General features: G+C 35.7%; 5 protein-coding genes and 1 long non-coding RNA gene across 9 annotated transcripts; 3 read left to right on the forward strand and 3 right to left on the reverse strand.

Annotated features, from left to right (window-relative positions):
• Window positions 1-8,859: 8,859 nt before the first annotated feature.
• On the forward strand, window positions 8,860-25,331 carry mrps5 (mitochondrial ribosomal protein S5). 2 transcript variants are annotated; one of them, XM_026285598.1, is made up of 11 exons: window positions 8,860-8,952; window positions 9,907-10,035; window positions 11,479-11,604; window positions 12,927-13,160; window positions 13,849-13,883; window positions 21,167-21,257; window positions 21,442-21,488; window positions 21,758-21,815; window positions 22,643-22,705; window positions 23,824-23,960; window positions 24,827-25,331. In XM_026285598.1, exons 1-11 carry the CDS (start codon window positions 8,904-8,906, stop codon window positions 25,049-25,051), a joined length of 1,194 nt encoding a protein of 397 aa, XP_026141383.1. In that variant the 5' UTR covers window positions 8,860-8,903; the 3' UTR covers window positions 25,052-25,331. The 2 variants fall into 2 exon arrangements, with proteins under 2 accessions (XP_026141383.1, XP_026141382.1); XM_026285597.1 differs by having other exon boundaries at window positions 8,862-8,952; window positions 9,895-10,035.
• Window positions 25,332-26,081: 750 nt separating this feature from the next.
• Window positions 26,082-29,832, reverse strand: LOC113117148 (myelin and lymphocyte protein-like). Its single transcript, XM_026285600.1, has 4 exons — window positions 29,604-29,832; window positions 27,254-27,421; window positions 26,777-26,914; window positions 26,082-26,551 (listed from the first exon to the last, which is right to left on the reverse strand). The coding sequence occupies exons 1-4, from the start codon at window positions 29,691-29,693 to the stop codon at window positions 26,477-26,479; spliced, it is 471 nt and encodes a 156-aa protein (XP_026141385.1). The 5' UTR covers window positions 29,694-29,832; the 3' UTR covers window positions 26,082-26,476.
• Window positions 29,833-29,950: 118 nt separating this feature from the next.
• LOC113117149 (uncharacterized) lies at window positions 29,951-31,431 on the forward strand. Its single transcript, XR_003294131.1, has 3 exons — window positions 29,951-30,715; window positions 30,798-30,821; window positions 31,092-31,431. It is a non-coding gene; the product is annotated as an uncharacterized LOC113117149 (long non-coding RNA).
• LOC113117147 (myelin and lymphocyte protein) lies at window positions 30,714-34,533 on the reverse strand. The gene is made up of 5 exons (XM_026285599.1): window positions 34,167-34,533; window positions 32,579-32,743; window positions 31,997-32,116; window positions 31,629-31,667; window positions 30,714-31,175 (listed from the first exon to the last, which is right to left on the reverse strand). Exons 1-5 carry the CDS (start codon window positions 34,272-34,274, stop codon window positions 31,110-31,112), a joined length of 498 nt encoding a protein of 165 aa, XP_026141384.1. The 5' UTR covers window positions 34,275-34,533; the 3' UTR covers window positions 30,714-31,109.
• A 4,261-nt stretch (window positions 34,534-38,794) lies between these two features.
• Window positions 38,795-48,529, reverse strand: nphp1 (nephronophthisis 1). 2 transcript variants are annotated; one of them, XM_026285603.1, is made up of 20 exons: window positions 47,056-48,529; window positions 46,898-46,962; window positions 46,746-46,806; window positions 46,423-46,541; window positions 45,992-46,247; window positions 45,804-45,905; window positions 45,153-45,232; window positions 44,951-44,993; window positions 43,935-44,019; window positions 43,643-43,737; window positions 42,762-42,890; window positions 42,057-42,131; window positions 41,611-41,721; window positions 41,058-41,140; window positions 40,889-40,965; window positions 40,711-40,813; window positions 39,994-40,106; window positions 39,726-39,799; window positions 39,254-39,298; window positions 38,795-39,157 (listed from the first exon to the last, which is right to left on the reverse strand). In XM_026285603.1, the coding sequence occupies exons 1-20, from the start codon at window positions 47,119-47,121 to the stop codon at window positions 38,909-38,911; spliced, it is 2,031 nt and encodes a 676-aa protein (XP_026141388.1). In that variant the 5' UTR covers window positions 47,122-48,529; the 3' UTR covers window positions 38,795-38,908. The 2 variants fall into 2 exon arrangements, with proteins under 2 accessions (XP_026141388.1, XP_026141389.1); XM_026285604.1 differs by having other exon boundaries at window positions 46,746-46,825.
• Window positions 48,530-50,240: 1,711 nt separating this feature from the next.
• Window positions 50,241-70,757, forward strand: ttbk1b (tau tubulin kinase 1b). 2 transcript variants are annotated; one of them, XM_026285601.1, is made up of 15 exons: window positions 50,241-50,411; window positions 53,335-53,478; window positions 54,176-54,323; window positions 55,371-55,444; window positions 55,518-55,658; window positions 55,757-55,861; window positions 56,794-56,859; window positions 57,259-57,351; window positions 57,487-57,612; window positions 57,855-58,009; window positions 58,130-58,337; window positions 58,449-58,624; window positions 59,449-59,965; window positions 66,353-67,659; window positions 68,549-70,757. In XM_026285601.1, the coding sequence occupies exons 2-15, from the start codon at window positions 53,371-53,373 to the stop codon at window positions 68,985-68,987; spliced, it is 3,663 nt and encodes a 1,220-aa protein (XP_026141386.1). In that variant the 5' UTR covers window positions 50,241-50,411; window positions 53,335-53,370; the 3' UTR covers window positions 68,988-70,757. The 2 variants fall into 2 exon arrangements, with proteins under 2 accessions (XP_026141386.1, XP_026141387.1); XM_026285602.1 differs by lacking the exons at window positions 50,241-50,411; window positions 53,335-53,478; window positions 54,176-54,323; ... (1 more) ...; window positions 55,518-55,658; window positions 55,757-55,861 and adding an exon at window positions 56,330-56,405.
• The last annotated feature ends 462 nt before the right edge of the window (window positions 70,758-71,219 follow it).

The following is a 71,219-nucleotide window of genomic DNA, read 5'->3' on the forward strand; positions in this document are numbered from 1 at the left end:
AAACACATCACCCCTCTTTCACTTCTCCTTTCAATACACTTCCATCTTTGTTGATCTCTCCCACACAAACATAATCTTTTCCCTCTGTCTGGTGAAAGGTGAATGCTAATGAAAAGTGTGTGCTGGTGTGTTGGAAATAATGGACTAGGTTTGTCTGCTAATTCATTGCCATGGTAACTAAGTGATTGAGATTAACACAGACATCATGTAGTTACTTCAGTTACCAGATGTTTCTTAGACTTTAACACTATTTCATATTATCAGTTTTTTTTCTTATTTTCAAAGCAATCAAATAATTTACCAGAGAAGCAAAACTGCAGTAATATCATTTCCCTCTGTGCTCATACCCCTACACATCTTTTATAATTATTTATTGTTTTAGTTTTAAGCATTTAAGCTAATTATTTGTTTTAAGCCTAAATATATCACAATTTAGTGAACTATATGCCAAGACAGTAAGAAAAATAAAAGTTCATTCAAAATCCATTCCCTACTGCATTAGCACTAATTAGTTGAAAACTAATTTTTGCTTTGATGGTCGGCCAAGAAAGCAACCTATAATTGCTTCTTATAAGAATATGTTTAAGATGCTTGCAAATTAGTATCACATTTATTAACATAAATGGTCCATTAAGCAATTATGTTTTGTTGATTAGTATTTTATTATACAAATGACAAAGTTCATAATATTCACATTAGACCATCAGCTTCATATTAAATGGGTCTATAGACTTCACCAATTCATATTTCTGGACTCACAGGCCTGACATTCCTGGTCATCATGCAATAACCTTGTCTTTATCTGCCCAGAAACCTGCAGTAATATTATTTTCCTCTGTGTATCCATTCATACCCTGACACATTAGATTATTTTTTATGCATTTAATGGGCTCTAATTAGCATTGTTTGTCCATCAACAAGAGAGACAGAAAAGAATTAAGATGTATATTTACTGTAGTTATTTACATCAGGATAATGTTATCTGTCTTAATGTATTTAAATTCTCTTTAAGACTGTAATCACAGTGATGAATAATACATGAACTTTATTCAGCTGGTTGACAGATGTGCTGAATAACCAAGTAAATATTTCACACAGGGATTAAGGAGAAAATCTATAGAATCTGGAAAGAGAAATAAGGAAATCACTTTCCCCCAATGCATTTAAACACTCACAAAGATGCATATCCACACAAATTTGCACAATATTTCTCTCATACCCTCCCTCCCTCTCTCATGCACACATTTTCACAAGCACACACCAACTTCTGTCGCATTGCTATGTAGATTCATTCATTAAGGTGCTCATAAGCATACATCCACACACATGTAATCTCAGAGGAGTTGTTGTGGTATCATTGCTCTGCCTGAGCAAAGCACTCGTTTAGCTAATTGTGCTCAATGTTAATGCTGAACCATTTTTATGTGATGCTAAATTATTAAGGTTCATTCATAATTCATAAAACGTAATAACCTCTGAATGCAAGCTTGAATAATGGAGTGGGGATCATTTCAAGCACATTTTTCCGGCTACAACTTTGGCTGGGCCCCAGTTTAAAAATAGACAAGTACAGATGGATTAAAAGGAGGAAGAGGTGCATGATATATTACATCGGTCAATACTGGATTTTTATTAGTTGTTAAGTTTATTAACAATATCGTTCTTTGGGTTGTTTTACAATGGAGGAAAGTGATTGGATGGGAGGAGTTGATGGAGGAGAGGAGAAAGTGGGATGCCATAAGCAGTGTGTGGAGAGAGAGAGAGAGAGATGAGGGACAAACTGCACATCTCCCCCAGGCTTTATGCCACATGCTGAATTCCAGTGATTTATATGCCGATATATCACACAAATCCATCTCTCTCTGACATTTACTCCTCCATCCCACCATTCCTCTAGACTTGATGTTTTCTTCTCCCTAGTCCTCTTTTATGTGTTTCTCCTCATGCTGTAATATCTTTACATATGTTTTGAAGAGGAACTAGGGAGGAGCAAAAATAATGTTTTAGTGTCTGAAGTGATATAGCAAGGGTTGTAAAACCTGAAATCACCTACAAAATACAGTATGGTTTATAAGAATAATATATGTACAAGATATAATTTTCCCCATCCTCAAGTCATTGAATATGTTTGAATGATTTTGAAGCCCTTATTTTACACCTAATCCTGATTTCAAGGTGGATTTTAAATATAAATAGACTTTTTCAAGATGTCAAGCTGTATTATTTATTTGTTTAGCAACTTTTATGCATAAAATTCAGCTCATCATAATAATATAATATAATATAATATAATATAATATAATATAATATAATATAATATAATATAATATAATATAATATAATATAATATAATATAATATAATATAATATAATATACGTTTAGAAAAAAAACACAAGAATAACAATAAAGACTAATGAAGTAATATATTTTAAAAAATAAGAAAAAGATACATTCAATAAAATTAATTTTTTAAATCATTTAAAAAAAACAATAATTTCTAAAAAAAAAAAAAAAAAATGGTGGTGTGGGGGGGGGGGGAGTGAGGGGGTTAAGAGTTAAAGGGTTAGTTCACCTAAACTCTGTCATTAAATACTCACCCTCATGTCGTTCTAAACCCGAGAGACCTCCGTTCATCTTCGGTACACAAATGAAGATTTATTAATCTTATTTAATGTTAATTTCAACATTTACTAATGCATTATTCAAATCAAAAGTTGTGCTTGTTAACGTTAGTTAATGCACTGTGAATTAGCATGAACTAATATTAATTGTATTTTCATTAACTAACATTAATAACGATGAAAAAATACAGTAACAGATTTGTTTGTTGACTGTGGTCATTGTTTGTTCCTGTTAATTAATACATTAACTAACATTAACTCATGGAACCTTATTCTAAAGTGTTACCAAAAAATCTTAATTTGTGTTCCGAAGATGAACAGAGGTCTTAGGGGTTTAGAACAACATGAGGGTGAGTAATTAAAGACAGAATTTAAATTTTTGGGTGAACTATCCCTTTAAGCCTAAAGATAATATTACAATAGCAGAAAACAAAGGAGGTTGATGGAAAGTACCCACTTTGACAGGAAAACAAACCTGCGAATGTGTGCGCACTACAGGGTCACCTCCTCTCCTGTTTCATTTATCTGTGCTCTGCTCGCTGTCATTTCAAATCTGCTGTTAGTGTAATGGTCTGTTCTTCTCCACTCTTTTCTTTGCTCCCTCATTTGCTCTCCTGTCTGCCCCGTGACTGTAAGTCGGCTTCCATTTCTCTCTCTTTTCATTGTTTCCCTCCCCTTTTCTCTATTTCCACATATTTCTCTCACTTTCTCTGTATAATAGAGGTTGTCTGCCTAATGTTAATTGGACTATTTCATATCTATTGAACTGTAAATTGTTTTAAAATAGAAGAGAAGAGAGAGAGAGAGAGAGAGAGAGAGAGAGAGAGAGAGAGCTCTGTATGCTAAATCTAGTTTTCTTCAAGCATGTTAAATTAAAGCAGTTGTCAATCAATTCTATGCTCAAACTGTCTCATTTAAAGTATTTTTTTCCCCACTATTCTCTCAGATGACCTATTTTGGAGGTCAATATTTCCACTTAAAACTCCCATCAATTAAAGCTTCATCATCTGACCTCATGAATATTTAATCTGACACTGAATCTTGTTCATTAGTCATGTGCTTCGGCAATTTTCTGAAATTCTTTTTTAATTATTTAGAACTATGCACTATTTTAGTGCATTGTTACAATTGTTTATTTCACTTTTGTTTGATGGAGGCATTAAAGGCAGCATGAAGTAAAACGGATACTATTAATCTTTCTACTATTTAATCTTTCATCAAAATTTAATAACTTGCTCTGCCTCTGCGACCATATTTTTGGCCTTGGCTTTTTGGCTCATTCACCAAACTCCTTTAGGCCAGATGACATACTTGATATTCTCTTGAAGTCTTGCAGAATTTATCTTAAAAATCCTCAAAAGAGTACTGCAAGGGTGTTAAGACATCCAAACATTTAGCATCACATCACTTGCGTACTAAAGGATCCTTTGGAGTGAATGGGTGCCGTCAGAATGAGAGTCCAAACATCAGATGAAACCGTTAGAATAATCCACAGCACAACTCGATCAATTAACATCTTGTGAAGTGAAAAGCTGAGTGTAAAAAACTAATTCATCAGTAAGATGTTTTAACTGTAAACCATCTGGCCAAAAACAAGTTCATAATCCATAATGACTCTGCAGTGAAAAAATCCATTACCTCTCACATCAAAATCCATCAAAATATTTGTTTAAAACTGTTTTTGGACTGTTTTGATTTGTACATTTTATGTCGTTTGATTTGTGTATATTTCTCTCCTTATTCAGATGATATTATTGTTTTTTTATGTTGGCCTACAGAATAAAACCATAAACAGTAGCTTACATATAAAAGTGTTTTTGTGGAGGAAAACAAGGGCTTTACAACACCTCTGTTGCATTAAAGTTAAAGCAATTGAGTTGGTTATGGTTGTTTTACTCTGCGGTTATAGAAATAAGTCAGTCTGTTATCTACTGAGTCCAAGACAAACATCTCTGTCTTTATCCATCTTGTTCCATATATTGATATTTTTCAAAACAAATATCTGTCTGAAATACACTTTGCGGAAAAACACATTTGTATTACACAGAATAAAATAATGAATTCAAGGGTGTACTCACACTCAAGCATCTGTATGTGCATGTGTGTGTGTTTGTGTGTGTGTGTGTGTGTGTGTGTGTGTGTGTGTGTGTGGGAGATTGAAAAGCTCCAAAGGCCAAAAAACTCACTGGGAATGAAAACGTCAGTTTTTATTTACGCCAAGATGCCCTGGCTCTTTCAAGGATGTTCTTTTACACGGCAGCCTTGTAGAATTTATGCTGATGAGAGCAGCTCTGCAAAAGGCCCATCAATATCGCGCTAGAACACATTCCCAAACACTACAGTACTTTAGCCTAGAAATATCTCCTGTGCTCTGAAGGCTAACCCTGAAATTCTCAGTTATATATTTTTTAAAACTGACAGGAAAAGCATTAAATGATCATAAATGCAGTCGGATGAAATGCATTAAGTAATAACAAATACCCATTCCTGTAATTTTCAAATCAGTTTAACAAAACAAATTTAATCAAACACCACCTTGGAAATTAGGAAGTTATAATGTGTCTCATCAGTGTGATAAAATTGATAGAAAGGGTAATTTATGGATGTTATAGAGTTTGTGAGATTTAGAAATGTGTGTGTTGCCATGTGCCTCAAACTCAATTAAATCTCTGTAGATCTTGAAATCACACTCTTGATCCTCGCTATCTGTGGTCTGAAGTTTGTCTCCCGAACTCTGATTGCTGCTCACAGGTAAAGTATAATTTCAGAGATTGCATGGACCCACAGGTGAGAGAACACGCTTTTGGCCTCCATCTCAGATGATTATGTAGCCAAGAGGCCGCCAATTACGTTTGGTGGAACTGGTGAGTGTGTGATTGCAGACCCAGATCCCTGCAGAGAAGCTTCACCACAAGAGTCACTACCTGAGGACATACTGGTTTATGATGTAAATGAAAACACCAACAAAAACAATCAGTTTTACCTAAAAGAAGTCCCAAATTTCATCACGTGCAAGGTTGGGAACCATTAGAAGAGAAAACAAATGAAATGTGTTCTACTACAGCACCAGTGCAGCCAGAACACTGAATTAATATGAATTAATAACACTGAATCTTTAGTGAAAAACATACAGTATAAAAAAGTCAGAAATCCAGAATAAATACATTTATGGGCATAGTTTTTGTCAGACAAAAACAGTTTAGCCATTGTAATCTGATTCCTAAACAAATGATTCAGAAGGAGAAGTCTAGTCCCAAGAATTACCTCAATTTCTTTTTTCAAAAACATTCTGCACAAACAGTGTAGACTGATTCCCAAACTCTTATGACTCTTATTAGTCAGTTCCTTTAACTGAATTAACCCATTGCAGTCCTGAATTTTGACTAGTTCTGCCTGTTTTAAGTGAATTAAATTAAGTGTTTACTTGTAATTAAGGCATGTGACTCTTGAGAGTGATTGGCAATGTTAAGAGTTTTGTATAAAACAACAACAACAACATTTTTGATTGGATTAGCATTGTATCATAAGGCCAAACATTGGACAGAACGCTGACTCTTAAAAGCTTGTCATTAAAAACTCTATGTAAATATGTTTTGAGGGACTTATTAAAATAAAATTTTGCTCGCATTTTAACAAAACTTTACACTTGAACTAGACTTGTATCATTTTTCTACATTACTTGTTTTTGTTTAGAAACCATGTATTCCTGAATTAAAATACTGTGCTTGTGTTCACTTGACCTCCATCCACAGATGTGCTGAAGCTTCTAAAAGCTTGTATTACAGTTAGAAGATTGTGAGAGCGAGGACCAAAACTCATCCAAGGACTTAAATGGGTGTACTTGGCCCTAAAAAAGATATTCTGTTTCTCCGATTCGACATAAAATTGAAACATTTTAGCAGCAAGACTCTGAATGGGTTTTAACACTTTTTTTTTTAACACAAAAGTTTTGGTTGCTGATTTGTAGACTGTTGGATCGGAGAGATGAAAGCAATCAAAGCCACAGGTGGCCTTATTATTGGCAACTCGCCTCCAACCAAACCAATCACCTCTCCTTTCTCCTGTATAATCTATCAAGATTATTCCGCTTCTGCAGATATAATGATTAATAAACATCCACAGCATGCTGACAGAGCCCTTCCAGAGGCCCCTTAATCTGTTTCCTGTCGCACTGACGACAGCTTGGGCTGTCACACAGGAAATTGGAAAAGCTTGTGTTTGGATGCATGCAGGAACAGCACACTAAGATTTTAGACAGCATTTATCAGCCCGACAGTTCTGCAAGCTCTCGTCCTCTACCTTTTCTTTCTACTGCTTCTTCCCATCAGCTGCCTTTTTCTGACAGCCTGGTTCACACTGTCACTTCCACTAAAGCAGTTCTTCATGCTATGTATGTGTTCTCTCCTCCTTCCCCTCTATCTTGTCATTCATGCCTTTCCTGGCTGTTATCTTGTGCTGCCCTTCTCTCCTGATAAAATGACTGAGTGGTTCTTTACCCTCTGTACTTTTTCTTGCCCCCTTGCTCTTCTCTCTCTCTCTCTCTCTTTCTCTCTCTCTCACCCTCTCTCGCTTAGTCAGCTTGCACTAGTGCACTAACTAGGGAGTCAACCTTTTCTATAGCTGTCACAAAAATAATGTTAATATAGTGAAGTGTCCCTTAAGTTCCCTGAGGTAAAGCACAATTTTAATTATATTCCGTTCAATTTTATATGCATGCACACACATAGACCTCATATTCTCCTGATGATGATTTTTTTAATTACATTTTTTTTTTACTTTTTTACATTTTATTTAGTTCTGTATTTAAGTTACCAATCCTAAAAGTACCAAGAATTGTTTAGTATATAATTTATATATTATTACAGTTCGTTATTTGGAATTAGATTTGTATAGTTTGTTTTCTCTTTAATTTTAGTTGACATTTTTGTAATTGTGTTCATCATTTTCATTCGTTTTTGTTTAATTAAATATTAATTTGTCATTTTAATTCTTCAAGTTAAGCTAAATGAAAATAAGAAATGTTGCCTTGCCAATTACTTAAAATAAAATAAGGTCAATGTTTTTTTTTTTTACCTAATTTCATTCCAGTAAATATTTGTTTCATTTCAAGTACAAAAATGGTTTTCATGGTTTTATTGAACAATAATACCATAAATGAGACATGATAGAAAAAAGAATAAAAGACCCCGTTTTTATTGCTATTTATTTGTTAAATAATTCTGTATTTGTTTAATGTCTGAATGCTATTTTAATGTGCGACCTCATAATCATGCTACAGGTAACTGTGACATTGAGTCACAAACATCACAATTTTTAAAAGACCTCTGGTAGTGATGAAATAAATGTTTATAATAAAGGCTACTGCTTTATGCCATAGGGAACTAGCGAGTGGAATGTGACAGCTTCTTACCCCTCTCGTTTCTCTTAATATACTCTCTCTCTTTCACTTTATGATCAATTTTTCACTGATTCAGATACTCTAGTCACCTCTTACCGGCAGGTTCCCCTGTAATTCCGATGTAGCCTGAACAGGACACAGTCTGACTACAGCTGATAATGGAGCTGCTGATTAAAGAATATGAGGCAAGGCTGTACTGAGCTTGCAGGTGTCATTCCTCCAATCTAGTGCTGTATCACCTGCAGAGCACAGATGGGTGTAATGTCCCAGAAGACAGCACAGACATTAATGTGTGCCCTGGAGAGAGCTCCAGATCATAACCCTCAGCTCTTTGATGCAAATGTTACATTTGATAGGGTAATTGCAAGCGTGGGCTTAATCCAATTTTACGCCCAAAATTACACCCAAGCAGGTCTACTTTTAAAAAAAAGGGGTCAGGAATGATAAAATAGCATTAAACTAGATTTAAATAAGTACTTTACCCAAAACAATCACTTTTAATATTCCAAAACCATTTTTTTCTTTGTAGGCTTACATGTCAAAAAGCAATAAGCCTACTAACAGTATGCAGGCCTATGGTTCTATAAAATATAATCTGTAAGTAGCCGGCTACTACTAAACTGTGGTTATGCTACTGACTCAGTGTTAATAAAGCTTAATATAATATAATATAATATAATATAATATAATATAATATAATATAATATAATATAATATAATATAATATAATATAATATAATATAATATAATATAATATAGTGAAGCCATTCGCTTTTAAAATTAATAATTTTACTCATCGTAGTTTATAAAAGATAAACTGTAATTTTACGCAGGCACAGGTTTGGACAGCACGCCCGGCGCGAGGACCCCTCAGCATCCGAACATGGCGGCGGTCACAAGGCTGTGCTGTGTCCTCCGGTTGTCATTTGAAGGTGCATTTTTAATAACTCTTGTTTTAATTAACGTTTATTTGTACCTCTATTGGTGGTTGTCTTTGAGTTTGGTGAGAGTTCCATGTAAATAATGTGTAGTTTATAAGAGGTTTGAAGATAAAGCTAGTGTCAACATGCTAACAGTCCCCGTCAGAGCAGAAAAAAATTTGATGGTTTGTTAAAATATAAATAAATACATAACTCAAAAATGATTTTATCCCTCATTCAGATACTACAAAATGTCTGCCCTAACCATCATAGACATCTCTGCAATAGCTGTCAGTAAATTGTCACAGTGACCTCTGAAATTTGAAGCATGTGACGCTTATTTTAATATGTAACGTATTATTATTTTTCTTGTTGTTGTTATCATTATCATTCATACGTAATGTCTCCTTTTAATTGTTTTAAATATCTTCATCATTCCATATCTGAAGTATGAGAATTCTGATCTTACAGTTGAAAAACTGCAAGTAGCTGCTAAGTATGTCAGTTTTTGCTTGTGTTTAGTGTACTATAAATGACTAATGTATTCAGTATTGCAGTTTCAGGGGCTTTGACCTTAACAGAGAAGCAGATAAAGCCTTTATCAAATGTTTTGTGCACAATAGATGTACTCTTTGTTTTTATTGGTTTGTTTTTGTGGTGGTTTATGCACTGTATAATGCATGTATATGCATCTTCCAGTGATCTGGAAGGTATTGTGCATGAGGTGTGAACTAAGATTTCAGTAGAGAGGTGGCATAAGCTTCTAACCGCTTAGATGCCATGTTTATTAGATATTAAAAATAATAAAAACTGTACTTTTAGGTGTTGAATATACATGGATGTGTATAGTCAGTAGAATAGATAGTAAATTCTGTGTATCTGGTTTTGTGCTGTATACTGGTATAGATCAAAATGTTTAAATTTTCTTTCCTGATATGCCCTGTCCTCTGTCACGCTTGTCAACAGGTGTCGGAGCTCTGAGAGCTCTAGGGGGCGCTGCTCACCTCTCCCATTTGGCAAGCAACCGTCCCCCCCAGTATGCTCCAGTCGTTGCCGCCCTGCAGCAGAACAGACATTCAAGCTTCTTCAACAAATGTAAGGAGCTATGATATTCTTTGTTTGATTTTAGTGAGTGTCAATCAAGATCCCTGAGTGATGGTGCCTGATTGCTTCGGGATCAGGGTTGGCAGCCCATAGGTCACAGGTAGTGGTCGACCGATATAGTTTTTTTGACAGCTGATGCTGATATCTTGGAAAGCAGGGGGCCAATATAAAGCCAATATTCTGCCAAGAAGAAAAACTTATCGGCCTTGGTGATATATCGGTCGACCACTAGTCTCTCGATCTGTAAAATGATTAAATTACTGTGGAAGATGAGTAAAGCATTCAATAAGCAATATCAATAAGCAAAAGAAATCAATATAGTTTTATTTTATTTCCATGTGATTGAACGAGACCACAGCATTGCCATGCAGTTCAGGGTTATAATTAAACTCCTTTTTTGTTCATTGAAAAAAAAAAACTGTAACAAAATAAAAACTAAAAGAAAATGTTGAAATAACTTTAAACACTGAATTTATTAAAAGCTAAAACTACTACATAGCAAAATAATTAAAATTACAGTAAAATAAAAACAAAATATCTAAAAATAAGAGCTAATTCAAAATGATGATAAAAATTATAATGGTATATAAATGATAAATTAATGCTTATCTCAGGTGTTTTTTTATATTTATTTTATATATCGTTGGTCTGTATAAATACTGTAGGGACTCTGGAGTGGGTTTATGCATGCTTTGCTTCAACGAGAATTATGCTAATATGGAAAATATTGTAGAAGTGAAGCACAGAAACTGTTTTGCAGAGTCACCAACTGTCTTTGCTGGACCATGAAATCAGACTATATGACTTTTAATTTAAATTAATTTCTTTTCAACCTCTTTTCCTTTAATATATGCTATCTTTGTTGTTCCCCTAACCTCTTCATTGAATAGTGCAAGCTTAGAAAATAATACAGTTATAAAGAAAATCATCCAAAACCTTTTGTTTCTTTTGTTTTTACTTAAAAAACTGCATAGGGATGTGCCTTCATCGTCTTTCTTGCAGATGGTGTGATTGCATGTACGGACATGAGTGTGTGCGTCAGTGTGTTTTGGGGATGTTTGGTTGTCAGATAGAATTATGATATTTCTTGAATTGCTTTTGTTGGAATCGGATGCTTCATTAAGCTTGGCAGGCCTCTCGGTCTCATCTAATTAAGTCCTAATTAAATCAGGACAACATCAAACAACTCCCAACATCCCAGATTACCCAACTACTCTAAACACACACACACAGAATATACTGTAGATGAAAGTTCATAATTTCAGGGAAAAACCAACAGCTGGAATTATTTTACTGTGCAGTCGTTATCTAAATACACAGGTTAACACTTTATTATTCATTCTTCATCATATTAGAGTGTGTATGAGTCTAATAGACTGTATTAGTGATGTGATTGTAGGTGTGTGATTCATTGACATCCATTTCTTCCCTTAGTGACAGCTGATGAGCTTTGGCGGGGTGTCTTAGCTGAGTCCGGCGCTGGAGCCAGAAAGGGAAGAGGAAAGAGAACCAAACGTAAAGTAAAAAAAGATCTCAACCGAGGCCAGAACCTTGGAGAAGGTACATCCTACCTATAATATCCTCTCATCTGTGCCTGCTTCACAGCATTAACAGAACACAGATTTAAAAACATTTTAAGGGGCTTTGTTTTACACTTTTATTGCTTGTACTTGTAACATTATAATTTAAATAAAGATAATTTTTAAAGAATAAAATCATAATTTACATTTGATTTATTATGAGATTTTGGGGCAGGGGGATTTGGGGCTATTAGATTTTTATAAATGTTTTTGAAAGAAGTGTCTTATTCTCGCCAAGGCTGTTTTATTTAATAGAAAATACAGTAAAAACAGTAATATTGTGAAATATGTTTACAATTTAAAATATTTTACCAATTCAAAATAAAAGTTTTCTGTTTCAGTATATTATAAAATGTAATTGATTCTTGAAAATTCCAGTCTTTAGTGTCTTTAGTGGTCTCTTTAGAAATCATTCTAATATGCTAATTTGGTGCTCAAGAAACATTTCTTATAATTAATTTAAAGAGGCAAAACAACTGCTTTTGTGGAAGCCATGATGCATTATTTTCAGGTTTCTTTAATTAATAGAAAGTACAAAAAAAAAAAAACTTTTGTAATATTATCAATGTATTTACTGCCACTTTTGATCAGTTTAGTATTTGCTAAATCAAAGTAGTCATGTGATTTAAAAAAATAAAAAATAAATTCTTACTGACCCCAAATCTCATCATTCTCTGACCCAAAGAATTAAACTTTGGCTATTTTGTCTACTGTTTGCTACTTTAAGACTTCAAATGTGAGCAGTAAATGGTGATATATCATTTCAGCCAACAAATAATACTGAATGAGGGGACTGAGTGAGCTTATGTAGCAAATGTTTGGATAGTAAATCAAACATTAAGGAAAATGTTTGTTTGTTTTTAATCATACAATGCCTTAAAAATAACTTCTTTTATTGCTCAGCAGTTCTAGTTTATTCTGGACAGATTTAAGGCCAGCACTACATTAAAACGGCTATTAACAGCAGTCACCATTAGCTGTCCATTTCAGTCGGTAGCGTTTCCTGAAGTGTTTGCACCCACTATGCCAGTTAATGAATATCAATCACAGCTCAGCTTCAAGTTTAGAGGTTTATATCTGCCGCTGGAAGGAACCCTACCTTCTCCTAAACTGACATCACTCACAGAGCGCCACAGTTATTGAGTGGCATTATTTACTTTCACTTAAAAAGACCTCAGGGGAATCTGTCGATTTATTTTTCTCCCATTCTCACACTTGCTCATGGAAGATTTTCTTGAAAGCAGGTAGAAACCGATAATAGTGTTTAACGTGTGTTTTTGTGATTCCATGTGTGCTCTTTAGGTCGTGCAGGCTACCTGTGGCCTGGTCTGAATTCTCCAGTGTATAGAGATGGGTCCATCCAGAAACCATCACAACGAGGAGAGGCAGAGCAGAAGGAGGTGACCGCAGCTCTGGAACGCCAGAGGGATGAATGGGACAAACGCAGGAAGACTAAGATAAAGAGAGAGAGGGGCTGGACCGGCTACTCCTGGGGTGGGATCAGTCTGGGTCCGCCAGATCCAGGGCCTAATGGAGGTGTGTTTGTGTGTGTGTTGAACAGCTCTTTGATTTGTCCCATTCTACTGAAAACACTTTATTCAATCATATGCATGGATGTATAGTTGATTTACTATGGATAGTAAAACAGTTTGCTGAAAACATAGTTGAATGTATGGTGCAACACCTGCATCTACACTCTTTGGTCGCTTAGACACTCACACACAAGCAAACGAGATGCAGAAAGTGCAATCTGCTTGTAATTTACACTGCTGTTCATCTCTGTTCTGCCGCTCACCATCTTACTGTGCGAATAGATTTCCTGTCGTACGATTGGCCAGAGGGATGGGGGTGCAATCTCTAGTAGTAGTGGTGATGGATTGCCCAGTGAGGGTGAGGCCTGGAGTCTAAATCATGTCTAGATCTGCTCCAACAACTTCTCACCCCTGAGTCACCACAGCAACACCCCCTCATTAAATCGAGGAAATATGCTTGTCTCTTGCGGGCAAAATGAAACACCTGTAATGAGTTACTGCGGCAGCCTCAGCGCCCTGGGGTTATAGGTCATAACAGATTGCTTACCTAATCTAATTTAACACATTTGCTGTCCCTGATCAAAAACAAATAGGCTGTGTGAGCCGTTTTTAGCTATCTCAACCTGTGCCGATGACCTTTGGTGTTTTTTGTTGTTTATAAAGACTTTGCTCTGTCCCTTTTTTCCCTTCAGAAACATATGAAGATTTTGATTCACGCGTGATAGAGGTGAGTACAACTGGACCATGCATCTTACTAACATGATACTAACACAAATTGCATCAAAACAAATTCCATAATGTTTTGAATTTAAGATTGAGAAGGAATATTCTGCATGAAAAGATTTTTGTATGAATTAGGATTCTATTGGATTTCTTAAAAAAAAAAAAAAAAAAAATAATGAATTATTGATTACCTAATATTATTTTTCTTAAACCTGTGAGAAGTGACTCATTTGATCTGTTTTATCTTGTTGCTCCAATGATAGCCATTCCAATGCCGTTGTGAATTCAGACAAAATATATATTTAATTAAAAAATTAAGGAAATTAATGCTTTTATTTATCAGGAATATCTTAAATTAATAAAAATTAACATTAAAGAAATTTATGAAGTTGCAGAAGATTGCTGTGTGATACAAACGCTCTTTCTATTCATCAAAAAAAAAAAATCTCTCCATCTATAATCAAGATTAACAGTTTTCAACATTGACAATAATAAGAAATGTATTTTGAGCAGTAAATCAGCATATTAGAATGATTTCTGTAGAATCATGTGACAATGAAGTCTGGAGTCATGGCTGCTGAAAACACAGCTTTGCCATCAGAGAAGTAGAATACAATTTAAACTGTAAAACGCTTAATTTTTCCCTTGGTTTGTTTTTACTGAGGTCGTCACAGTGTATTTTGGGATTGCTTAATGCACAAAGGCTGCATGCTGTGTTGCCTTAGAATTGCCAAAATGAGGTAATTTTGCTGCCTACTATTTGGAAAGAGTCTTTATGTTGGGAAAAGACCTTATAATGCTGTTAGGAACAGAGCTAGTATGTGTGTGATGATGTCAAAGAGATGTGCTTTGGAGATACAGCATCTCATCATTTTTTAATTCAAGAGAAAATTGTATTTGTGTGAATCTCCCTTGTGATTGTGATTGCATGCGTGTATCTCAGAGCTTCTGAACCACTCTCTTATACTCCGAAATGGGAGGCAGTTGGGGCACAAAATCTGCTCAGCACAAAATTACCATGTAGTGTGGAGTGTCTGGAGAATTATCTAATTATACACAACAATGAACGGTTGATAAACAAATCTCTGTATAGTGCCCCTGGCTGGCACCACAAGGATCATTTGGCAGAAATGTTGCTGAGTTTAGAATGGAAATCAGTACAGCAATTCACCTCGGGTCCTCGTCTCTTTTACTTTACTCCGTTTTCCATATTGTCTTTCTTTTGTCCTCTGATTCTTTCATTTCCATAAAGCTTTGTTGGCAAAGAAGTGGACAGGTTTACAGCCAAAGTTTTTTCTTCCCTATCTGAACATTGCAAGAAATCAAATGGAAGGCTGATGATTTAGATGAAGTGATCTACTTTCTTCTTGCTCGCATTAGCTCTGTTCCAAAACCTAGAGCGCTACCTCATTGCTTACTGCCTACACACGCAGTTGTCTGAGACACCTGCCTCTTAATTGAAATGAACCTCATAAATGACTTGGAACTTTCAGGACCTGTGTGCATCATACACTTTAAGTGAGATCCAGAGTGGGGTTTCAATGCAGACTTGTGTGTGTGTGTGTGTGTGTGTGTGTGTGTGTGTATGTGTATATATATATATATATATATATTAGACTCTGGGTGAAATAGGTCATTTTATTATTTTTTATTTATACATTTTATTTTATATGGGAGCCCATTTCTGCTTCCATAATTTCAGCTCCCAATTGCACATTTTGCTGTTTGAGTTCAGTAAATTTGTAAATGTTTTTGAAAGAAATTTGTTCACCAAGGCTGCATTTGTAAGAATACCTTAAAAACAGTAATACATTGAAACGTTATTACTATAATTTTTTATATTAATATTTCATATTATTAGTATTAATCAATATATTTAAAAATGTAATTTATTCCTGTGATGCACAGCTGAATTTACAGCAGCCATTACTCCAGTGTTCGGTGTCACATGATTAATTGAAAAATCATTTTGATATGCTAAAGAAACATCAATAAATATTTCTCATTATTATCAATGTTGAAAACATTAAAAACAGCATTTATTTGAATATATATATATATATATATTCAAAATATATAATTTGAAATCGTAAATAAAATATAAAATAAATAAGAACTAAAGTAATAAAAGTATTACTGAATCAAATGCACCTTTGATTTTTTTTTTTTTTTTTTTGCTTTAGCTTGTAATCGTATGTTACAGAATTGCTGTCTCTGCAAAAGTTGCATGCAGTGCTGCCGAAAGGATAGGATCTTAGCAGACCACATAATTAAGTTACCTAACCTTTGGAACAGAATTCACACCAAGAGCATCTCTGTGATGCCTATGAAGTATGAAGACAGCTCAGGTTTTGAACAGAACAGTTCTATCTCTCTGTCTTCCTTCATTTCTTTCGTACTGTCATTTTGATTGACATTTTAGGGCCGCTGGCACTAGTCACTAGAATGAGCCACCACAGACTGTGAGTCAGACCCCCTCAGTCTTTTGCAGTGTCCAGCACATTAGCTCGGAGTCTGGACAACTATATTTTGCATGTGATCGGGCACATGGCAGCGTGTCACCCTCACATTGCCCCAGAGCTTAAGAGATAACCCAGTATAGACACACTGAAGGCCTTGCACAGAAATGAAGAGTATTCACGGTTCTCCAGGACCTCTGTCTCTGTGGACGCAGATTAATTTGAAGTGTTTCTGAAAAGCTTGGAGACATTATCAGGCTTGCATTTAAAGTGGCACTCTTTTCCCTCCCTCCATCCCACTGTCAACTGGGGGTCCTAGAGAAGGCACGAGTAAAGTCTGAAAGAGCCCAAGTACTCATAAAGCCACATTAATTAAGCCAACTATTTCTTGTAAACTCAAGAACTTCTCCCAAGGACACGCAACGTCTGCCAAGAGAGAGGGAAGAGAGCCATAGTGCTCTAGAGTGGATGATACATGAGCAAGACTGAGAGAGTGAGACAGACAGAGCAGGGCAAGAAATATGGCTGATAGTTAGAAGAGAGTGATAAAAAAATGTAACGGTTATGGAGATAGATTAAAGCAAGAGGAAGACTTTTAGAGTTTTAGGCCCCCATCTGCAGTTCATCATGTTTGGTAATGGTTAAATGATCTCATTCTCTTTTTCTGTATCTTAAACACCATTTTACATTGTCTAGTCAAGTTTATTACTTTGATTTTGTTGTTGCACTAGGCATGTTTTACACTATAAAACTGACTACTGTGAACTTGACTACATTGTCAGCAGACTTTACTGTTCTGTTATAGTTATAAAACACTGGATCATGAGCTATAAAAGAAAAGAAACGGTGCAGTGCTTCACTGTGGACCATGCAGCAATTTTATTTTTGTAAAATTAAAGTTAAGCACAGCTCGATAGTTGCCATATGATGATTTCAGTTTTATTTTTTTTAGCTTTATACTATAGTTAAGTTTACATTTGTAAATATTTTACACTGTGATCTAGGTTAAATTGTCAGCATATTTTTCAATGTAGTTACATTGTGTAGGCGTATTTTACACTGCAGTCAAAGTTGCATTGTTTTTGTACCTTGCATTAGTCAAGGTTAAAGTGTATATTTTTTTTAGTGTATATTTTACACTGTAGTTACATTACATTGGCATATTTTACACTATAGTTAGTATGATCATTGTATGTATCATTGTAGCGTTGTTTTAAAATATTTTCCACTTTGGTCAAAGTTACTTTCTAGACATCATTTACACTTTATGCTTAGAACCAAAACAGGCATCAAATACATATTTTCCCCCTAAAAGCAGATATCTGTTTGTCGATTGCACATACAGTTTCTCACCAAAGTGATTTACATATTATGAGTTGTTCTCTTCAGTAGTTATTAAGAGATTTAAAAAAAAAAAGTGCTGCGACACCCATATTTCCAACAATATAGTAAAATTGCTGTGATTACAATGGGGATTTGACGAGAGAGATTTAATAATTCTGCCAACTAATATGTCTGACACAATATCTATGGTGTTGAGACTGTGGTACATTTATAAAAGCTAATTAATAATAGCTAATCAGCAAAGATGAACACACTTGTATGCATTTTTGGTTCCTGAGCAGCATGCAGAGGTGGAGTGGTTGCATTTCATTTAAATGATAATTGCGGGTTGAGAGAATGGTTGTAGTAATTGCATAATGACATGACCAAGACCAAGAAAGCTAATGAGCAGATGTGCATGTGTGTCTATACAAACCCCTGTCATTGTTTGGATCCGTTTGTGTTCAGTTTTCCATCAGAGGAGAACTGCTCTGCTGTTACTGATGTGTGTGTATGTGTGTGTGTGTGTGTGTGCTTGTGTAAGCGGTCTGAACAGATGGCATGTGTTTCACCATCACACTGACAGAATGCAGGTGGGAGTTCCCACCCATCTCTCTCTCTCTCTTTTTAAGTAAACATTGTTCTTCTTTTTGTCCCCATCATCATTTTCATTTAGTGCTTTCAATTAAACCATGCAGTGTCCCATAACTGAGACTTCAGGGATTTAGAAACCGAGAGAAAGATTGCGGTGGATCTTAAAGAGAGTGTCAGATGCTATAACCTCTAATGATTCCTGTGAGTGTATTGATCAGTCAGTCATGTGTGTTTCAGTGGATTCACATACAACAGAGTAGGCACTAGAGATACAGATGGGGTTGTGGATGACTCTTTTATTTTTTTTCTCTGAGCAATGTTTATAAACACTCTCTTGCCACTTTATTAGGTACACCTTGCTAGTACCGGGTTTGGACCCCTTTTGCCTTCAGAACTGCCTTAATTCTTTGTTGGCTTAGATTCAACAAGGTGTTGGAAACATTCCTCAGAGATTTTGGTCCATATTGACATGATGGCATCACACAGTTGCTGCAGATTTGTCGTGTGCACATCCATGATGCGAATCTCCCATTCCACCACGTCCAAAATCTGCTCCATTGGATTGAGATCTGGTGACTGGAAGCCAATTAAGTTCAGTGAACTCATTGTCATGTTCAAGAAACCAGTTTGAGATGATTTGCTTTGTGACATGGTGCATTATCCTGCTGGAAGTAGCCATCAGAAGATGGCTACACTGTAATCATAAAGGGATGTACATGGTCAGCAACAATACTCAGGCTGTGGCATTTAAACGATGCTCAATTGGTACTAATGGGCCCAAAGTGTGCCAAGAAAATATCCCCCATACCATAACACCACCAACACCAGCCTGAACCGTTGGGACGGTTGGGCAGGATGGATCCATGCTTTTATGTACTTTACGCCAAATTCTGACCCTACCATCTGAATGTCGCAGCAGAAATCCAGACTCATCAGACCAGGCAAAGTTTTTCCAATATTCTGTTGTCCAATTTTGGATTGGACCTTTGCAAATTGTAGCTTCTGTTTCCTGTTCTTAGCTGACAGGAGCAGCATCCTGTGTGGTCTTCTGCTGCTGTAGCCCATCTGCTTCAGGGTTCAGTGTGTTGTGCATTCAGAGATAGTATTCTGCATACCTTGGTTGTAACGAGTGGTTATTTGAGTTACTGTTGCCTTTCTATCATCTCTAACCAGTCTTCCCATTCTCCTCTGACATCAACAAGGCATTTTCATCTACACAACTGCCGCTAACAGGATATTATCTCTTTTTCAGACCATTCTCTGTAAACCCTAGAGATAGTTGTGTGTGAAAATCCCAGTAGATCAGCAGTTTTTGAAAAACTCAGAACAGCCCGTATGGCACCAACAGCCATTCCACGTTCAAAGTCACTTAAATCCCCTTTCTTCCCCATTCTGATGCTCAGGTGTACCTAATAAAGTGGCCGGTGCGTGTATGTAAAATATGGGTTTAAGTCTGCACCCCAAGACTATCTTGGATTCTAGAAATAACCAGTTTATACAGTAGATACCTCAGTATATAAACATTTGTGACTAAATAGAAAAATGTGTTATCCTTGACAATTTACACATCATTCAGACTAAGTGTGATTTATAATTTGTTTTCAGAAATAAAATAAAAATAAAAATACTTTCAGCAAGAATCTATTAAAGGGATAGTTCCCCTTCAGTTGCTGGTTCCAATTGACTTCCAGTATGAAAAAAAAAAAAACACTTTGCAAGTCAACAGGGACCAAATGAAGGTGAACTATCCCTTTAAATTGCTCAAAACTTACAGTAAAGACTTTTATATTGTTATAAATTAATGTTGTTCATTGGAACTTTCTATTCATCAGAAAAAAAAGAAAAGAAAAAAAAACCTGAAAGGAATGTGTCTGTTTAACATTCATAATAGTAAGAAATGTTTCTTGAGCACTGAATGAGCATATTAGAATGATTTCGGAAGGATTGTGTGGCGATGAGACATTAAAATTGCTGATAACCAGAAATGGTGCACCTTAAAAAGTGAAATTGAATGATACTGAAGATTTAGGACCATCTTTGGCAATCTCAGGCATGTTTAACTGTTTGCACATGAGCAAGAGGGATTAATAAACATTTTTTAGCCGATTTATTTAGATATTGTGAAATCTCTTGTATTTGCATGCAGACCTACCTGCAGTAATCATTATCCTCACACAACCATATTTATTTTGTTATGAACTATGAAAGCAAAAAATCCAAATGAACCGTGCAATGAGGATAAACCACGTAAACTTCCTAGTGGGGTACGCAGTGGCACTTTAAGTGATGTACTTTCTTTTCTGTCAGAATAATACTTTATTTAAAAGAGGAGACATTACCGTAGACACTGTTTTAAACCCAGGTTTTCTGTAGTATGAGACTAATATGTCTGACCATTTGAATATTATAATGAAACAAGATATGGCACTATAAAATGATTTTTGATAACTGCTGGTTTAGGACATAATCAGCTGTGTAACTTTTGTGCTTGAGCTCTTTGAATAGGCTGAAATCCACCTTGCAACTTTGTCTGAACATGTTTAGTTCTTGCCAGTGGGTGGCTTTTTCTTTCAGCACAAAGATCTCATCATATCAATAATACTCCTACAGCAAACGTTACATAACAGATTGCAGTAAGTAGCAGGAGCAAGAAAGCTTTTATACTGTACAAGTACTTTATACAATGCAATTACGCATGTATCTGCAGCCTGAGGGGAAAAAAGAGAGAGAGAGTGTGTGTGTGTGTGTGTGTGTGTGTCTGACAATGACTGCAGTATTTGAGATGTTTCATTGGAGCGTATTAGTGTTTTTCAGTGAGTTTGTACTGCCTTCTGGTGGTTGCTTAAAGGATGCACACATACAGAAATGGATCCCCTGCAGTCATATATTATGTTTGTTCTTTGACTGACAGGTCAAGAGTGTGTTTAATGTCACGGCCAAAGAAAGCAGGAAGAGATCCATCAGTGCTCTAGTCGCTGTGGGCAATGGAAATGGAGCCGCAGGTAATACAAATGCATACATGTGATTTTTTTCTGAAGGCTAAATGCTTTAATCTATATAGCTGCCTCAACTAAGGCCATCTCTGGTCTGGAGCATGTGGAACAATGCAGTAGTTTAATATGTGGCCGGTAAGAAAACAATGGCTATAATCAGTGTTAATGAGCTGTTTTATTCCCTTCTCTGCAGGGTTTGCACTGGGGAAAGCAGCAGACAAGAACACCGCACTTAGAAAAGTAAGCCATGGTCACATGCAAACTCATTCACACACACATAAACTCACATACCGGACTCTAATTGCAGGCACAATTCCCCCCTGAAGCAAACTGAGGTTAAATGACTCGCTCAAGGGCACAATAGTGACAGAACGGGGCTGTGAGCTCAATAATTCCTCAGTTCCAATGACACACTTACAAGATTTGAACCCGTAGCGTTTGTGTTAGAGCTACTAGATCAGGTTACAGTGAAATCATCTTGACATTAAACATGCTGCTTTGTTTTACAGGCAAAAAACCGAGCCATGCATTATCTCTACTACATTGAGAGATACAACAACCACACCAGTGAGTCACTTACTACTCTTTGCGCGTGTGCGAGTGTTACACACGTGCGTCACTGACTATCATATAACAAACAGACATCGTAAATCTCACATGTATACATGTGCTTTTGTGTGCGGTTTGAGAGAAGGATTCTACCTTGTTACAGCATTAATTATTTACATAATATATAGTTTCCATGTTTTGATATTTGTATATTTGAGAGCGCTCTTTAAAGGCTGGGTGATATATATTAATTAAGTAATTAAAATATTCACATTGATTTTGCTGGTGATATAAAATTAAGCAACATTTTTATATTATTATTTGCTTTTTACTGTTTTATTTAAATATTTTAATCCAATTTACAAAAATGTGCAGAAATTATGGTTCCTCTGATTACCAAAAATAAGTTTTTAATTTATTTCAGAGATGTACAGTACATTAACTTGGAAATACTAAAATAAATATCTTTTTTAATTTTTACCACCCAAACCCTTTTTCCTACGCAACTTGCTGAAATTACATTCTGTGTATGTATATATTTATATGTATATATTTAAATACTTCTATTCAGCAAGCATGCATTAAATAGATCAAAGGTAAGAGTAAAGATTTTTCTTAAAAAAGGTTTTTAATTCAAATCAGTGATGGTTTTTTTTTTACTTTCTATTTGTCAAATAATACGGCAAGAAATGTATCAATGTTTCCACAACACAGCAGCACACTTTTCAAAACTGATGACGATAAATAAAAACTTAGAGAAGTTTTTTATATGACACTGAATTTGCAGCTTCCTTGTATTTGTTGTTCATTTTTAATCATTATGATCTTTTTACCCTCATGTGCAGTATATCATGACATTGAGTCGCAGTTTAAAAGGACCACACTCAGAATGAATAAACAGAACAAGGGTAAGTGGCTTAACCTGGCATGTGCGTGAAAAATCACAGTTTGCTTGATAACAGATCTGCGTGCCCAGTATGTTACTGAGCTCATCATGTATGTTTTGCAATACGATTACCTTAAAATTAGATTTTGCAGGGGTACATTTGCACATCCACGTACCACATCCCAACTCTGTTTGATTTTGGTGGGATCATCTAGGACTAGTGTACTTGCTATTCAGATCTAGTGGTTGTGTACGTCTCCTGTGCCCACAGTGGATTGTTTTTTTTATTGGGTAGTATTCTAATTTAGTGACTACATGCTGCACGTTTGATGTCAGTGTTGACAAAGTACCAATATGCCAATTAAACTCTTCAAGCAAATGTTTTCCTGATATCCAGGGGTGCGTTTCCAAATAGCAACCCTGGTTGCAAGTCCCGTCATTAGCAGTAGAGTTCGATGGAGCTTGTGAATATGGTTAGCAAATGATGCTTTTGGAAAACGCATCCCAGAACAGTACCCACATATAGATTTCATCTATTGAGCCATGAAGGGTTTGTTTCATTCCTGACATCAGAGCTGACATTATGATGTTCAGATTCGAGATGGGGCTGATGGTAATTGAGTTCTGTGTTCAGCTCTGATGGGACTCAAATTCTCAGAGTCCATGTATCACCACTGACACCTTAGTAATGAAACCTGGCAGGAGCTGTTATGATTGGACCTGGAACTCTGGGAACCATGATCTTCCCTTGATGATTTCCCATTTTTGTTATGTAATGTGGATCACACTTACCCTGGACATCTATTCTTTTACCTTAATCTCACCCATGAAAATGTTTGTTGACTCTATTTTTTTTATTTTAGTTTGAAATTAGATGAAAATGTGCCGTGTGATTTAATGCATTTCTGTATATTATCAGCAGTTAAAATGAACCATTTTGGTTACTCGCCCTCATGCTTTTCCAAACCTGTATGACTAGTTTGGTTCCCGTTGACTTGGACAAAAAAAATACACTTAAGGTCAAAGAGAATGGGCAATATCTGGTGTTGTGTTCCACTGAAGAAAATAATGTGACAGTAAAAATGTAAAAGACCTTCACCTTCTCTCTTCTGTTTGATCTGATTTTTTTCTTTCTTTCAGGATATGGTCTGCGTTGTCATCGGGCAGTAATCACTCTCTGTAAGCTGATTGGGATCGAGGATATGTATGCTAAAGTAGATGGTTCAGTTAACCTCCTCAACATAACCAGGGCTCTCTTCCACGGCCTGGCCAATCAGGTGAGAGATTTCAACAGATCAATAGCCAATCAGATCAGTCTTTGTACACATCTTAGTGGTTTATTTGATAAAGTGACCATGATCTTGCCAAGTATTTTGTATTTCACAATCAACATCTTCTGTTAGTCTTGGAACCACATTTCTGTCAAACGTCTTAATGTTTATATGTGGTTAGTATTAATCAGATTACAATAATATCATGAAACGTCTTAACCATTTCTTTGATTATTATTTGCTTAATATCTTGCAGCAATATTTACTTACTGAAATTACTTGGAGAGTACCTGGTATTGTTGTAATTTGTATTATTGATGTTAATATTTAACAGACTTAAATCAAATAGATTCATGATTTAACTTTCATAAATGACATTTGTGCAATACTCCATCCCTGATTCTGGTACTTAAATCAGATAGATGGTTTTGGTGAATGTCCCAAGACCAATAAACTTAAACATCCAGGAACTCCTTTAAGAAACAATTGGAAAGAATTCAGTCTAAATCTAAATCGTGTCAGTTTGCTGAATCCTCACTCTTTGGCCTCACTAAAGAATAATCTATTGTTCACTAGGACCTTAAAGGGGTAGTACACCCAAAAATGAGAATTGACTCACCCTCAGGCCATCAGAGATGTAGATGAGTCGGTTTCTTCATCTGAACAGAATTGGAGAAATGTAATGTTAAAACATTCAAATCTGTTCAAAACAAACTCATTTACATCTTAGATGGCCTGAGGGAGAGTACATTTTCATTTTTGGGTGAACTATTCCTGTAAGTATGAATGGTCACAGTACACTAAGGACCCTCTTAACTGTGCCAGTGTATTTTTCAGTCTTATAACCGACTTCTTCTCCTCTTTTTCTACAGGAGACTCATCAGAATCTCGCTGATAAGAAGCATCTGAATGTTGTGGAGTTCAGGGGAGAACAAGGTGCTCTGCCGATCGTGGTGGCACGACCGCAGCTCGGTGCCCGTAAGGAACCTGAAGTGGAGGACGATGTGCCCAACACGCGTCTGCACTGGGCTGATGTGAAGGCCTCACAGGGTGTTAAGAGATCAGTGTGGGCAGGGGTTAAGAGGACCATCTGGTGATCTGAATGGTAACGTCCAGCCAATCGGTATTGAGGCTGACTGTCTAGTGCAGAACTGACAACCGTTTGCTGGGGGCTTGTGCTTGGATTGGAACCATGCTGTTAAACTACCATTTCACAACACAGTGAAAGGTCCTGAAGTGCTACATACCCCCAGAAATGAGTGTTTGTATGTCACTAGCCCAAAAAAGAGGAGTGTGGAAGTGAATGTATGGAGAGAGACTTTGTTCTCACTTACCTACACATGACTTATAATTGGAAATAAATCTACAATAAACCCACTTTCAGTGTCAGCTCATTAATCTTGCTCAAGGCGTAGTCAAATTTCAGCATAATTTTACATTGTTGCAGGAAAATGGTCCACTGTTTATGATCAATGGTGTGGTGAAGTATCACACAGATGTCACTTTCAAGTTTAGCTCGTGCAAAATAGCATTGACTGGATTGCAGTCGTGAAAAAAATAAACTATGACCAGGTCAGTCATTTTTTTTTTATGTTTAAAGCTGTCATAGCTTTATAATTGAGTCAGCTGATATATTGATTACTGTAAATGCAAATGTTGTGTATTAGGTATGTTGTATTTTAGAGAGTTGGTATGGCTCATTTGATCGATTCATTTGCAAGTGCAAAATAATGGTTAAAAACAGCAGTGTTCAGGGGAGTTTTTTGAGCGTTTGGTTAAATGGGCGGGACTTTATTATTATTATTATTATGTATTTTTTTTACATTTGTTTGAGATCATCAATGCCTCCATTTGAGATCTTCATTGGTGTTAGTCATTTTTTTAAATTTATTTTTTAAAGCGAGATAGCTCCGCTAAATGTGAGTTCTAAAGTGTCTTTTATGTTAAATACATCGGTCACAAGCTTGTCTCTCACATACAAGCATTTAAAAGCCAGAATACTGTAATCTACACACTATCAAATGGTCAACTTCATTATGTGATTGACATTTACTTATGAATATGCATAATTTATATAGTCATATTTATACAGGCAATACATCAAGAGAGGGAGGGGAATTCAAGGAATTGTATCCCGTTCATATTCTTTTATTAAAATGTGTTGTTCATGGTAAATATACAAAAATGTATTAATCTCTTACAAAGGTAAAAAACCCACATTATTTCTCCATCCACACATACACGGAGTGTCATTGTACATCAAGTAAAGATAGCATTTCAAAAAGTTTCCCTTCCCCCAAATATAAGAATGCATTATTATTAGAAAAGTAATTAGGCTTGAATAATCCAGTATGGAAAGTATAAGTGGGTTTAATCCATCATTATTGCTTTTGTGTTTCTGATTAGAGGGCACTTTGGGCTTAACCCTGATATTCATATTTTAGCCCCAGTGGTTTTGTTTATTTACTATTTATTAAACAATTTATGTCAGATTTATTTTTCTTTTACTTAGATTCTTTGATTTAGAAGGATTTCCAGCGCACAGCAGAAAGGATGCAATGGATGAAGTAAAGCAATGTGGTAACATACGAGAACACCTGAAGAGAGAGAGAGACAGTAAAAATTCAGCCATACATTCGAGTTTTAAACAACTATAAAAAATAAAATAAAAAAAAATCTCATTTTACTTCATTTTTAGGTTTGCTAAGTATTATAATTAATTCAAGAGTTTTTTTAAAAAATAAAATGGCCTAAATATATTTTTTTCATGATATAATTCATTCATTATCAACAGTTAACAATAAAACAATTTTTGTGCTTACCACAGCTGCAATGTCGATTTTATAGTACTTGACTGGAAGTGAAACTAAAGATAAATCTTTGAAGAGTACGGTGATATATGCCAGGAAAACTGAGGCGCTCAGATAAAACACAACAGCAATCAGGTGGTAAATGAAGTCCTGCACACAAAATTATCAAAAATTATATCTGGTGTCTGTCTAAAATAATTTTTGGTTTGACTGTATATGTAGATACATGCACTCACACTCAGTTAGCATCTAATACTAGATGATGAGGCATTATAATATTATATTATGTAATATTATATAAAGAACATATTATAATGCATTATGTAGCAGTGGTCATTTTGACAGCAAATTTTGATTTAGCTTTAGTAGTAGGTTTTTGTTTGTTTGTTTTTGGCTAAAATGGCTTTTAGTTTTAGTCATATCTTTGTCATCTGAATTCTTTTAGTGGGGAAGTCTGAGCCACTAAAGGCCAGCCTGCTCTCTGCTCACCGCTGTAGCCCAGGCACTGCTGTTTTTGTGCCCTCCACAGGCGAAGATGATGAGCCAGAGGAAGGTCATCACAAAGCAGAATATTGATACAAACATCACCCATCCTAGAGGGTTTGGCGGTACCACACTTGTAGATGCCACCAGTATCCATACTAGCCCTCCAAAAACCTGTGGGAAAAACACAAACACACCATTCAAATTCAGTATAGCAATTTTATAATGAAGCATCCATTCTTATTAACACACCTGTTAATGATAAACTCACTCCACATAAAGTGTCTGTAGGCAGTGCAAACCTTCCTAGATAATTACAGCTCACCAGGCCAGCACAGATAATCACAGGCTACTTGAAGTGTATATGGCCTATACACGTTTCAAGTTGCCTGTGATGATGTTATTTATTGACGAGGAGCTGTTGTGAATACTATACGCAACGCAACAGCTCCTCAACAATAAATAACAAAAATACAGGCCTACTAATTTAATACACTGCGCTCTGGAATACTCGATTCTGATTGGTCAGGAGCCGCATTCAGCGGTTGGTTAGATATTTTTGAACGTTGTCCATGAACACTACTGGTCCTCTAGCGACTTTCGTATCACACTGGCGATACGGTTAAATATACAGTAGTAAGCTTTAAAAATATATTGTTGCAGTGATCGTTTTGTTGTTCTGCAGTTGTTCTTTTTAAAGCGAAAGATTATAAAATAATTAGAAATTACATGAATAATACAGTCTATATAGCCTAGCCTAGTTCTTATAAAGTCTATATAGCCTAAGTTTTGTTATATTTAGTTTAGGTAGGTTCCGTAACTTTTTTTTATCTCTTTAAATAAATTATGCTTAGGCGTGATTATGACATAACTCTGTGTAGCTATTATCAAATGAACACAGACGCAGTAAACAGCATGCTATGCGACACTCCTCTTACGATAACACATTATTCATGCATTTCTCTCTCTCTTACACACCCATGGATTAATTTACTCTCACGACAGGAATCAAATACACAAAAAAATGGGCATTATTAAAATATCATGATAAGCCACAAATGCATATATCAGCAAAGGAAACATTAGAAACTTCTGTCACACCCAATATACTCACTATAGTGTGCAGCTACACTTATCCTACTTTTTTCTGACCGAGTTAAAAGACCAGGTGCGTTTATAGAGGCATATTATTATCAGACACGTTTATCAAATATACTGGGTCTAAATGGCGAACAAAGAAGTGAGAGGAGCTGATAAAAAAGCACGCAAACTCTGTTTTCTCTGTCTGTTCCACTAATCCTTCTTACACACAGACTCATCTCGCCTTTCATTTGAACGACTGATACATGACCTGAGCTCACATTCATGCCCTTCAAAGCTACTATACTGAGTTCAGACAAGAACCAGAGCCACAAAACAAACTCTTTCTTTCAAACACCCTTCTTTGATCCATCATTACAGGTTAATTCAAGCGTGTGGGGTGTGTTACAGTTAGGTGAACTGTAGCCCGTGTGTCCCTCATTAACCTTGGTGTCAAATGTTTGTGGAGGTGCTGGACTGAGAACTCTCTTGTCACAAACCCACATTTAGTTACATCCAATAATAGAAAAAAAAGTACAAGTCTGTATAAAAATATTCTAATACAAATAAAAGTCCAATAGTAAAAAAAAAAAAATAAGTAAAATATTTTTGAGTAAAACAACCACGCTATTCTCTCCAACCGTTACACTCTCTTATAAATAGACAAGACCAAACTAACTGAGTTTAAACCACCATACACAAACACATACTGTTTTGAAAACACATAACGTATCATATTTATTGTTGAACTAAATATTTACACCAAAAACGTTATTTTCTGATAAAACAGTAGCCTATCCTCTGTCAAATGATTTAGGCTAGATTTAAAGAAGCCGTAGAGGTGAAGTGTTGTTGTATTGTCTTGCTATTTTCGCCCTTTTTTGCTTTCCTCCTATTTCCATTTTCCACTTCAGAAAAAAAAAAAAAAACTAAAATAAATAATAATACTAATAAAATAATAATAATATAATAATTCTATATATATAATAAGTTTTTTTTCCTGAAGTGGAAAATGGAAATAGGAGGAAAGCAAAAAAGGATATATATATATATATATATATATATATATATATATATATATATATATATATATATATATATATATATATATATATATATACACACACATATCTCCTACATAAATGGAGGAAGATAAGGATTCTGAAATCGTCTTAAACTGTTTAAATGTCCAAAATAATCTGATATTTTACAATAGCCAGATAAAACTATAATAAAATATTGTAATTTCTGTGCATTAAATATTCCGTTCACGCACCAGCTCTGGAAGGTAGAGGATGTCCGGTACAGTGGAAAAGACCCGGAGTCCGCTGGGCAGACTAGACATCTGCTGCGTGGCCGCTGCCATGGTCGCGCTCCCGCTATCCTCTAGGAATGACTGGAGTAACGGAGCCAAGGGCGCGTCTTTTCAATGTCCAGTGGAGACCAGAAAAACCCGTTCTTCCATTACTAAAACTTCCGTATTGACACACCCTCCGTGAGGAGAGCAACGGGCCGCTCCACTATCACTGAGCGGGATATGTGTGTGGCTGAGGAAGCTGGAACGAGGGCTTTGTTTGTTTGTATTGGTGCAGTGTGGCAACAGGACAGGTCAGCTCAGGTGTTCGCAAATACACAGACACACTCGACTGACCAAGTGTGTGTGGAGGGGAAGATGTTTGCCCAGTGAATTAAGTTTGGGTCAAAAACAGATAGGGTAGCATAGGGTAGCAGTGTTTCAGCCTTGTATGGTGCATTTCTATAGGTGTATAGAAACAGTAAGGAGAAGGAGTGTCCCGTCTCTCTTCAAGGGCATAGTTTTGAACATTGTCGACAGCATATAAACTTAAGTAAACATGTATAGAATATGGGCAAGGTCCATATTGTAGGAATATGACTCTTGATAAATATAGTTGCATCTTTTGACTTTGTTTCTGACAAACATGTTTGACACACTCAAATAATGGACTGAGATTATGTCAAATAGATTTATATTTAAAAGGCTCGTTTCAGTTTAGGTACACAAATAATGGACTGAGATTATTTCAAATAGATTTTTTTTTTAAAAGGCTCATTTCAGATACACAATTTCAGTACAATGTTGTCGTTTGCTTTTACAGTTCAAACAAAGCTAAAACTCATAAGCATCAAATTAGACCAGAATGTCACATCAAAATCTTCTTATCAAAAATATCTAATTTTCTCTTCTAATCTATTGCAGAATTCTCTGGAATTATTTGGCCGTATGGAAGCACTGCAAACATACCTCTTCTCCTAGTTTCATACTGAGCAACTCCTCAAAAATGATCCCATGGTTGGTTGCTTGAGATAAGTGGATGTTAAAGTAGTAGATGAGTTCCATGAAGTTCTGATGGTTAGCTGCCTATTAATGTAAGGATCTGTTTCTGATACTCTGTTTATTGGTTCGAGGGTGGTGTTTTTGTGGAGTTAATCACTTAGTCTTTTATTACAGGTTTACAGACAATGACATCATCTGGTAAGTCTTTAAAAACAGCATCCAACAATCATAATACAACAAGTAACAAGAGGTAACTTTAATGTGCTGCTTGCAAAAATGAAAAAAAAAAAAAAAAAAAAAAAACTGTTCACTTAGTTATGTCAAACAACAGAAATGGTGCAATAAGATAAAATCTGTTCTGCACAGCTTTTGTAAAAATCTCTGTTGATTCGTTGTTCGTTATTTGGTTAATCTAGGGTTTGGCAGTGATGTTCTGTTGAATGAGTGTTTCCCTTTTGTGGCTTTCAGTTGGACTTCAGACATTCTTCAAGAGGACTTCCATCGGTGAGCAGAGAGGATCCAGTACAGTAATGTGACAATAAATGCCATAACCTGCAAACAAATGAAATGTATTCAAGCCTTATGCTATGCTTTAAAGTTAAATCACATAGAATAATCTCATGGTTTATGTTTGATCCAAACAAAATGTATTTTAACTGCAATGTGGCAACCAGTAAGTTTGGATGAAATTCCGGGTGACACTCTGTAATTTGCAGGCAAAAACGTGGATCTATATGCAGGGTTTTAAAAAATGAAAACAAACATAAAACAAGAACGAGGAAAGTCTAAGGAAAATAAATTTTTCATATATTTATGAAATTTATGATGGCAATAAAACATTTATATCTTTATGGTAGATGATCTTTACTTAATATCCTAATGATTTTGGCATAATAGAAATAAGATAATTTGGATGTATTGTTGGCTATTGCTACAAATATACCCATGCTACAACTTGTTTTGTGGAGTCTCAAATGTCTAAATGGTTTCTTGCTCTGGTCTTACCTGACGGACTGTAGTATTATGATGTTTTTTGCAGAGGATCTGTTGGTAAGCAAATGATGTAATATTAAATGTCTCCAAATCTCTTCCGATGAAGAAACATCTACATCTCAGAAGGCCTGAGTTTGAGTTTATAACTGTATAAATGTCTGGTTTGGTTTAGCTACCAAATCAGACATCAGGAGACAGTCCGGACTTCTGAAATAATTATTAGTGCTCCTGGACAAAATCCTTAAATATTTTTATAAACTATCCCCTTGACAGAACTTTGATTTTTTTTAAATTTATTTTATAAACAGGATGATCAGTGTAAATTGTTCTTAATAAGTATTTTGCAAAACATGTCACTAACTATGATAAATGCATCTTACCACGGCAGCAATGTCTAGCTGGTACAGTTTATCCAATCCTTGTTTTCCGATAGTGACATTAGCCAAAAGCACTGCAGCACTCAGATAAAAGAATACACTGAAGGAATGATATCCTACATCCTAAAGAGCAGAAGTTAAAGTGTATGTCATGTACAGGGTATTTCATTATGTAATACCCTTATTAAATTTAAATTAAATAAAAAAAATTCAAATTATGCATTTAGCAGACGCTTTTATCCAAAGCGACTTACAGTGGATTCAGGCTATCAATTTTTACCTATCATGTGTTCCCGGGAATCTAACCTTCAACCTTGCGCATGATAGCGCAATGCTCTACCAATTGAGCTACAGGAACAGTAAAATAATTATTATTAAATAATTAATAAAATATCATAGTCTAGGTCTACATGGTTAAATGTTGGTCTGAGAAAACAAACTAAGTACTGTAGTGGTACTAGCGATTACTATCCCAGTGCCATCCTCAGGCTGACTTAACATAGTATTTATTACCATGGTTGTCTCTGACATGGTTTTCTCCAATGACCAAAAAACATGGTAAAACCTCAAGCTTATGTTTCTTACCAAGCTAGGCCAGATGCTTTTCTGGTTTATGCCAGTAATAAATATGAAGAACCAGAGAGTGTTGATAAGGAGGCAGAAAAGTGACACAAACATCACCCAGCCCTGAGGATTTGCTTGTTCCACTTTGGTGGAGGCCACTAGTGTCCACATCAATCCACCAAATACCTGGAACAAACGAACGCACAGCAAACCTGAACACAAAGTTTCTCATATACAGACATTTCTTAATTTACTGTATAAAGACCTACAAACTCACTAGGCTCACATCATTAAACAGCTGGTTAAATTCATGGGATTGACAACAATATTTTATAAAAAATGTGAATCTCAAACTGTCCCATTCACAAAGCAGTTTGCATACTGTACTTGTGTTAATAAAATGTAAATTCTAGTGTGTCTTCCCCTTCTCATCCGGCACAGGCAGGATATTTCTGCGAGTCCTGATGCTGTTTAGCTAATTTAATGGGCGTGGCAGGAATTTCTTATGAAATGATGTCACCTGATCTGGCAGCGAGGGCTTTTCACTGCATGGAATACAGATAATGTAACTATATGGAGATTGAACTAAATAATACATTCTTGTAAAAATACTGGTTTATATAAAAATGTATTATTATTTCTTACATTAAAATTAACACAACATTCCAAAAACACACACACACACAGTGTTTAGTCATTCCCAAATTGTTTTTGGTGCAAATATTTTCTTAAAATAATTTGTTCTGGTCTTGACTTACTGGTTTCTATACTTCTCGAATTTGTTAAGTAATATTGCCTTTTCCTCATTATGTTTCATGGTTTCATGAGGGATTGTCATGTAATCTGTCCATACAGACATTTATCTATCAGCTTCTACCAAACAGAAGATAATTTACACTTAAATACCAAAGAATAGTGTAGAGCTTTATTGGACACATGGTTTGTGATTTCAACAACAAAAATTATGGGAAATGTTTTCTCTACCCTTTTTGCTATCATAACTATGCTCGGTTATAAGGTCAGAGCTCAGACAGTCTATTATTTGCATTTAACATTGTTACTCAGTTGACTCTTAAATAAAACCCGCCAACATAAAGCATTTTATTCATTTCACTGTAATTCATTTCTTTCCCAATATTCACAGTATTCAGTTTTGTATCTTGCAACTGCATGGATTTAGTGCTCTTGAAACTAAGGTTTGGCTTTTGACACAAATCCTTAGCAAGTGTCAAAACACAAAACATGCCAATTCTCCTTAAGTCTCTTAATTTAATTACATTTACAAGAACGATTTAAAAGTTGTCACAAAATGTGTCACACAAAAGTTAATCCAAAATATTTAGGAAATAACTGCCTTGACTCATCTGAATGACATTAACTGAACTGGAATCAAAATAAATAAATAAATACAGCAGTTTCACCATACACCATTTAATCTGGTAGTTAGATTTCCATCATCTCCAATGTTCCAGACTCTTGTTACACTATTCTTTTAACCCTGAGCTTTATTCTGTTTCTCATCCAAACTTTGAAACCCTCAGGATTAATTAAGGTGGTTATTAAGATAATAATGGAATGTATGATTTGATATTGCTGATTGCATACTTACAAACTCTGGAATGAAGAGAATATCAGGCATTGTGGTGAAAATCTTATAGCCACTGGGCATCATGCTCTCTGAGGAAGCCATTGTGTCTGTGGTACACGTAAAAAACATGAGATGATAGATAAACTGAGAATTTTAAACTTCTTCCTTATCTATTATGTCCCTCCCTATCCCATTTTCTGCATTATGTGCACTTCTAATTGTTCAAATATTCCTTTCCCAGACTACTTTCTGTGTTTTGTAGAACTGGTCGGATTAGATCTCAGAAAATATACATTTCCTCAATGCATTACAAATGTAAAATCTCTATAAACGGAATGTTCCAACAACAGATTACGACAATGGAATCTTCAGAAATGAAGTGTTTCTCAGTGCATTTACACAATATCCTTGTATGGTGAAAAAAAAAAGAGAATGAACACTGATATATATGAACACTATATATATATATTTTAGATTAACTTTAAACTACATGGAGACAACATTGTAATTTTAGCAGTTGGGAAATGGATGTTGGCTTCTTTTGTATTCACATTTATACATCCACAATTTATATAATTTATATAACATAATAAAAGCATGAGAGCTGTCTAGCTGCCACAGGACATAATACAAAGCCAGATTTATAACATCATCAACTTCAGGAAGTGTGATGTGATTTTGACTCGATACAGGAAAATGTTGGGAGCCATATTAGAAAAAAAAATTGTTTTCTGTTTATTTCTGTAATTTAAGTTCATGCAGTAAATGTTTGTATGACTGTAAGGTTGCAGATTTGCATATCGTATATTCAGACTGAGATGGTGTACAAAATGCATACTAACTCAAACGGCAAAGTCTGAACCTAACCCCTTCAATTTTAACCACTTAGGGTACATTAACTTCTGTCCCTCATTTTCAACATGCATTTCTTTTTTACAGCTTAGTGTTTGACATTCATTTTTGTTTCTGCAGCTAGAACAGCACAAATAAGAAGTTACTCTGCAGCACAATGGTAACCGCAAAAGCTCGAGCACAACAAAAACTCTTTTAAATGTCAAACATAACTGAACATTAAACATTATCTGGTCTTTCCCGGCACTTACAAACCTGTATAACAACACTTTATTTCAATGTTTACTCTCCTAAAGCAAGCCCTATGCAAAGCATGCTGGAAACTAAAGAGTGCACCTACCAGTTTCAGTTAATACAACAATAATGATTCCAAAACAAATGGTTTAAGAAACCTTAAGTTTTACATTTATTTGAATGGATTGAATACAATGGAATTAAATTAGGACAAAATGAGTTTCTGTAGCTCATTTTAATCATTTTTTTTATAGATCTAATCTGAATGGTTGACTATGTAACTATTAAGGATACTGAAAAAGATTTGTTTAATGCACTTTAAGTTTAAAGTTAACTCAAAATCTATGAGCAGATTTTTTTATGACACTGTTGCTCAGAGGGAAAATACATTAGGAGCAGTGCATTTGGGGTGGGGGGGGGGGAGCCTATGAGTGAATTGAAAAAATGAAGAAATAAAATGAACTCCCTTCAGGTGCTTGTGTCCCGGATAGAAATATTTACTATGTGGAAACAATTCATGTGAATGTTTAACCATCAGATTCAGGGAGCTCATTTAACACCAGAGCCTGTTAAACATCCAGCAGCAGGCTTGTGTGTGTGTGTGTGTGTGTGTTTGTGCATGGTAAATATGTGTTTCACTGATAGAATGTAAGGTTTCACTGACTTTTGCAATCCCATCTTTGTGGTCCACATCAGCTGAATAGGGAGAGAGATTTCTGTAAACACACACACACACACACACACACAAACACAAACACTCTCTCTCTTTCCCCAGGGTGAGAGGCTGTGTGTCGGACAGATCGACTCTTACAGAAACTTACCTTTGTCTGAGTGGCTGGTGGATCTGGTGTCTGATGAAGACACACACATACACACACCTGGTTGCTCATGGGAACACTCATAGTGCTGCACAGCTCCAAACAATGCCTGTTTTTTTCTCTTCTGATCTGGTTACCTAAGGTAACAATGACATACATTTTTTATAAACAATGTTTTTCTTTTGCTTCTGGTAGCCAAGGTTCAGCATCACTACTATGTAAATAATAGGACATTTAATCAATTAAAACATTGAATTGAATTAATTACAATATGATGGGCAATATATTTGTGAAGATATCTTGAATACATTAGTTTGGCAGACGAATTGAATTGATACAGGCCGAATTTATACAGGCTGCACTTTTTATTCTACTGGAGCTTCTTTTCTTCACTTTTGTTTTTTCTCAGCATTTTAGTCCATGAGTATAATTTTTTTTTATATGGAAGTCAGTTTATATAAAAAAGTAATTATGAAAGTAAAAAGGTATATGTAAAATTTAATTAAAAATAATCATATTGTGAGTGGTAAATTCTAAAAGGTACACTAAAGTTATACCTTTTCAGTAAAGATGTAGACATTTTCTTCAACTCTAAAATAAAACACAAAGCAATGCATTATTCAAAATATGTGTAAACTTCAACACAGAATTTTTTTTTTAAATTTACAATACATTGGAAAGTATTTTTACAGTCCTTTAGTAGAGTGCAGCTTTGAGAAATATTATCAAATTGTTATATGAAATCGCTATCACAAGAAAATATGTTACAATTAGTCAACAATGTCCAATGACTATTATTATTATTTTCTCTGATGTCGAATTTGGCTTTCATTTTAAAAAGGTAAAAAGCATTTTACACATTGGTAATTATGCTGAATAAAAATGAACAGCCCTAGAAAACAGTATAAGATGGCTCATATTTAAATAATAATAATAATAATAATAAAATGAAGCTAAAAGGTAGCTATGCTTACGGAGGGTGGAATTCGAACAGGTTAATATTAAAAGATGATTCAGTCCAAAGGAGGGATGACCTCTTAACTCGGTGACCTTGAGCAAATTTAACTGCTTCACGGAGATCGAACTTGCAAATGCACAATAATGCATTTTGCTGAGGGTTGAGGAATTGCGCATGCATCCTATTACAAAGTTCACACAATTGAGACTTTACACAATTTCTCTTTAAATTCATCTGTAATTAAAATAAAGTGTTAACTCGTATAATTATGGTATCTTAAACATCTATTGTGTCTGTCCATACAGACAGAGTGTGTGTGTGTGTGTGTGTGTGTGTGTGTGTGTGTGTGCTGACTTTGGGCTCCAATGCTTTTCTGTCACCACAGCAGCAGGTCACCCGGGCGTGTCATCTTACTAACTCAGGTTTCCTGTTTGGTGGTGAAATATGAACGGTCTGGAATCCCACCCCATCAGACAGGCCCGAGATACATACGTAAATACTCACATTTCCCCCCCCAAAAAACTGTCGAAGATGTTTACTCATCCTATGACAGCTCATTAAAAGCTGGAAGACTAAATTATTTTACAGTTAACTGTCAGTTATGACTGGATGAGCATAGAGCTGCCAGGGAAGAAACTCTATGCTTACGGAGGGTGGAATTCGAACAGGTTAATATTAAAAGATGGAATGTTGTCAAACCAGTCCTCTATTATTTCTCTGTAAACACTGGGAGTGTGGAGACATAAACCTGCAGAGGAAAATATTTTCCTGGTCACCTTTTTTCAGCACACACAGAAAGACAGTTTTAGCATTATGAATCATTCAATTTAATATTATATATAGTTTTTTTTTATCCATATCTTTTTCAATTTAAGATTATGTATGGAATATAACAGAAAATCTATTAGATAAATGCTTTTTTTTTGGGTGAACTACTCTTTTAAGGCACAAATAGTGGTGATAGACATTAGCATGTTGCTAAGCTAACCACTCAAAAACATGTCCCACATAAATATTGAGTAAAATATTCAAATTTTAGTTAAACCTAACTATTTTTATCTGAATATATAACACATTTCTCTTGTTGCAGTGCTTTCTGAGCTTGTACAATGTTAGCTACTTTTGCTAGTGGCTTGACTGTAGTTTAGCTTCTGATTGCAAGTAGTTTGTAAACCATATTGATTAACCACTATTTGGATATTGGGGGAACGTATCCTCTCAGTATCTACAGTTTTGTGGTGGCAGCACTATTCGTGATTCACAATAGAGTGAATACAGCACAGAAATATGTTATGGGTGAGCAGCTAACTTATATAATGCACTATAAGAAGATTAAACATTCAGTTGGCATGTTATTCTCTTTACAACAGCAATTCAGAATAGTTCATGCTGATTCATGTCTGCATCTTCATAAGCATCTGACACACCTCAGGATGGCTGTGTGAGGCAGTGTGTCAGACATGGAAAGAATAGGAATAGGTTTTGAATGTTGGACTTGCTTTAAAGGAGTGGAATATGTTTAAATAGGAGGCTTGTATTAAAGACAGAGGTGGGTACTTCAACCATGTAGTTATGAGTGTGAGAAAATAAATGAGAGAAAGAAAGAGGGAGGAGTTGTATTTAGGAGGTGTGGTACTTAAAAATAGACCATTATTTAAGGTACGGCCTGTCATAGGATGCTTTGCAAACAGATGGACGGAGAAAACAATCACACGCACAAATGCTGTATGCACAGTATGGCATGATTTCCCCATCTGCATAACTGTGAATAAGCTTTCAGGGCAGGGTATGAGAGATTAAACAGTTTTATTTATACGTTTAGTAGCTAAATTTTCATTTTTAAAAGACTAAAAAATACAATCAAATATTTTGGGAGGACCATTATACATCAGTCGCTAGACTCAGTGCTGGGCACTGCTGATGAGGTCATAGGAGACCTGTGTGATGTCAAAGGCTTGATGTGAAGATTGAGAGGAAAGCAGAGTCTCCACTGAGGTTTTTTGGGAAGGGCTGTAGATAATACGAGCACGCTGAGATTCCACTTCCTCATCTGCCCAGCAGGGAGCAGGCATCTCCGCAGAGTACAACAATGGAAACACGCTTCCCATATAAACGCTCACAAACATCTGCTTCAACACATTAATATCCCTCTGAAATACACAGAGACACACATTGCATGTAAACAGAATGAATGAAAACATTAAAACAATACTGTGGCAGTCGTGTTACGCTCACACACACTGTACCTTATCAGATCTTCTCAGGTTACTCTCTGATTCAGTCCATGATTTCTGTAAAACAGAAACAGTTTAAGTTCAGTACTTTTGATAACATCTACCCCATTTATAACATTATACCCCCATGTATATTTTTGCTATATTTTTGTACCCAGAAGTTAATTTAAACAGACAAAAGTTAAAACCCTCCTTGGCTATGTTCTCAACTGTTAAATCATTTAAAATATTTTTAACAGTAATTAATTTTATATTTAAATGAAATAATTAAGAATTAATTTAACATTTAATAATTTCAAAAATAATCTTATATTTAATAATATTATCATCTTTAATAAATTATAAAAATGCTAAACTTTTCTTTTAAAGGAAGGGTTCAGGTACAGGGTAACTATTCTTATTTTTATATATATAGAAACAAAAATAGTAATTACTAAATAAGAAAGCGGCAAGTAAAAGTGTTCGTCTATTTAACCAGTCTCACCCTAAATGCATCCATCAGGTCTGGCTGATCTAGAACATCAGGGAAAGATGCTAGAACCGAGCTGCAGATCAGATCTAGGTAGAACACAGAGCCAAGCGATTTACATTCACTTTTACATTCTCATTTACATTTATGTTTTAAATTTACATTTGCTATTTAAAAATAAACTGTATATAGTGTTGTGATAGAAACCTCTTATGCACATTAGATACACATCAAGCACTAAGAAAAAAAACTAAGAAGATCTAATGAAATGTGTGTGTGATACCTGCATTATACATGGTGACTCTGTCCAGTAAAAGAGCATCAGCGAGTATTTGCCTGTATGTTGCCAAGAGATGTACTGTGGACAGACTTCCTACTATAGTGTCAGGCAGCAGACTTAAGAAACATTAAGGAAAACAATATTTAGTAACAAGACCGTATTTGCTTTTTCATGAACATTTATAAAAAAAAAAACACTGTGGAACCCTAGAGTTGACAATGGAAATCTAAGCAACCATTCAAAAGTTTTGGAACATTATATATATAGCAAGAAAGCATTCAATTGCTCCAAAATGAGAAACATTACAAAAGATTTTTATTTCAAATAAATGCTCTTCCTTCAAAGCTTCTATTCATCGAGGAATCCAGCAAAAATGTGTCATAAAAATTTAGCAGCATAACTGTCTTCATCTTTGAGAATAATACAAAATATTCTTTGAGCAGCAAATCAGTGCATTAGAATGATTTCTGAATGATCATGAGACAATGAATAATAACATTAATGTAACAATAATAAATTACATTTAAAAATAAAGTTATTTATTTTGAATTGTAATAATATTTCAATAATAATAATAAATAATATTTTTTTGTTGTATTTGTTCAAATAAATACAGCTTTGGTGAGCATAATAGATTTTACCAAAACATTAAAAGAATCATACTGACCCACATGTTTAACCATTAATGTACTGTAAACTCTAGAGTGTATGCATTCTTACTTCAGAAGCTCTCTGCTGCGTGTGTTTACTGATTTGAGCTTAACAACGAGTTTAGGGATCTTCCTGGACAGCAACATCTGCTGAAACACACCGGTAGGATATCCTGAGGACAGAACAGAAGAGATGAGTTTGTGTGTGTGCATGTGTGTGTATGTGTATTTTTGTAAGTAAATGTTACCTCTTTTGGTAGATGTGGTATCCATGTCACTATCTTTCTCAAATGGTGTGCCACCATGAACAGTGAGCTCTTGTGTCCTACACACACATGCATATAGTTTGTAAGTATGTAAGGAAAAAATATATCAGCTATGCATCTATCATATTCTAATAAGTGAATTAGTGTGTACCGTAGAGCAATGGGGGCTCCACTTTCATCAAACAGTTTAAGGAACGCCCAGCCACAGCTAAGGTCTCCTCTCTCCCCTGTGGACTGAAAGAGAGCACAAACATTTTTACCAAAGAAATCTGTTACTCCTGCGCAAGACGATTTTTGCTGGATACCGAAGGAAACCTTGTGAATAGAATTGTCATCATATACTAAATCATTTACAGTTGTTCCAAAAATTAAGATATACAATGGAACTCCAATGAACTCCAGTGCTGTTCCCAATGTTACTCAAAATATTGTCTTTTGTGTTTCACAGAAAAATGTTATCCTTACATGTTTGCAATGACTCCAGAGTGAGCAAATGACAGAGTTTTCTTTTTTGAGTGAAGTATACATTTAATAGAGATCATTGTGTGTGTTTATGGAAATATGTGAGAGGTTAAAAGATAAGTGCTCTTTTGTCTTTCTAAGGTTAGATGAAGGTCGTATGTCCTCTGTGATCAGAGTGGGGTGGTACTGTGATATGATTGTTTAAACGATAAGAATTTTTATTGCAAGAAATAGTTGCTCACATTCCTTATGTAGGTCACACCCAGTTCAAACAGAATTCCAAGATCAGGAGATTCAGAATCACAACGCAGGAAACAGTCTCCATCCAGCAGACAGGGCAGCATTCCAGTCATCTGCAATACACACACAGGGAAAAATACAGATTAATAGGATAAATGGTTACATTACATAAAATGATATTACAGTAAGTTGAGAAACTGGTGAACATTCTGTATTTTTAATTACAAATTATATTATCAGCATCACAATTTGTGATATGTCTACAGTGCAAAATCTTAAATATTTTATTCAATCTAAATAACAAAATGTATTTGTTTCAAAATTTCAAAATCTTCTTAAGACTTATTTTTTTTCTAGGTTTAAATTAGATTTCAAATTCCAGATGTTTAATGTGCCCTCAGTCTTTTGTACATGCGTTTGCACGTGTTTAAGTGTAGCTTAGTCTTACCCGTGGAGAAAAGCTCCAGGTCTTTGGGCTCTTCGAGTTGTAAGTGGCTCTGACAGTGTGAATGTTACTCAAAACCTGACAAGGAAAAATGTAAAGTAAACTTAAAAGGTGAACAATGAGTGAGAGAGAAACAATGGCACCGTGTACACTGCATTTGTCTCACATGGCACCTGATTAAAATTAATGTTGGGAAGACAAATGGGTTTTGAATGTGTGTTAGAATTGTCCTGCCGTTTACAATGACTTAAGTGACTTATTATCATTAAACAATAAACATGCACTGAAACACTTCTTGGTTCTCTCCTAAATATAAAATTCCTGACAATTAGTAATCAAACATAATTAATGTCCACGGTGTGCAGAAAAAAATCCAAAGTTGTGAAAGACAAATATCCTAGAGAAACCAGGTAATGATTGAACTGTTAACACTCAAGACTCAAATATGCCGTAGTATTAGTTGCAACTGTATTAATTCAAGCACACCAACTGTTAATCCTATGATGCTTTGTTATTTGTTTTAGGTTTTAAATGGTTCCACCCCGATTACTGTTCCACATGAGCAACACTTAATTTCAGAATCGAATCAGAAATCATTAACTAATGCTTTCAACTAAACATTTGTATGCAAATCTCTCTCTTTTAAGATCGTAAAGGGGCAATAATTCTGGTTGTAGGTGCAACATTGTGTGTGTGTGTGTGTGTTACCTGGGTTCCGTTAAATGCACAGAGCCGAACGTGCCTGCTGAGCACCTGTAACCCGACCCCGGGGGGTGGGATCATTCGACAGCTCCACAGGGTCAGGGTTAAACTCACTCTAGATGGCCGGCCGTGAACCTGGGCAAACACACATTCTTTCTTTCTTTATAAACTACTGATCAAATGTTTCGAATAATTAAGATTTTTTTTTTATGTTTTTGAAAGAAGTTTCTTATGCTCACCAAGGATGGATTTATTTGAAATGTTATTGAAATTTAAAAATAACCATTTCCATCATTTCTATTTCTAAACTGTATTCTTCAGTGTCACATGATCCTTCAGAAATCATTCGAATATGCTGAATTGCTGCTCTATTATTTTTGGTGCTCAATTATTAATCATGGTTCTTCTTATTTTACTATAAATGTAAATATATGGTGTCTTAATATTTTAATGGAAAATGTGTTTTTTTTATTCAGGATTCTTTGATGAATAGAAAGTTCAAAAGAACAGAAATGATTTGAAATAGAAGTCTTTATTTTTTACATTATACCTGTATTTACCATTTCTTTTTGAACAGTTTAATGTGTACTTGCTGAATAAATCGGATCATGGTTTCCATATTAGAATGATTTTCGAAGGATCATGTGACACTGAAGACTGGAGTAACGGCTGTTGAAAAATGTAAAACATTTTAAAATGTTTAATTGTGGTTACTAATTGTAATTAAACTTCATAATATTAGTGTTTGTACTGTTTGTTGGTTTTTCAAACAAATTCAGGAATTTTTTTTTTACATTTAAAAAATATATTTTCTATATATTATATTTGTGATTATTGTTATTAAAATCTAAGTGAATGCAAGTAGTGTGCGCTTTGCAGTTAGGCACCTTGCCTGTGTCTGGGTCCATATGAAGATCTTTAAAGGACAGTTGTGACTGGCTAAGCTTGGGCTGAATGAAGTGACTTGCTCTATAAGATCTCCCTGCTTGGCGCAAACACAAAACACGAAAGGTATACATATGATACAACTGTAATATAAATTTATAAAATCAGATTTTTAACCAGAAATGTAATGTAAAACAAATCAAATAAACTGGCATTTTAGGTAACAGAGCTCTTTAAAGACTGAAAATGGCATTTCATCTATAGGTTTTGAAAAATATAGGGACAGGTGGTGACCTTCCTCTAGGAGTCTGGAGAGAGTGGAGGGTCTGAAGCCTGGTGGGATGGCACCCATTGCTGAAAGCACATCAGTAGCATCTATCTGCAGAAACAACACACAAGCACATTTCACTATGTGAGGGTGCTAGTTAAAAAGTAATGGTAATGTGTGTTATAATTATTGATTTTGATTATTAAAGGGATAGTTCACCACAAAAATGTTAATTCGGTCATCATTTACTCCAGTTGTTTAAACCCTGTATGACTTTCTTTCTTCCGTTGAAAATATTTCATAAGACCAATTTAAAAAAACAAACATTTTTATTGAATTGTTGGCCTTCTACAAAGTATGTTCATTTACTGTACATGTACTCAATACTTGGTAGGGGCTCCTTTTGCTTAAATTACTGCCTCGACTCTGCGTGGCATGGAGGTGATCAGTTTGTGACACTGCTGAGATGGTATGGAAGCCCAGGTTTCTTTGACAGTGGCCTTCAGCTCATCTGCATTGTTTGGTCTGTTTTTAATTTTCTCTTGACAATACCCCATAGATTATTGCAGTTTGCTGGCAAGTCAAGCACACCAAGACCGTGGTCATTTAACCAACAGGTGCCAAATCCTCCTGGAAAATGAAATCAGCATCTTCAAAAAGCTGGTCAGCAGAAGGAAACATCAAGTGTTCCAAAATTTCTTGGTAAACGGGTGTAGTTACTTTGGTTTTCAGAAAACACAATGGACCAACACCAGCAGATGACACTGCACCCCAAATCATCTCAGACTGTGGATACTTAACACTGGACTTCAAGCAACTTGGGAGTTTCCCAATTTGAATTGAATTACCGAAATAACTGAACTTTTCCATAACATTCTAATTTATTGAGATGCACCTGTATTTGCTTACCAAAATTTATCTTCAAAAAATAAAATAAAAAAAGACATTTATAAAGGTTTGGAATATCATGAGGGTGAATAAATGATGACATAACTTTCAATTTTGAGTGAACTAAGGGTGTAATTATCTACATAGCATATACCTCGGTAACAGCCTTCCGCACTGTGTTCCAATTGGATGTTTTGCTGGTTGGACAAGAGACAGTATTTGATCATTTTCTTTAGTAAATACTGCATATTAACTTAATCTGTTTAATTCCTTTCAACTTCAGAACTGTGAGCTTTATTATCCTCAACAAAATATGAAAACAATGCTTCCATCTAGTGGAGAGAGAGGAATATCACCTGGACTCCTCCTCTTCCTCTTCACTCTCCCCCTCATCCACATCTTCATCCTTTCTCTCACTATCCTGTGGAGAAGACGGCTGAAAATACACAGTTAAGGTACATTTACAGATACAATTTATCCATGTTAAAGATCTACATACAGATTCCCAACTGATTGCAAATTAGTTGTATTATAAACAAATTACCTGTTCTCTTTTTTGTTTTTTTTTTCATTGAAGAGTTTATTTTTGTATATTTATAAAAGTGCACAGCCTACACCAGTCCAGACTTGCTCTGGAATATGATTTAGACAATGTAAAAGTATAAAATAAAGATACATTATATGCATAATTTGAAAATGTTAATCAAACCATAATACTGTAAAACATTATTAAAGCAGTAAACTACAGGAAAACAGTGTTTAAATGAAAGGAGTATTTAAATGTTTTTCCTCCAATCTTTATGTCAAAATATACTCTACAAAATGATCTAACTTGTGCATATAAAAAGCTAAAGTGACAAAAGACAAAAATTAGGATTTTGATTTAGTTTTGTCTAAACCATTTATGGCTTTCCCCAATAATAAAAGAACTGTTTACTTAAATGTTATCAAACATTTACACTGTGCATGTAAATGCAATCACCGAGTGCCTGTAATATTATACGCACCTTCAGGAAGGTTTTGGGCACCAGGCCCGTCTGACCTCTTGAGTTTTGAGCCAGCCACCATCCATCCTTATTCTTAGAGAGAACTTCCAAACCCTCTCCTTTCTGAAACAACACAAAAAAAGACAAATTGCTCGGTGCAAGAAAATAAACTGAATTCAACACATAAAATAAAATGTTATGACTGTGACCTGGATGCTGAGGTCCCCTTCTTCCTCTCCCTTAAATGCACTGAGAGCAATGTAGGAGACAGATCCCTGTCCTGAGGCAGTTGGACTGATATCCTCATCACCACTGTCCGCATTATCATCATCATCATCATTGTCATTGTCATAATTATCCTTTACTTCTTCTTCCGCATCTTCATCCTCAGAGCTCACATCTTCTTCATCACTATTTTCCTCCTCGTTCTCCTGATCTCTCTGGGACGAACTAGGTCCAGCCATCCTACGTTGCCAAGAAAAAACAAAGGTATTACATTTTTACATTTTATATAAATGATTTCATATGGATAAAAGCTGATATAAAATGGCTTGATGGTTTGTTTGAATGCATGATAAAGTCTCTGGGATCTGTGCTGGTCAGGTGAGTAAGATTTGTTTGAATGAGTGAGGTTCCATACTCATCATGAGGCTTTAGCTGAACAGCTAGAGACTGTAGACGCTCATATAAAGTCAGCAAACGCTTCTCCTCTTCTCTCTTACACTGGTCATAATTCCCCACTGGAGCCAGCTCATCTGCCTGCACACATGGAATTCAGCATAATAATAGCAGGATCTAACATGATACATTTGTATAGGGTTCAGTAAACGTTCATCAAAAAAAAAAAAAAAAAAAAAAAAAATTATATGTATGTATTTATTTCTGAAATATATAAAAATATTAAATATTTTTTAGTTTATGTTAGCTGAAGTAACAATACCAATACAGAGACATAAACATTACTTTAGATAATTTCTTCAGAGTCTTCATAATTTCCTCCACTGCGCGCTGTAACTCTTTGCACCTGAAATGCAACACAAAAACTATGCGCTGTTTAACCTAGCTGATGTAACGTAGAGACGTTCAAAAACAAAACAGATGGAAGACGTCTATACCTCTCCAAGGTCTCTGTCCTGTCAGACGCATCCGGTTCTGCAGCATGCTGCACTAAAGCGTCCACCTACAGGACAGATAATAGTTTAATATCAAAGCGCGCACCAGATGAGGAAAAACATTTCATTCGATCAATTAAATGTATTTATTTATTACCAACCTTTCTCTTGATGTCATCCGTTTCTCTTTGGACTGTCTGAAGTGGTCCTCTCCTTTTCGGAGGCATCTTCTATTCGTCTTCAACACCAAATTTGATCATGTACGGTATTTTGAATGTGTGATTTAAAGAAACGTCCCAGTCGTGCTCAGATTTAATAAAACAGAAAGCATCGGAGGCGCCATGACAGACGCTCCGGATAATGTTGCTAAGATACTTTTTACGCGTCGCTGTTATTACATCATCACTGCGCGCGAGATTCATTAGAGAGCATAGCATAGATATGTTTATGTTATATCTATGGCACTTACAAGTGCAAACTCATCTATGAAAATTTATTTGTGAATTTTTTTAACCATATGGTTTTATTTGGTCAACTGCTTGTTCATAGAGGAATTCGGCTAATATAGAACACATTTTTTATGTTTTTAACTAAACTTCAATTGACTCCAATATTTTTTTCATGTACCATTTGCTATGCAGTTGTTGATAATGTAAGAGTTTTTTTTTTTAAATGCAGACATTTGTTTATTTATTTTAGTTTGTAGTTTCGTCCGGACGTATTCAGTAACTTGTTATATGTTGAATATATAAGATATCTTAGTTCCTGCGACGCAGTTTTGTTATGATAGAAAGCCCATTCATTTCCGTTTTGGGTTGTGACTGTAATCTGGTAAAATAAGTTTCTTGGAAAGTACTTCTAAGTAAATAAAAGTTGCATACAGAGAAAATAAAACTTTAAATCAGGGACCCCAACATATTTGACAAATTATATAATCCAAGTTTCTTTTGAGATCCACATTTGAATACACAAATCTGTAAATTCCAGTTCTAAAAAAAAATCTTTCAAACTTGTGTTGAAGTCATAAAAACTTCCCTTTTCATTATAAATATGCCAAGATGTCTTAAAAGCACATTCCCCGATTTAAAGTCCTGTCATTTAATGAATAGGACATACACACTGTTGTTCACAGTTTACTTTTGTTGGATTAAACCTGAGCTCAATGGCACAACAATAATGTGCAGATTACTTTTTATATCAACGAGTCAACGGTTAATAAAATATCATTTATTCAAAATGACAAAGTAAAGGAACAGACATGGTAATATGATTTATGGCTTGAACAAACATTACCCTCTCAGGCTCAAATTAAGTTTTAGTAACTTAGTAACTTTAGAAACCTTTAGTAAAGTTTTTAGTACTCCAGATACATAAAATATGTGTCTGGAGTAATAAGGTTTCTAGTTACTTTACTGTTGCAAATCTGCAACGCCTGCCTTGAGAGGGTTAATGAAAAAAAAATCTTACAAATACAAAATTCTGAGTTTTTAAAGTCCTTAAGTTAGTTGTATTGCTTTGCTCCAGTCTGTAGATTTTGTCTCCGATCCAAGGTTGAAAGCCTGATCCTTCTGAGAGCTGTTGTTATGGACTCCTCAATCTGTTTGTACACCAGGAATACTCCATCAGACCGAGGCACTAAAAAGTGAAAGAGCTGTTAGACTGGTTATTGCGTCAAACAAAAACCATTTAGGCTACTCCAAGTACAAAAATGAAATTATAAGTAGGCTACACATGTCTCACCAGGTCGGTTGCGTGATGTATTGGTAAGCGTCATGACAGGTCTAGCTTCTTCTGTGTTTCTGCGAGCTTGTCCTGTAACCTCTTTTTCCGCCAGTCCAAGAACCTTCTTCGCATCCTATTTGCCTGCCAGCCGGCGATAAAACCGGCTGCAAACGAAGCGACTATAGCGACCTGTAACGTCCTCTCCGACACTTCGGCCATGTTCACCTCCGTTTGAGTGAAATAGAAGTCGCATCACGTGACTTGGGCGTAACCGGCTGCGCCACCGTGACGTCAATTTGTAGGCCAACCGAATAAAGACTACATCTACCACATTTATTTACTTGTTTGACAATCTTTAGTCTCGCCTTCAGACATTTGACATACATTTGAATATTCAGCGTTTAGTTCTGATAAGCGCTCTTCGTCACAGTTCTCGGCGGCTTTCTTCTTTCGTGAGGGTTTGCACACGTCTCCCAGAAATAATCCTGTGTAATTCAACCAATCCGATAACGACTTCGACACTCCTGAAATGTTTCCTCTTTTGTGTCCCATATGCATCAGACTTTTTTATTCATTTATTTTTTTATATTTTATTTTTATTATTGCCAAGGTACAAAAGACACAAATACAGATAATATCACCGTTACATGCAAAGCACCATTTATAGACATATGCAACAGTAAATAAATAATAATAAAAAAGCTTTAATAAAATAAATTAAGAATGTTAAATAAAATATAACATTTTGCAAGTAATAATAGGTTAATAATAAAATATTCATTAATTTTAACCCTGCTAGCAGGGTGACCTGCAAAAGTGGGACAGTTTTGTAATGGGGAACTGCCAAAGGTTTAATGGCTTCATCCTTTGTGTACTTTGTAACTCAAAAATACATTGAAACAATACAATAATGCAATTTATTTTTATATTTATTATATTTATATGATAGACTTTTCTAAACAAGGCATTGTTTAATAATTTCAGGTGAACTGTTTCTAAACAGTAATAATGGAAAATGTTAGGCTATATATAACAAAAACAGAAATCTTTACATGATGGTTTTGGGAACACTGTAGGTAGTTTGTTGCTGATCCAAGATGGTATACCAGCTTGATCATGATTGCTAGATCAGCTTGAACCAACCACAGTCAAGCTATGAAGTAAAGCAATGTGATTTTAATATAACAATAATATGTTTCATTAATTAATTTGTGTTTGCTGAGATCAGTTAGATGTTGAATCATTACCTGATGATTTCATTCAGAATGACAAATGACCCAATGTTATTAAAGACAGTAATCAATCACTAAACTAATTTGTCTTACAAACTCATTTGCCTTGCCCTAAAGTTAATTTTCTGGAATCTAAAGGCCATTATTTATTTTTTTCTTTTTTACATTTATTTAAAGGTCAATAGCAAATTAAAGAAGGTGATATTGTACATCAACTAACATCATTCATAAGCTGTATTTATTTTTCAACAACGGTTGCTTATAGTAGTAGTTTTATTAATAGGACGTTTCTGAAGGAAGTTCCTCAATGGCTGAATTCTGCAGATGAGGGGGATTAACGCCTTTCAGGTTGCTACGCAACAGCCGTCTTCTGTCACGCATATGCGCGGTGCATAGTGGGAGTATCCGAGCGATGCTGAATCAGTGCAGGAGCGGAGGAGCAGAGGAGGCAGGAAATGGTGCAGCATCAACAAGGGAAAAAGGCGCAGCGGTCGCGCCAACGGAATTATGCGGCTCTCCTTAAACTCTCACCTTGAGATTTTACTCCGTCGACAGAAGAACAGGTTAGTAAATGGGTTTTTGTTCGCAAAGTATTTTTTTAAACAAAAGCGCTGCCGTAGCAATCCGCTTGTCCCGTGTATGTTGGCACCTTGTCAATAGTGATGCTACGCTGGCGCGAGCCGCAGGCTTCCATAGAGGATGCGCGTGCACGCGAAAGCAAAATCTGCCACGGTCTTGACAAACTACTAAAGCTCTTGGGCCTGAGTCAAATATAGAAACTCGACCATTATATATATATATATATATATATATATATATATATATATATATATATATATATATATATATATTATTCATGCTTAAGCAAAATCGTGAATAATTTACATTACATGCCACATAATGCAGGTGTACGTCAACAACTTACGTGGCCTATCTATGGGAGTTGTAGTTTTTCAAAGATGACAATGTCCCATGCCTTTTATGTCTGTTGTCTCATTGAAGAACGACATATCCCAAAGTGCTTTTCGCTCCGGGCTCGAGCAGAGAATGTTCTGCTGATTGTTAGGCATTGCCCCAATGGACGATGTTCAAAAGGCGGAATGGGGGCGGGGCTTAGACTCCAGGGATGTTCATTGGAGCAGAGCGTGTTTGGGTGGGGTCCGTTCAGTCGGATCCTTTTGGCACTGCGGAGAAAGCTGAAGATGTCAGGAGGCTGAGCCCACGCAGTCTTGAGCTCCTGACGTTTAGTTAAGTCGGAATAATGAAGTGCTCTCAGCAATTGCTTTATGCATTCAGAAGCTAATTTTCATTTTGTTAAAGTGTACGAGTTTTCTTATGCAAACAGGTGAAGAGCCTGTTGCAAGATGCGGTTTATTCCTTGATCACTCACTGCACTTTATCTAATAAAGTCAGGATTATATTTTTATATTTTAATAGACAGTCGTGTTATTGTAAACAACTGTAAAACATGTTTTGTAAAAATAAATACTATCTCTGCTTTATACCTTTTGTCCATTGGAAATGTATGCTACATAAAACAGGGTTATATTCTTAAAGTAACAAATATTTGTTGCAGTTCTGTTTTTATTAGTGGAAAATTAAATGTATGAATCTACTTATTGAACATTAGGTTTTTTATAATTTGTAAAACTTTTGTAACATATTTAAAAGTTAGTTTATTCTTTTAATATTTCAATTTTACTTTACTTTTTTGTGTAGTTCGATGGTTACTGCAAACTTTATATGTTTTAGTGACATATTTAGGGTTGTACAATGCAGCCACCAAAATGACATCAGTAGTTTCTACTGTACATTTAACCCCTAAGTTTGTTGAGAGTCTGGGTGGGGGCCCTTGATCTCAAAAGTGTGAAAAAAAAAAAACTAGTAATGGAAGAAACGCTGGTTATTTTACACATTTCATTCCAAATTTACATTTGTTAATTCATCAGTATGCTGTTTTTAGTAAAAATACATGAGAACAAAGTAGTTTGTAGATGCAGTGTAATATATATATATATATATATATATATATATATATATATATATATATATATATATATATATATATATATATATATATAAATTATAATTATATAATTTTAAAGCATTTTCCTGTTACTGAATACATATTTTTAGCAATTACATTTCAACTTTATGCACTGTATTCTAAAATGGGAAAAATAGCTCTGACAGTTTATGGAATAATTATAAATGTTGAGATGCCTTCCTTAGGGTTTCCTGGTTTTTAGTGAGTAGAATGAAAGGGATATTATCCCTGCAATCTTCTGAAAAATCTGTATGTGTCTCTGCATCAACTCTCTCAGATCAAGGTGACATAAGTGTTAAGGCAAAAGTCTTTTAATTTGTTTCATCCATTATTTTATTAATTAGATCCATTTATAACCCATTGCATCATTTTTGAAGGTGAGACTGATATTGCTTCCTTGTAAACAGAAAGAAATGTTTAAAATCTTAAGTTAAAAGGATTTAACTTAAGCACACACAGAGTCTGCAAATGTAGACACTCATGTGAAAAATAATCTCTTATGTTTCCATTTTACTGAGGTTGATAAGGGATTGTAACATTATGAGAGCAAACTTAAGGGTGTAGTCCAGTTCTGACAGACAAGGACTCTGTTTCTGACCGGCTCTTGTGGATACCTGATACTCTGCAGACATTATGGAAATCTCAAAGAGGCAATAGATGATTTACTTCCTTTTCAGGGTCTTTGAATAATTTTAAGACCATAAATGATTTTTTATTATTTTCAGAATTATATGTTCAACAATGGTTTATGTCTGTCGAAATGAATGAATTGTATGTCATTTTGGCCACATTTTTACAGTTAATGCCCTTGTATGACCTGAAAATGGGATCATTGATTATGGAGAACATCCCGGCCCCAGATACTGACCTCCAGAGAAACATATGTCTGTTCCTTCTGGTGTCTGTATTATTTTTCATTCTGATGGAAACAATGCTGCTTTTGTTGTCAGTTTTGTCACTTATCTTGTCCTGTAATGGGTTTGTGGATAATTATTTTAAGACCTGAAATTATTTATTTTCATTTGAGCAGTCGGATCCTGTTTATTATTTTTAGAGGGGGGGGGGGGTGTCCATATTTTTCAATCTTGTTGTAGCTTCCAGGAAACCTTTTTTAAGGAACATTTGTTCAGACTGAAAATCTGTGATTTTTAAGCTGTATTTAAACCTGCAGATACTCAGAAAATGTAGGTTAAGAAAAAAAATGAAACATAGAAAAGTTATGTAAAATAAGTAAGGAATATTCAAAATTATCATGTTTATAATGATTTCATGGTAATTAATGGTAACTAATCAAAAACATGCTAAAGAAGAACATACCAAATATCAATTCATACCATACAATTTTTTAAAGAAAATAACTATATTTTGACCCCACTATGCACTATTATTTTTTTATTACAGCATGCAAGGTTATCAGTTGTGTGCACGCTGTGTTGCAGGTAAATGGCAGGGTTTGGTAAAGTGCTGGCCAGCCGATGCAGTGCATAGGGCCTGGAGTCCACGGTGACGAAAACATGAACGGGGCGGGGGAGCAGGTCGACATCCTGCCCTCCAACTGCTTGGTAAAAGAGCGCTGGAAAGTGGTAAGTCTGTCTATATTTAGGTGGGATTGTGTTTGTGGAATAAAGATGCCCAAATTGTCTGTTGCCTTTGCAGCCTCATTGCACAGGACAAAACGGTCCACATATGACAACAGATGCTTTCAAATCAACTCAGTCTGGCTTCTCTCCAAAATGCACCCAAACCATTTGGTTGCGGGCCAGTTCATACCATTTCTCCTTCAAGCAGATGTCCTTAGAAATGATTTGTGGCTGTTTTACTGTAATAATATATTTTGCGGGGGATAGTAGCTGTCCTTAAAACAGAGTCTGACTCATCAGTGACTGGCTTAAATGTAATTCTTTCATAACTCATGAAAAATCTAAGAATAATCAATATGCTTAGCTCATGCTACTAGAACTAAATTGCTTGGAATTGAATGAAATCTTTCATGGTTAGTAATATGTTCTGTGATTAGAGCAGCTAAAGTAACTCAGCCATTCTATTCTTATCATACAGTTTAACAAAAAACAAATGTCAAACAAATCTAGCCAGAAAATCCTCAAAAGCTTTTCTGTGAATTTAGCTGATGTACTTGTCCTGTTTAGCAATACAGGGCTTCTATTATTTTGCTTTCTCTTATTCTATTATATTTTTATGTGGAAAGCATGTGGAACAGGTGACACACAGGTTAAATCAAGGCTCTGCCATGACTTACCTTGCTATTATTTGTGTATTCAGCTGAAGAAGATTGGGGGTGGAGGGTTCGGGGAGATCTATGAGGCATTAGACCTGTTGGCACGAGAGAATGTGGCTCTTAAGGTGGAATCTGCCCAACAACCAAAACAAGTGCTAAAGATGGAGGTTGCTGTGTTAAAGAAACTACAAGGTGAGGAGATGGAGCAGATGTGGATATATTTTGTGTCGTTCATCATTTGATTCAAACACATGGCAGTGTTGTTGCTTCTAAAGTTACTGGTCAGTTTTCAAGATTGTTTTGTGCATTTGCCAAAGCTAATTTTTACTTGTCAATTGACAAGTTAATTCTGAACTATGTTTATGTATATGCGGATACACATTAATTTAATCAAAAGGGACAATATTTATAATGCTACAAAGATTTCTATTTCAAATAAATGCTGTTCCTTTCAACTTTCTAATAATCAAAGAACTCTTTAAAAATGTAATCATGGCTTCCATAAACCTATTAAGCAGGTTTTTATTAAACTGTTTTAATAATTGATCATAATAATTAAAATAAACTTCAAATGATAGTAATGCGTTTTATTTTAAGATAAATATTAAAGTAATTATTTTCATTTGTAATAATATTTCACAGAATTGCTGTTTTTACTGTATTTCTGATCAAATAAATCCAGCTTTGTTGAACATAAGAGGCTGAAAAAATATACTGACTCCAAACTTTTGAATGAAAGTGTACAGAACATATTTGTCTTGTTATAATAAGGCAGCAAGCAGGATGGTGTATGTGTAAAGATATGTGACAGTTTATCTGTCAATATGCCCATCATAATCTTTTTTTTTTGGATGTGCTCATATGAAACACACACAGATATGCAATGTAACTTTCATGCCTGTCAAGGCAGTTTGCCTCAGCTGTAGTTCAGACATACCACTGGGAGTCTGTAAGGGTAATGAGCGTGAAGAACTGAAGGGAAGTGGGATTACCACATTTTTTTTTCTCTCTGTCTCTTTTTTTGCTGCTTTCTTGCTCTCTCATGTCTTCATAACCTTCATGAAGGACGTGCTGAAATTCCAAATGCCACCGCCTCTGTCTCTACCTGCTTACTGAAATTTGTGTTTTATATGTGTGAGAGTGTGTGTATTCACATATTCATGCAGAAAGGAAAATGTCGGCTGTATATGGGACTTATAAGTAATATATGTGAAATGACTGCATTCATTTCTTGTGCAGGAAAGAATCATGTTTGCAAATTTATTGGATGTGGAAGAAATGACAAGTTCAATTACGTTGTCATGCAGTTGCAGGTACGGTATTTTTTATTTGTGTTTATATGCATGTTTGTGTGTGTATATATGTGTGAAACCTCTCTTTTTGTAGGGAAGGAATCTTGCTGATCTCAGGAGGAGTCAGCCTAGAGGGACGTTCAGTATGAGCACAACTCTACGGTTGGGGAAACAGATTCTGGAGTCCATTGAAGCTATTCACTCTGTGGGCTTCCTGCACCGGGACATTAAACCTGTATGTCTTACTGTCAATGATATGATCTCTTCTCTTCTCTTTCCCAATTCGATTACCTGGCTCCTGTCAGCTGATATTGGTTTCTCTCCTATTCTTAGTCTAATTTTGCCATGGGCCGATTGCCGTCTACCTGTAGGAAATGTTACATGCTGGACTTTGGTTTGGCACGACAGTACACTAATACGAATGGGGAAGTGCGGCCTGTAAGTATTTATTTTACTGTATTTTCTGAAACAGTCATTTTACTTATTTATATTCTCTCAAATACCATTTCCGTGTTTTTTTTTTTTTTTTTTTTTTTTTTAGAAAATTGCCTAGTAAGCAGCATTTTTCACATTTCCATTTTGTGCAAGTGCAGTTTTTATATTCAGTTGTGATGTTTTATGTTTCAAATGTTATGCACATATTAAAATTCTGACCAGATGTATGTGTGCACATGTGTGCACATTTTTTTAAAGTCAGTATTATGTACAGTAGCAACTAAGATAATATAAAAGCATCAGAAAGGATAGCAATTAATTACAGCCAATAACCAATATGATACCAAAGTATCATGCGTTCCTATTTATGTCATTATTTTTCTATTATTTGCTTTTACTTATGCATTTTATTATTTGTGTTTTTGAATTCATTTTTATGTTTCACTTTTCTCAGTTTTGTTTTGCAGTTCAGTTTTGGCTCTCATGTTGAATCGCATGCTCCCCCGCCAAAGATGTTTGTCCCTGTTACCATAGCAACAGTCATATTGTGAGTTTCCAAAATCTTGAAAAGATTCCTTCCTTACCCTCTGAAGGCTCTCAGAAATGACCTACTCTTCTTTAATGGCTGTGTCCTAAACACAAAATCCTAAATCCTTCCCCTTTGGAACCATACCATACTGTTCCATACCTACATCCCACTGTACATCCTACTCTATGCAGGAGAGTACCTGTATGTGTATGTAAATGAATTGTGCTCAGTCAGCCTTGGAATCCACCAAAAAGTAAAAAGCTGTCGCTCCACCCTCCCTTATGTTCTCTTCTCATGTTTTCTTTGTTTTGATTATGTGTTGACTTATTTCAACCTAAGAGTTAAAGTTTCAAATAAAAGTGTTATGAATTCTTATTATGAGTCTCTTTTAAATGTTCTGCTTTAGCCCAGGACTGTGGCTGGGTTCAGAGGGACAGTACGCTATGCTTCCGTTAATGCTCATAAAAACAAGGTAAGTGTCAAAGAGGACGCACACAGACTGCACGCAGTTCTTTCACTGACTGTCTAAAGCGTATTACGTATTACGAGTTTGAATCTGATTTATTGGCTTTAATGAATCTTAAGGGAGTGATTTGTGGTCAGAATTAGCTTCATATAATAATTATTTTTTTTATTATTACATTTATTGGCTTTTTCTGCCTTTATTTGGACAGTATAGTAGAGAGCTGATAGGAAAGCATTGGGTGAAGAGTGTGTGTGTGTGGGGGGGGGGGTGTTGTCAAAGGACCTCAAGTTTGGAATCGAACTCGGGTTGTCGTGAGTGCAGTTGTGCTATATGTCGACACTATATTGGCGCCAACAATTATTTTAACAAGAGCACAGTTTTAAAAAAATGTGCTTTTTTTTTCAGGAAATGGGTCGTCATGATGATTTGTGGTCATTGTTTTATATGCTGGTGGAGTTTACTGTTGGACAATTACCATGGCGAAAGATAAAAGATAAGGTGAGACACTTGTCACACTCACATTAGCCTGAGTGAATTAATCCTCATTGTTTTAAGAGCTTTTGTTTTAAATATTTAAAGCTTTCGGGTTGTTTTTGCTGTTAATTGTGTCTGTTATGTGTATCTGGTGAACAGGAGCAGGTGGGACAGATTAAAGAGCGCTACGAGCACAGGATGCTGTTGAAACACATGCCTGCTGAGTTTCATATCTTCTATGATCATATGCTGGATTTAGATTACCACACCAAACCTGATTATCAGGTAAACCAATCATTTTTCAACGAGAATGAATTAACTTAATCAAAAGTGACAATAAAGACATTTAAAATTATAATAATAAAACAAATTTACAGACCATGAACTTTTGAACGAGTGTATTTAGTTTAAATATATGTACTTAAGATATTGCATATATATGTATATAATGTATATGTAATTTTTTTTTTTAACTACTATTTTGAGTGAACATTTTATTTACTTTCTTCTTCCTTTTTCTGGTCTAGTTGCTAATGTCAGTATTTGAGAACAGCATGAAAGAGAGGGTGATAACAGAAAATGAGCCTTATGACTGGGAAAAATCTGGAACAGATACGTCCCTTCCCACCAGCACACACACGCCACAGCAACAAAACACACGGCAAACTGCTGCCATTGTGGGGTAAGAATATGTAAACATGCTCTTACAACAGTATCAGACCATCTGCACAGTGGGCTGGGATTCTGGACTCTGAAAAGACTCTGATGTGATTGTGATTTGGCTTTGAATGGTCTCTCTCAGGATGGTGAATGTGACTCCTGTACCTGGTGAATTACCGAGGGAAAACACTGATGATGTTCTGCAAGACGAACACCTGAGTGACCAAGAGAACGCTCCACCTGCTTTGATACCCAGCAGGCCTAGCGAACCTGCTCCAGCCCCACCTGCTGGTGAAGGATGGGATGAAACTGACTTCAACCTTAACAAACTCAGGATCAGCATCAGTAAGGTATTATCTTTTATATATTATGCCAAATTATTCAAAAACATTTTTATGTCTAATTAATATAAAAACATGATTTTTGATCAGTTGAGTGTTTAATACTGCTGGTCTTCTCAGACGGCAGTAGCAGCAGAGCATGAGGAGGAGCCTGCAGGAGGAGGGAGGTCTGTTTCCCCGGTGAGGGTGGGGGAAGCAGATACTCAGGCCCGCCCTCCAAGGTACCGGAGAGTCAACAGCGGAGAATCTGACCGCCTGTCTGCTGCAGAGGATAGAGGAGATGCTGCAGATAAACGGTGAGGAGAGGGAGTGCTTGAAAATGTAATGCTCTGTACTTCTGGCTGACATTTAGCTTTTCTAAAGGTCATTTGACCGCATGTGTCTTGTTAGTGAGGAAAGCATGCAAAGTGGCTTTCTGATAAGAAAGTTTCTGTTTTGCATTTGCAAAGTTTTCCATTTTGCGCTTGCATTTTGGATGGTTTCTGTAAATTTAACGAAAGGAAAGTGCATACTGTTCTTAGTATGGTGACATGCCATTTTTATGATCAAAAGGGCTTGGCATGTTAAATAATGTTTTTTTTTTTTTGGAACAGATTAAAATGAAACACTTAAACCGTTTTGGTTAGATGTAATGTTACATGATCTTGACGTAACCATTTTTGTTGAAATGTATGATTGTCTAATCTTTCATTAATTAAATAATTATTAAATTAACTCATAGGACTATTAATCAGACTGGGATCATTAGTAATTATAAATGAATAAAGTAATTATATTTATAGTAAAGTTATGAAGTAATTATAAGTATAAAATAAATAATACTTGATATAATAAACAATGACCATATTTATTCATTTCTAAGCTAATTATTAAATGTAAAAAAGTAAATGTCACATGATTCTTCAGAAATAATTATAATATGCAGATCTGGTGCTCAAGAAGCTTTTCTTATAATCAATGTTGAAGACAGTTGTACTGCTTAATATTTTTCAGAAAGGTATTTATTTGAAATATAATTTTTTTTGTAACATTACTCTGTCACTTTTTTTTTTTTAAGTCTGTAGTTAAATGTGTTGTTGTCCACTTGATTCTGTCTTAGCCTTTGTGTGTTTTGTGGCAGCTCTCGTTTGGACATGCTGGGTTCTCCATCCAGGCTCATCTACTCTTCCCAGCCTGCTCAAATGTTCTCTTTAGAAGGTGGGCAGGGAGAACGACTGGCTGGTGGCCACCATGATGTCTCTGCAGACGGTGACCAGGAAGCCCACAGCAATGCCTTCATCCGCTCAGTCCCACTGGCAGAGGAAGAGGACTTTGACAGCAGGGAGTGGGTGATGATTGATAAAGAAACAGAGTTGAAAGACTTCCATCCTGGGGCAGAGCCCACAACCTCAGGCACCACGGATGAGGAACCAGAGGAATTACGCCCCCTTGAGGACCATGAGGAGAGGAGAAGGAGAGGACATATGCATAGGATGGGTGGAGCTGAGGCTGTGGTACGACCCAAAACACAACGTGGGATGATGATTGTAGCAGAGGGGGAGGGGGCTGGACCAAGCCCTGCCCAATCACCTTGTCACTCGTTGCCTCCTACCAGCCCAAGAAGAAGGGAGTCAGAGCCGTTTGGACCTGATGGACCGGTAAGGCACACCTGAGTGTGTATGTGTGGACATGAGTGTATAGGTTATCCTGATCACTTAATATGTTTGATGATCTTTAGCTAAAATCGTAACAGTTTTCTTAAAGTCAGTTTTAAAATATAGTTTATTACATTTTATCACATTATCACACAACAGTGGTCTGCAAGTCCATAGTTATTATCAAAGTCAGTGTGAATTTAAGTAGGCAATTCATTTTAGTTCTGTAATGTGACATATCTGAGTGAAAAACTAGATAAAAAGATTGCCATTTCAAAGGAAGAGCAAATGTTAAAAATATTTTTTCTTATTATTTAGCCCTTTTTAGAATAAAAAAGCTTAAATAATAAGTTAGAAATAACAAGCACAGATTAACAGTTAACAGTTTTTTTCTTTTTTTTTAATCTGTGTGAATAAACATATAATGACATTTTCTGGTGTAACAGTATTTCCAGGCAAGTTCTAATGATAAACTTTCCAATAAGGAATGACATTACTAAATGCATTAGGTTCAGAATTTATTACTCAAGTTTAATGTTAATTTGTACATATACTACGGTTCAAAGATTTGAAAAGTAAAACCAGTAATATTACAACTGTTTTTATTGGTTTTCTCTTATATTATTTTAAAATGTAATATATTCTTATGATGCAAAGTAGAATTTTCAACAGCCATTACTCCAGTCTTCAGCGTCTCACGATCCTATAGAGATCTGTGTGTGTTTAGGTTGTGGTAAGGCTGTAGTGTTATGATATACTACTAGCATTTGTTCTTAGCTGCTGAATATTTTTACATAATGATGTCGCCAGTACAAGAAAGGCACATATAAGCCTCTGGTAACTTGTACTGCAGGATAATTAGCATATGTTGTTTGTATGTGAGTCTTTGTGTACACCCTTGAGGTATGATATGTGTGTTATGTATTCTTGTGCATTTGTGTTGAGCTGCATGTCTTAGGGTTTTGTGGTTGTGTGTGTGTGTGTGTGTGTGTGTTTCTGTGTGCGTCATGCTCAACAATTCACAGCCAAGCTTAGTTTGCTCATTGGTCATACAGGGGTCTGTGTGCACACGTTGGTTCCTTCACAACATATACAGCATACAATCACCCGTACGTAAGCTTAAACAAGCCTGTCTTTAGCGTACAGACAGATGTGGGCTGGTCTTGTCCTCTGTGTGCATCACACACAATCTTAGACAAAAAAAAGACGTTTTTTTTTCAGTACTTCGCGTTTAAGTTTTTCTCAGCCTGATTCCTCTTTTCCTCCGCTCTTATTGGTCTTTTTCAGTTGGAGGAGGACAGGCCACACCCACATCACTCATTCCCGAGGCCCGCCCATTTGAGAAGACTGGCGTCGTACATGTTTTCCTCCACTACCATGGACACGGAGGCCTTCCCCCACGACCCCGCCCTCGGGGGAGCGGCCATTCAACGCAGCCGCTCGGCTGAAAGCAGCCCCGCCCACCGCCACGCCCACCGCAGACACATGCCCCTTATTCCAGGCAGCCCCAGAGCCCGACATTCAGTACTTAACCTCCCACGCCTACACATACAGCAAATGCTGGCCAAACTTATGAACAAGACATGATTCCCTCTCCATCAGCATACACAGACACATGTGTGATACCATTTAATATAAGGGGTGCCCACTTTTGTGCCCATAGATGAACAATGTTAAGGATGGGCAATAAACTTGGTCTGTGATTGTGAGATTTGTGTGCGTGTGTGGGTGTGGGTAGGTGGGTGGGTGTGTGAGCGTGTGTGTAAGTGAGATATGAGACACTCTCCAGATAAAGAGTATTTGTTTTTTTAATTGAATATTTGAAATTCAATGGACAGTTAACCTAAAAATTCTAATTCTGTCATCACTCACCCTCATGTTATTTTATCCCTTTTGACTTTTGTGGAAGGCAAAAGAAGATATTTTGAAAAATGTTCCAAAAACATCTCTTCAAAATATTTTCTTTTGTGTTCCATAAATATAATTCATACAGGTTTGGAACGACATGATGACAGAATTGTCATTTTTGGATAAATTTTCCCTTTAAGCACTTGGGACGATTGGAGAAAGATAAATTATATTGTATTCTCCAAAACAAAGCAATTCTGTACTATGATGTATTTACTCGTAGAAACAATGTACAATACAGTTTTTGTAAAACAGAAAAACACAAAGACAAAAACACTTTTTACCTCCATCAAGGATTTTTCATGCAGAGCTGCTGGTGTCTGGTGGGACAGGCACTTTGACTAAAGTGACGAGAATATCATTTTTTTGTTTTGTTGTTGTTTAGGCTTCTTAGATTCCATCATCTTCTGTGTAAGAGGAGAGTTGTGATGCAGGCTGGATAGTGTGATTATGTTTTTCAGGGTTGAATGTCATTCAATTGCAATGAATGTCAGCCTAAAGCAGATACTCAAAGTATGTGTTCGCCTGCTGAGTGTCAGTAGAGGACACTAGAAGGACAGTGAGTGCTTGCTAAGCGATTTTTGGCATGTCCTATTTGCATCAATACAATTTCAGCTAATATAGAACATGTCAAACACCACAACACACACCTCCAGGTGGGATATGTGGCTTTCCTAAGCAAACATGACAGAATGTGAACTGATGGATCTCTTTATATAGATTCTTATGGCCTTCTTTCGTTGCTGAGAGAAAGCATGGCATTACCCACATACAGTGTGTGTATCCTCACAGGGTTGGACCTGTAAAATAATCTAGTTGCTTGGATCCTCTGGCATTTCAAGGAGAGTATTTTCACTGTATAGAAGAGAAAAAGAGTAAACAAAGATGGAGAGGTGCAAGTAATATGCTTGTATTGAATGCTCTGCATGTCTGAAAGTATGTAGACACATTTCTATTTAATGAAATTGGCTGTTTCAGCTACATCCTTAACTAACAGTTGCAGAAAATCAACTATAAAGCCATACAGCCTCCTTAGACATTTTTAGGTGAATGGCCATGGTTTAAAAAAAAGATTAACAAATGAATGTGGGGTTGGTGTGTGTTCACGTACTTTCGGCCATGGAGATTAATTGTGATATCACTTTTGTCTTCCAGATATTCCAGAAAAAGATATTTAAAGATTTTCTTTTCTCCACCATAACTAGTATCCTTTAGTATAAAAGGAAAACATATGCATATTGCTTTCAGATGATATTAGGTTCAATATGAACTTAAGCTGTGCTTATCTGAGAACAAAAAAGTCATAAACATCATCCTCGATGTCAAAAAGTTTGACTAATAGGGAGTTGAGAATCGATTAAAGTTCTGGAATAGAGGAATATTAAATAATTTAAGTGCAATAGAGCTTAAGGCAATAGGTGTGTGAAAGGAAGACTGAGCCTCTTTCTTTGGTTTTGTCACACATTATTAGTGGTTCGATACATATGCAGATATTTGAACTTCACTATCGTTTATCATGCAGCAAATGAATGTTGCAGTTTTTTGTTCCTGGCCACAGACTTGACATGCTACTTCAGTGTATAAAGTCATAATAGTCTCACATAAATCAATGCATAAATAAGCTTTTGCAGAAGTGCAGCATCGTTGTCATAGAAATTAGATCACACATTCTGTCATAACCGGGCATAACGCCATAAATTGACAAGTGTTTTTGTGCTAACCAGCAGTAGTCACAATACAACATTTTGTCGATTACATAGATTTTATTTCTAGTCCAAAAATTTGGCTCCACCTAAAACTGTACATTAGCCATCCTATGTTCTGATCAATGCTGTTTTAGTGTTTATATACTATTGCAGTAAGTATTCGTATTTTGAATTAGCTTTTATATATATATATATATATATATATATATATATATATATATATATATATATATATATATATATATATATATATATATATATATATATATATATATATATATATATATATATAAGCTTTATTTTTTATTCCAGTTTTAGTACTCCTTAGTACTGTAAACCTTTTTTTTATTTGTCAAGGTGACATTTCTGAGTTTCTCATCTAACTTTTATATTGCGTTTTATTTTAGCTTCATTTCAATTAATGAAAGGTATTTTTAATAGTTTTAGTTTGACTTAATTATAACAATGCCTCTGATTGGCTGACTGTGTCACATTTTAATGGACAGACACTTTGGTTGTACCTGGTTTAGACAGAGTGTTGGAAACTTCCTATGAAACATAAAGTAGCATTTACACAATGAAACCTTTGCTTTATCTGTATTGTAAATTCCTCCAGCCTCAATTAATTTTAGATATTAACATACCTGTGGGAGGAAATGAAGATTGATTGTTTATCTGTGTATTGTTTCACTTGAAATTCATGCTGTAATAATGCTATATGACTCAATGCTGGATATCAGTTCATGAGTTTCTTCTTAAACTATAATTTGCCTCGCTGGGCCAACTGCAGCAAACTCTGGGTGGTGAAAAAACATAGTATGTATGAATTCAAAATTACAGTATTTGATACTGATTTTGAACTTAGTGTTCATTGCAGTTGGCTTCTAGTGTCTGTGCTGCTTTTTAATGTTTTAATGCAATTTACACCAATCACTGTTTATTTGCAATAACCAATGTACTGTAATGTGTGTGTTCAGAAGAGTTTTAGTCTGAACTGTGTGAGACAGCTGATCCAAATGTCTTCCTAATGTAGAAGATGAGCACAGACTGAATTAAGTTTGTTGGTTAGGCAGGATAATAACAAATACATTTATATCACATACACTACAGTACAAAATTTTGGGGTCTGTGATATTTTTTTGAGTTTTAATCAAAACCACAATAAAAAAAAGTAATAATGTAAAAATAATTACATTTGACCCTTTAGAAATTATTTTGTTTTGGTCCTTTAGATTTTTTCTTTTTATTGCTAAATTTTTTTCCGTGATTTTTTGATTAATACAAAGTAAACAAAACAAAACAAACAAAAAGGCAACATTCAAATAGAAACATTTTGTAACATTAAAAATCCTTTACTGTCACTTTTGAACAATTTAATATGTCATTGCTGAATAAAAATATTAATTTTTTAAAAAAACTATATCTTACTGACCCCAGAATTTTGAAAACTAGTGAATATGGACATTCTATCACATTCAGTTCTAGAAAAGACAAATATCTTGTTATTGGCATGCTATTTAAATTCTGAAAATTTCATATGAAGAAAATAATTTCCCAGGAAACGTAGTGTTTCCAAGCTGGTGAAGCTTTAAACAGTGACAGTGAGTGTAATGTGAGCTAACATGTTCGGATAGTTTGAGGAAGGCTAGAGGAAGTTTCACAAATGTCTTCTCTGCTTTACTGAGAGACTGTAAATAATGTTGTCCATTACTTCTGAATCCAAATGGTGTTCCATATTCTATGCTAAATTCAAATATTCACTCAAGCCAAACGGCTTTTCAGCTTCATGCTATTCAACATTCATGACCTCTCACATTCTCTGTCTCTAACTGGGTCAAACCACCCCAGAGAAAAACCTTGAGCTCTGACCAATGTACAACAGCGTTTAGCAACATCTGTTTGTATAGAAAAAAAGTTAATATGTATTCTTTTATGTATTTAATAATGTACTGAGAAAAACCTAAAACCATGTAGGTTGCTTCTCACAGATCAGTATTGTTATGAATCAGTTTTAATGAATTTTATTGCTCAAAATTTATATCATACACTGAACTTTTTATTGCTGAAAAATGTTACTAATCAGCTGATTCCAGACCTGCTCATAGAAGCATTACATGTGTGAATCAGGGTCAAGCTTCAACAGAACGAGTCTTTCACAAAATAGCTAGGGCAATAAACACTATAGCGACTGTATAGTACACTTGTAATATGTACAAGCATGTATTTTAGGCTTTTGTAAAATTGTAACTCTTTGGACAAATAGCTGAACATGCTGCTGTACTAACACATTCCTTTTTCTCATCGCTCTGTGTGTGTCCACTGCTGTACATACTGTTGGCTGTGCACTGTCTTTGAGTCTACACTTGAAATCACAAATGGGCTATATCATTTAAAAAAAAAAAAAAAAAAAAGAACAGAGAAAATATTACACTGTAAAATGGACTTTTGTGCCTTTTTAACCATGTATGTCAGTCTAAAAAGACAATCCTGCAAAGCTTGTATACAACCAAATCACTAGTAAATAATCTAAAAAATGACTAAAGGGTGGACTCTTCTCTCACAGTTTATATAAATAAATTCCTTTCGATGTCTTGTGTAGCCATAATTTTTATTTTTTAACTTGTGACTAAAAAAGTATAATTCTTTTTGTATATATATATATATATATATATGGCTGTCCTGGTTTTTATATGAAAGATCACAGAACAAATTTAGCTAAACATCTCCAACTCTTTCACCAATGATCCACAATTTTTTTTTTCTTGCATTGCTACAGGAGGCTGCAGTGGCTGAACCTTCACCTTCGTCCTCTCAGACGCGTCTGAAGCGAGTCGACTTTGTGTCTGGCGTGTTGATGTTTGACGATCTGAGAGAGGAGGGTGTGAAGAGTGGAGGCTCAGGCAGTGATGGAAGCCCTCGCAGTAGTGAGGGAAGTCCAGAGGGTGCTGCATCCACCCTACTCGCCCCGGCCCACCGGGACCATGACCAGGAAGAGGGCTCACGCACACTGGTGCTTGTGTCTGCTGGTAATGGGCAGGTTTCTCCTGGTGATGGGCAGGGAACTCTCGCCGCATTGACACCGCAGGGCGAGCGACCCGTGCCTGGTGAATCCGAACCCGGGACTCTTTCCTCCATCGTTAGGTCGGAGCCCAGGCCTATTGTCATGACATCTGCAGCTGTGATCACCAGCGGTTCTTCCTCACCGCCGTTCACCAAGGTGGAACGCACTTTCATCCACATCGCTGAAACGACACATCTCAATGTCATGACAGCCAGACACCGTCCGCCTGGACTGGATGAGCTGATGTCTACAGAGCGTGAGGAGAGGGAAAGGGTCAGTGAACAAGAGCAAAAGGAAAGTGAGGGGGTTACATTAGAAAGAGGAGAGGATGAGGGGGAAAAAGAAGAGAGGGAAGATGATGAAAAAGTAAGGAAATGTAACAGAGAGGAAGCAGAGACTTTGTTTTTACCCGAGTCACATGACCAGCCAGAGACTACAATTATTGAGGAAGCAGGAGTCTCCAAAGAAGCCAAACTGGAAGTCAGACCTGAGGGTGTCCCACCAGAAGCAGACCAGCAAAAGGAGCAGCAGCAGGAAGAGAGTCAAACTTCACTGACACCTGAACAAAACAGAGATGCGGAGTTGGAAGATGAGAAGGATATGTCTCCACTTGAGGCGGAGTCACCTGATAGAAAGCCACACCCACAGAGGCGGAGCCGTATCCCGGTGCTTATGTCAGAAGAGGAAACAGGCTCAGACAAGTCATCACAGATGAGTCAAGAACAGTTTCAGCGAACTCGCAAAAGCCGACAACAACAGCTGGCTCGTCTCGTCCTGGAGCGCAAACAAACCCACCTGATTCGCTCTCGCTCCGCCTCCTCACAGTCCCCAACACTCTCAACCACTGCATCTGAAGATGAAACCCACCAATCAGACGACTCGGCGAGAGGAGAGAGAGAAGCAGATGGGAAAATTAGGAGCAGGATCCCTCGTCCAGTCACACCTATCAGGGGGTTATCCGACCAACTGGGTGGCACGACCCTTCCACAAACCCAGAGATCTGTGTCTTTCATTCAGTATAGGTGGGTGGAGAAGAATTATAACTTAAAGGTTATTAATTTGAATCTACACTACCAGTCAAAGTTTGGACACACTGAATTTATGATTTTGTATTTATATATATATATATATATATATATATATATATATATATATATATATATATATATATATATATATATATATATATATATATATAAATATAAATATATATATATATTTAGGTTTGTACATCTATATTTATTATGTTTTTAGAAAGAATATATAATATAATAATAATAACAATAATAATATATCATTTATTATTAATATTCTTGTTCTTTATATTAATATCTCTACAACAGAAATACATTACTATTGTAATATAACTGCACTGTAAAATAAAAAAAGTTACATTTAATAATAATTCTTATGGTATTTATTATAATTTCTTTACAATACAGTAGTAAAATGGCATATTTATATTTTAATTTCTTCACTTGCATGAATTAAACCAATAGACTTTTAGACGATTCCCATTACAAATCTAGAAAAATGCTGTAATCACCTGTGAAAGTGAAAGTGAAGATAAAGTGCACATAGCATTCCTAAATGCATGTTAAACCCAAAGCACATACAAAGAGTGTGCCACATTTTCTGTGAACCACTTCATTTTGAGATATTGAAAATATCCCAAGGCCCATGACCCCTTGTGCGTAAATAAACACAGTGCTGCATCTCACTCTGAAACAAGAAGCAGACTCTATTTTTATTTAATTAAATCACAGCCTTTTGTAATTTGATAAGAGCATTTGAATACTGAATGGTCTACCTCGCTTGGCACCATTATTCTCAAACTATATAAAGAAATTTATGCAGACTGTCCTATAATAACTTTGATTGATATGACTCATTCTTTCCTCTCGCCAACAGAACCAACAGTCATGTCAATCCCAGGATTCAAAAGTCTGCAAGTCTGCACACAAATATCCATCAGCAGCTGCCTAAACCTCAGCTCCGTCCCTCTCAAACACTTCCACCCCGTCCTCCATCTTCAGGCCCTTCCCAATCACAGGGAAGTCGGACAGCCACACGTACCGTTTCTCGTACCTCAGCTGTTAATGCCACCCGAAGCATCAGCACTTCCCCTCGGAGCTACACCACCTCTCGCACCGACAGCCCTTCGCCTCAGCGCATTCGCCGACAGCCTGCAGCCAATGAAGCGCAACGACAGCCCGAACCTCCTTGCCCACCGCAGTCCAAATCCAAACCTCAGGATTCCACCCCCAAAAAGAGCAAATCCCACCCATCAACGTCATCACAAAAGGCAAGGAAAGATCCACTGGAGTCAAAGACTAAAACAAGATATTAAGACTTTATTCCTTCAGGTGATCTTCATCCTCAGCATCATCATCATCACAGTCACTCTCTGGGTCATCAGTGTTGTACTGTGCATCTTACTAAACACAACAAACTCAACCAAACAATATGGATGGATGTGTTCATTATTCAGCCAAGTGACTGCAACAGCTACGAAATACCTCTAATGAGGAAAACCTCTGACATTTATATACACACACATACAGTGTGTGTGCGGGCGAGTTGTCATTAATGAAGTGTGTTGGACACATGAACACACCTCATATGCCTTAAAATAATAATTGCTGCCATCACAACAAAGCTTCCACAGGCTCTACCCTCCTGTCAACGCCACTATCATGTTCAATAATACAACCACGTTACAGTACGTTCTATTTGTTTTAATTGAATATCACTTCCAAAACGTACGTTTTTGGCAAACATCCCAACATCAGAATCTTAAAAAAATAGCTTTATTGAAACCTCCAAAAAACAAAAATGTTTTAAAAGTCCCAAATGCACTTATTACTCAACTAGCTGGTGTTTGGGACAGACTTTTATATCAACTCGTGCAGTCAATTTATGTGTGCAAAATTTTTTATTTATCTCGAATAAAAATAATAATAGTCAGATGCACAAAAACGTGGTGGTTCTGTGCAGAAGATGCAGAAAAGAAATTCTAAATTGAATCTCTACACAGAACTAAAGTGACTAACCCTGCTGCTAGAGTTTGATGTCAATCATACAATCAACTTGGCCCAGCCTACTGTCTCTGATTGGGTCAATTCATCCGTGACACTCGTCTGCTAAATTTATTTGTAACCAGATCCCGGAGCAGCGGCATGCATTTGGAAATGCTCATCCGCTTCCGTTTATTGTCTTTTGGAAAAGATAATGTAAGCAGTACTTTTGGAAAAACACAAAGTTATATTTTTGTTCCAAAAAACAACAAAAAAGATTCATGGATGAAAATAGGACTAACTTAGATGCATTTGTCTTAGTCTCAGGCTGAAAATGCACCATTCTGATCTGTATGCAAACTTGACAGTTCAAAGAACGCTTGAGGAAGCTGAATGATGTTCGAAGAGAACATGAGAGCATCTCAAAAATCTTGACACACAGCAAGGAGGATAAAGCAGCAGGAACCAATAATGTGTGTTGAAGCAGCATGTGTGGGGGTTGTAAATGTGCTCTAGGATGTTATTTTTATGCAGAACTGCTATTCCTGAGTGTCCACAGCATGTGTTCAAAGACTGGTAATCTGATGTGGAGTTAAATGACTAAGGTGCTATCAAAGAGTGTTTCTTCATGCCTACTCTAGTCACTGTTGGTTTTTTTTCTGTCCTGTGCTTGGATTAAAACCCGAACATCTGGAAAGATTGTCAAATCAACGGAAGAGATAAAAATGTCCTAGTGCACAGTAGCCAGTGTTATTTGTGAGTTCCCTTAAATTAAGTGCTTCATTTGGACCATGCACACTGCAGAACCATTGCATGCTGTTGTTTGGATGAAATAACAGGAAAATACTCTGCAGTATATTCCAGATTGTTCCATCTGTGGAGAACCCAAAAGACTCTCTCTGTTCCAACAAGATATGAGGAAAGACATCTCTTGGTCATCTCTCTTCACTGTGTTGCTTTGAGATGGAGAGAATTTGCATGAATGTTGTTTCATGAATCACGACTGACTAACTTATATGGAGAAACCTTTCTGAGTTATACAATTAAAAATTATTGCAAATAATCAATGATGCCATTCAATAAACGCGAGTTCCATCACTGTTTTGGTTGATGCTTTTGTGTCTTTTTTTTTTCCTCCAGAAAAACTCAGTGGATGTTCTGCTTAGGAAATCTGCATGTCGTGTAAGTGAGATGAATGAATTATCATCTGCAAAATAATGGAGGAATAACAGAAAAGCTTTAGAACACTATGTGATCACCTCATCATAGATCTTAGTTAACTTGGAGGATACAATTGGATGTTTGGGGTTGGTAAGATTTTAAAATGTTTTTATATACATATATATAAGACTACTGTATTATGCTTGCCAAGACTGTTTTCAGATTTTGATCTGAAATGCTGTTAAAACAGTAGTTGTTTATTATTTTAATGCATTTTAAAATGCAACTAATTCCTGTGATGGCAAAGCTGATTTCCACTAGTATATCTCTCATGAGCCTTCAGAAATCATTCTAATATTCTGATTTGTTATTATCTAATCTTTAAACAGAGCAATTTATTCAAG

Source organism: Carassius auratus, chromosome 17 (genome assembly GCF_003368295.1).
Source record: "Carassius auratus strain Wakin chromosome 17, ASM336829v1, whole genome shotgun sequence".
NCBI lineage: Eukaryota > Metazoa > Chordata > Actinopteri > Cypriniformes > Cyprinidae > Carassius > Carassius auratus.

Bases quoted from the DNA above. Each gene is read 5' to 3' on its own strand.
- mrps5 (XM_026285597.1), top strand. From the start codon at position 8,904: ATGGCGGCGGTCACAAGGCTGTGCTGTGTCCTCCGGTTGTCATTTGAA. The intron at 13,884-21,166 runs GTGAGTACAACT...TTTGACTGACAG, and splicing joins TTGATTCACGCGTGATAGAG to GTCAAGAGTGTGTTTAATGT. The intron at 22,706-23,823 runs GTAAGTGGCTTA...TCTTTCTTTCAG, and splicing joins AATGAATAAACAGAACAAGG to GATATGGTCTGCGTTGTCAT.
- LOC113117148 (XM_026285600.1), bottom strand. From the start codon at position 29,693: ATGGCAGCGGCCACGCAGCAGATGTCTAGTCTGCCCAGCGGACTCCGG. The intron at 27,422-29,603 runs GTGCGTGAACGG...TTTTTCCCACAG, and splicing joins TCCTCTACCTTCCAGAGCTG to GTTTTTGGAGGGCTAGTATG. The intron at 26,915-27,253 runs GTGAGCAGAGAG...TTTTGTGTGCAG, and splicing joins GCAGTGCCTGGGCTACAGCG to GACTTCATTTACCACCTGAT.
- LOC113117147 (XM_026285599.1), bottom strand. From the start codon at position 34,274: ATGTTTTTTACGTGTACCACAGACACAATGGCTTCCTCAGAGAGCATG. The intron at 32,117-32,578 runs GTAAGAAACATA...TCTGCTCTTTAG, and splicing joins AAAGCATCTGGCCTAGCTTG to GATGTAGGATATCATTCCTT. The intron at 31,176-31,628 runs GTAAGACCAGAG...ATTTGTTTGCAG, and splicing joins ATAATACTACAGTCCGTCAG to GTTATGGCATTTATTGTCAC.
- nphp1 (XM_026285603.1), bottom strand. From the start codon at position 47,121: ATGCCTCCGAAAAGGAGAGGACCACTTCAGACAGTCCAAAGAGAAACG. The intron at 46,248-46,422 runs GTATGGAACCTC...TTGGCAACGTAG, and splicing joins CAGCTAAAGCCTCATGATGA to GATGGCTGGACCTAGTTCGT. The intron at 44,994-45,152 runs GTGATATTCCTC...TTGTCCAACCAG, and splicing joins GAGGAAGAGGAGGAGTCCAG to CAAAACATCCAATTGGAACA.
- ttbk1b (XM_026285601.1), top strand. From the start codon at position 53,371: ATGCAGTGCATAGGGCCTGGAGTCCACGGTGACGAAAACATGAACGGG. The intron at 54,324-55,370 runs GTGAGGAGATGG...TTTCTTGTGCAG, and splicing joins TGTGTTAAAGAAACTACAAG to GAAAGAATCATGTTTGCAAA. The intron at 55,862-56,793 runs GTAAGTATTTAT...GTTCTGCTTTAG, and splicing joins CGAATGGGGAAGTGCGGCCT to CCCAGGACTGTGGCTGGGTT.